General features: G+C 32.0%; 6 protein-coding genes across 6 annotated transcripts in view; 3 read left to right on the top strand and 3 right to left on the bottom strand.

Moving 5' to 3' along the window:
* The window catches only part of LOC108917536 (kinesin-like protein Klp98A), a 21,931-nt gene extending 3,781 nt beyond the window's left edge, over nucleotides 1-18,150 (top strand). Inside the window, exons 9-21 of the mRNA XM_018724184.2 lie at nucleotides 1,689-1,915; nucleotides 1,973-2,095; nucleotides 2,150-2,345; nucleotides 6,750-6,887; nucleotides 6,971-7,105; nucleotides 7,215-7,331; nucleotides 7,458-7,684; nucleotides 7,792-8,029; nucleotides 12,529-12,717; nucleotides 12,867-13,028; nucleotides 13,114-13,174; nucleotides 13,230-13,408; nucleotides 17,920-18,150. Coding sequence (XP_018579700.1) covers nucleotides 1,689-1,915; nucleotides 1,973-2,095; nucleotides 2,150-2,345; nucleotides 6,750-6,887; nucleotides 6,971-7,105; nucleotides 7,215-7,331; nucleotides 7,458-7,684; nucleotides 7,792-8,029; nucleotides 12,529-12,717; nucleotides 12,867-13,028; nucleotides 13,114-13,174; nucleotides 13,230-13,408; nucleotides 17,920-18,150 — 2,223 coding nt within the window. The remainder of the gene's footprint in view (nucleotides 1-1,688; nucleotides 1,916-1,972; nucleotides 2,096-2,149; nucleotides 2,346-6,749; nucleotides 6,888-6,970; nucleotides 7,106-7,214; nucleotides 7,332-7,457; nucleotides 7,685-7,791; nucleotides 8,030-12,528; nucleotides 12,718-12,866; nucleotides 13,029-13,113; nucleotides 13,175-13,229; nucleotides 13,409-17,919) is intronic.
* An 8,733-nt stretch (nucleotides 18,151-26,883) lies between these two features.
* Nucleotides 26,884-36,786, bottom strand: LOC108917539 (protein krasavietz). The gene is made up of 8 exons (XM_018724190.2): nucleotides 36,678-36,786; nucleotides 36,013-36,083; nucleotides 35,396-35,572; nucleotides 35,182-35,342; nucleotides 30,831-31,145; nucleotides 30,534-30,761; nucleotides 27,374-27,700; nucleotides 26,884-27,197 (listed from the first exon to the last, which is right to left on the bottom strand). The coding sequence occupies exons 2-7, from the start codon at nucleotides 36,071-36,073 to the stop codon at nucleotides 27,374-27,376; spliced, it is 1,269 nt and encodes a 422-aa protein (XP_018579706.1). The 5' UTR covers nucleotides 36,074-36,083; nucleotides 36,678-36,786; the 3' UTR covers nucleotides 26,884-27,197.
* Nucleotides 36,787-38,286: 1,500 nt separating this feature from the next.
* On the bottom strand, nucleotides 38,287-39,707 carry LOC108917513 (stomatin-like protein 2, mitochondrial). The gene is made up of 4 exons (XM_018724146.1): nucleotides 39,596-39,707; nucleotides 39,413-39,508; nucleotides 38,557-39,354; nucleotides 38,287-38,484 (listed from the first exon to the last, which is right to left on the bottom strand). Exons 1-4 carry the CDS (start codon nucleotides 39,629-39,631, stop codon nucleotides 38,299-38,301), a joined length of 1,116 nt encoding a protein of 371 aa, XP_018579662.1. The 5' UTR covers nucleotides 39,632-39,707; the 3' UTR covers nucleotides 38,287-38,298.
* A 1,467-nt stretch (nucleotides 39,708-41,174) lies between these two features.
* LOC108917500 (coiled-coil domain-containing protein 112-like) lies at nucleotides 41,175-42,965 on the top strand. The gene is made up of 6 exons (XM_018724129.1): nucleotides 41,175-41,384; nucleotides 41,433-41,580; nucleotides 41,630-41,835; nucleotides 41,892-42,094; nucleotides 42,540-42,785; nucleotides 42,842-42,965. Exons 1-6 carry the CDS (start codon nucleotides 41,175-41,177, stop codon nucleotides 42,873-42,875), a joined length of 1,047 nt encoding a protein of 348 aa, XP_018579645.1. The 3' UTR covers nucleotides 42,876-42,965.
* Nucleotides 42,966-45,523: 2,558 nt separating this feature from the next.
* LOC108917510 (maspardin) lies at nucleotides 45,524-47,855 on the bottom strand. Its single transcript, XM_018724140.1, has 5 exons — nucleotides 47,460-47,855; nucleotides 47,168-47,408; nucleotides 46,887-47,116; nucleotides 46,586-46,834; nucleotides 45,524-46,522 (listed from the first exon to the last, which is right to left on the bottom strand). Exons 1-5 carry the CDS (start codon nucleotides 47,556-47,558, stop codon nucleotides 46,454-46,456), a joined length of 888 nt encoding a protein of 295 aa, XP_018579656.1. The 5' UTR covers nucleotides 47,559-47,855; the 3' UTR covers nucleotides 45,524-46,453.
* A 665-nt stretch (nucleotides 47,856-48,520) lies between these two features.
* On the top strand, nucleotides 48,521-50,131 carry LOC108917518. Its single transcript, XM_018724152.1, has one exon. The coding sequence runs from the start codon at nucleotides 48,581-48,583 to the stop codon at nucleotides 49,772-49,774; it is 1,194 nt and encodes a 397-aa protein (XP_018579668.1). The 5' UTR covers nucleotides 48,521-48,580; the 3' UTR covers nucleotides 49,775-50,131.
* Nucleotides 50,132-72,089: the final 21,958 nt, after the last annotated feature.

The following is a 72,089-nucleotide window of genomic DNA, read 5'->3' as shown; positions in this document are numbered from 1 at the left end:
TATTATTCCAGGATATTTCAGTACAACCTTCGAGGTTTTTTGATGAAATATTCATCTTCTAGAAATTATGTAATAATCCCCAAAATTATCATAGATATGAATGATGAGTAACAATACAAGAAGTTTTAAAAAATTTTTGTTTGAGGCTGGTATTTTATAGACAAGAAATATCACTTTTAGTAAGACCATGATAAATCAAGAAAATAGTATTTAAGCTATAGACATGTTGAAATACAGTACCTATAGACTCTTTAATCCGAACTCGCCTTAATCCGAATATCTACTAATCCGGACCGATGATCCGATGAATGCCCGTTTGGATGGTCCGAACAAAACTCTTTAATTCGAACAAAATTCGGTTTAACGTATATAGTTTGGATTATAAAGTCAGACTACATAATAAAAAGTAATTGTTAAAAACGTAATTCCCCAGCAGTCTCGGGGAAACCCTTTTATGCGAGTCGGAACCTTTCTCGATCTTTTTAGTTGGAATATTATTGCCGTGCAAACATGTCGCAAAAAAGAAAGCATCACACGTTAACCCTTTTGCAAAATGTGGATATTCTAAATAAATTTGTTTTTTTTTTAAATCTTTTTTATTTTTAATAAATGCATATCCATATTTCACGATAATGTTTGGTTTTATTGTTATTTTTTGCCTTCTCAGTAACACATAAAATCTAACTCATATTATATGTATGTACATAAACATTTACATATGTACATATTTAGGTACTATCCAGTAATCCGAAAATATCGGTAATTCGAACTTATCTCTTTAAGCCCGTGTCTTAATTAGTTCGGATTAAAGAGTCTATACTGTACAAGGATTCCTTTAATTTTTCAGGAAAACAAGCACCCATGTAAACATCGGAATATAACTTTCCTGTTTTGTTGAGAATTTTGTAAAAAATACTCGATAATTATGATTAATTCACATGTTAATAGTTTCATAAAAGCATTCTGCGGGGTGTGATTATGTTTATACTACCCTACGGCATTTTCTGTACATTCAACAGGTGTGTGTAAAGTTCAGGAAATATAGTAATAAACATATTAAGTATAGATATGCTTTTTTTTCCTTATTCTGAATGTATTGTCAGCTTGTAAAATGGAGAAAACTTGTATAAATGATACAGTGACGAATGTTTCTAACTTGCTTAGATTTTCTAAAACTTGTCAAAAGACTTCTATAAATTCACTGAAAATTATGTATAAAAACCTTGAGTGTTATTTATTCATGCCATTATTTTTGTCTGCATCAAGCTCTTTTAGTAAAATAAATTTTAATAAAGTTTTATTTACTTTCCTATAAGCTTAAGATTTTCCATTTCATTGAAATGTTGAGCTAACATTTTCTCTGAAATTAATTATTTTTGGCAGTTATATTTTCCGTTTATTTGAATGTTTTGCCAGTTGTGAAAAAATAGAAAATTAGTTAAACTGTTGAATTAAAAGGATCGGTCAAAGTTGTTTTAAATTTGAAAACGGAAATAAATTCAGTTTTGAATTTGATTGGCTTACGATTTTATGAAACTCAGCCGCGATGACTTATCTAAACGATTTCTGCGTTTTAACGTGACACCAAATTTTTATATTAATTCGAATTAGCTTAATACTTTTTAAAGAAAATAAAAGGCAGTCCCTTATATTTTATGTCAATTAACTGAAAAATTAATACGATTTAGGAAGGGAAAACTACAATTGGTACCGAAGACGCAGAAGTCAAGCAGGACATCGAATTAAGAGGTGCTGGTATGGAACCGCAACATTGCGCCATAACTTTCGAAAATGGTGTTGCCACTTTAGAACCACAGTCTGGTGCTCATATAATGCTTAACAGCACGCTGTTAGAGTCGCCAGCAAGGCTGTCGCAAGGTTGTATCATCTTCCTTGGCAAGGCACATGTTTTTAGGTAAAACTTCACTAATAAAAACTGAAGTTGTGATTGATAATTCACCTCAATCGTTAGGTTTAATGACCCCGCCGAAGCTGCACAATTAAGAAAAGGAGAGAAAACCTACAACTTGTCTCGTTTGAGTTTGTTAAGTTGGTCGACGCCAGATTTGGCGGTCTCGATGGAAAATTTGCAGTCGTGAGTAGATATTTTACGTTATTTGGCTTCAGCAGTAAGCCGTTAATTTTTTAGGACTCTGGATGATGATAAGACGGAGATCGAGATCCAGAGGTTAAATTTCGAAAAGGAGAAGGAGCAGTTTGAAAAGGAACAGGAAGCGTTTGAGAAAAGACAGGAGGCTTTTGAGAAAAGGAGAAGAACTCTTGAGCTGGCGCAAGCGAAGTTAGAGGCAGAGAAAATATCTGTGCAGAAGGAACACGCCGAACAGGTGAGTTTTGTATTGATTTACTGTCGGTTAAATTTGCTATTAAAAACTATCCGTAATGGGCTCATGTATTAAGAAATGGCAACGATCAATTTAGATAGAGGTGTTCAATTTGAAGTATTTTTTTCAGATGCTTAACTTTCATCCGAATGAATGGATGAATGAATTAGTTATTAAGCATTTAATTTTGAAAAGAAATATAATTATTACGAACAAAATTAAGAAACAAAATTTTTTATGAAATAAAACTTTTTCATGTCTTTTTTAAAATTTATACAATGTTTTTCAATTTTTCCACCACGTGGCGCTTGTCAAAATTAATTGATTATCAACGATATGTGTGTTTTTTTTAGAAGTTTGACTTTTAAGTTAGCAACACTGTTTCTAGTGAGAACCATTTTGACAATTGACAACTAATCAGTACGTTTTGCCATTTCAACATGAATCGTCCAGAAGAATGTTTGTAAATTGTGCAAATTTATTTCAAAAATCGTGATTCAGTTCGCCAAACTTACCGTGTGTTGCGTTCATTTTATGGTCGACATAATCTTCCAACGGAGCAAATTATTCAAGCAATCATTAAACGGTTTCGCATACATTAAATATTTATTTTACTTTTAATATTTTTATAAAAATTAAAAAAAACAACTTTCTCTAGCAATACAATTCATTGAATAAAATATGGTTAGAATGTAACAGGTCTTTTAACTACTATAAAATACAGTACTTGTATGTAATGTTGATATTGTAACATTCAATAATATTCTAGAAACAATTTACACAATAACTGTAACAGTTAATTTTAAAACAATATTTTATATGTCGACCTCTTCTGAGGCGGGTAAATAGAATATTGATAATTTTTTTTTAAATACGTAAAAAGACCTTACTTTTCAAAATATCGAAAGCACAATGAAATTATAAAAGAAAACTTGAAAAGTCAATAAAAATGTATTTTTCGGGGTCTGGCAATGACTCACAGACTTTTGTTTACACCATTCGAAAGAGCGCAAAAAAATAAGTAGATTTAAAAAAAAAGTACCCCGGTAGCCTCTTTCTAAGTGTCACAATTCATTTATTAGGTGAGAATTTTAAGAAGCCAGGCGCAGCATAGGCACTATGACGTCACAGCGCTCCCCTCTCCTGGCTACCGCTCAGCCGCGTGGACTGCCGGGCGGATCACTCTGTCTTTAACACACGTTTANCCCCAAGTATATATTCCATTTTATCATAATAATAGTCATGTTATTTCATACGTTACGCTATTTTTCGTCCTATAATATTATTTTCAAAGGTATTACTCCTAATATAACGTTTTAACATTATTTCGGTAGATCGGATATACAATTATACTGTGTTCTTTTCTTCTCAAATTCTTGGTTTTGTAAATAGCCAATAGAGTTGAATCTTTTGACGTGATGACGTGTTTCGTTCGGCTTTGTCTGTCGGGGCACGGCGCATGACTCCGTGTTTGACTCAAAAGTGTGGTGCGCCGTGCGGTGTCGCGGTGTCGGTGTAACTCAATTGCGTTAACGCAATAATAATTTTGGTATCAGCGCAGTGGCGCAGGCTATTGCTTCAGCGCAATAACGCAACGCAGTACTGCGTTACCCATCTCTACTGTCTAGCAATATAATTCATTGAATAAAATATGGTAGAATTGAATGTAACAGGTCTTTTTACTACTATAAAATACAGTACTTATATGTAATGTTGATATTGTAACATTCAATAATATTCTAGAAACAATTTACACAATAACTGTAACAGTTAATTTTAAAACAATATTTTATACGTCGACCTCTTCTGAGGAGGGTAAATAGAATATTGATAATTTTTTTTTAAATACGTAACAAGACCTTACTTTTCAAAATATCGAAAGCACAATGAAATTACAAAAGAAAACTTGAAAAGTCAATAAAAATGTATTTTTTGGGGTCTGGCAATGACTTTCACAGACTTTTGTTTACACCATTCGAAAGAGCGCAAAAAAATAAGTAGATTTAAAAAAAAGTACCCCGGTAGCCTCTTTCTAAGTGTCACATTTGTTAGGTAAGAATTTTGAGAAGCCGGGTGCAGCATAGGCACTATGACGTCACAGCGCTCCCCTCTCCTGGCTACCGCTCAGCTGCGTGAACTGCCGGGCGGATCACTCTGTTTTTAACACACGTTTACTTGGTCATTTCTTGGTCGAATCCATTAAAAAAAAGTTCTGCGGATAAAGGAAGTCTTCTACTTTACAACGAGCCCAAATTTATTACAAAATATTAAATAGAACAGCCAGAATACCGTTTTTAAGAAAAAAAATTATCTGGTCTATTGGTGGAATCGAGAAATTTTTTTAAATTCATGTTTTTTATAAGATAAGGACTCTAGTTACCGTTTTTTTTTTTTTGATTTTTTGTTAATAACTTTTTTATTTCGCAACTTAAAAATCTGAAATTTACGTAAACGCGATCCTTTTTTTTTACAGAATTTCGATATCTTGACTTGGGCAGAAGATATAAGCGCTCGTATTTTCAACTTTATAATTTTGCAATAGGCCGCCATTTTGAAATTGAGGGGTCCGGATTGCAGGTATTTCTTGAGCACCCCAACAGTTATCTTTTCCTGTAGTTTCATCTATTTTCAGTAAAATTTGTTATTTTTACTTAATACTGAAAATTTGGCACATTTTTTTCTTTACCACTAATTTTCCAATGTAAAAAAAATTTTACAAGCTTTCGCAAAAGCCTATTCTTGTAACAAATTTCCTCAGGAACAAAATCGATAAGTATATCTCGTGTCGATTAGAGGCTTATTTTCAGAGATATAAGCGAAAAACTGAAAAAAAGCAATTGTTTCTTTGTCTGTTATAAACAATATGATGGTCAACCTCTACAAATACACAAATTTGGGTTTTTATTCTGTGTATTTTTTACTTAATTTTAAGCCCATAAAATTTGAGTTAGCCCCATTTTTGAAAAAAAACCTAATTCACCCGGACTGCAGTGCGCACCAAAGAAGTTGTTGCTGCTGTAAAGCGCAGTGTTGAGGAAGGTCCAAATAAGCCGATTTGCCATTGTGCACAGCAACTGGAACTTTGCCCCCAAACTTACAAGATCCAGCTTGTGCAAGAGAGCTGCATCCGTTGTACGTTCGGAAGATTGCTCTTGATAATCATTTTTACTACAAAATCTTGTTCAGTGATTAGGCTCATTTTTGGTTGAACTCTTGTTGTCAACAAACAAAATTGCCAGCTTTGAAGCGCAGAACAACCAGATGCCGTTACATCCACAAAAAAGTCACGGTTTGATGTTCTTATAGGCTGGTGGAATCATCGACCCATATTTTTTTAGAGATGATACCGGTCAGAATGTTACAGTTAATGAAAAACTCTATAGGTCCATGATTACTGACTTTTTTTTCCTCAATTAAATGACATTCATGTGGAACAGGTTTGGTTTCCACAAGACAGCGAACATGCCACATAGCACGCGACACAGTCAGATTATTGCAAGAAACATTCGATGAGCACATAATTTCACATAATGGTCCTGTGAATTGGCCTCCATGATCATATGATCTCACCTTTATGGGAATATGTGAAGTCGTTAATCTATGCGAATAAACCCGAGACATTAGACTAATTGGAAGCCAATATTCGCAGAATTATTGTCGACATATGGCCACAGCTGCTCGAAAAAGTGATCCAAAATTGGACTTTCAGGTTGTGTTTCATTCGAACCAGCCGCGTAACCATAATTTTAATGTGTTTATCTCATTTTAAAAGCCTATTCCTTTAAAAAAAAACAACCTTCTAACCTTCAAAATATAGGTAATAAAGCGCAATTAATTTTTAACCATTAGACAACATCTACGAGGGTTGATTTTATATTTCGGGAATACAGATGAAAAAAGAAATTATTCATCGTAGATGGCTTTATTGTTTTTCAAAATATTCTCCATGAAGATCAATATAATCAATCTAACATGCATTTTGGTCGCATCAACCGCTTCTTCAGGCATCGAAAAATATTGACCTTGTAATTGATTTTTGATGTGTGGGAATAAAAAAGTCATTGGGTGCCAAATCGGGGCTGTACGGCGGATGACGCATCAATTTAACTTTTTCAGTTCTCAAAAAGTCTCTTGATTGAGCCGATGTGTGAGAGTTCTTGGCAAACAAATAGCCGTTCAACATTGCACTAATGGTACAGTTACCACATGTCCAGTTTTTTCAAAAAAGCAGACCATTTGCTTAGAATTGCTTCATACATAAACAACTTTTGTTGGATTTGGCTCATCTTGAAAAACATCTTACAATTTTTAAAATGATTTTGAAAATTATGGCGGCAATGTAAAACCTTCAGTTACTAAAAACAGGATACCTCGATTACGTATTTACGTATTGACATTTTTTTGTAGACCCGCCAATTACAAGAAGATTGGCGAAATCTGACCACACAGCAAAGACAGCGTGAATCAGAATTACAAGAAAAGGAAAAGGAACTTATTCTAAGACGAGCGGAGTTGGAAAGAGAAAGACAAAAAATTATGGGCGAAGTTAGTAACTTGTTTTTTAATATTCCTTAGAAAAGTTCTTTAGTTTATTTACTATACTTTTATTTTATTTATTTTTTCTGTAGATAAGTCAAGAATGTGAAACACTGCAAGATATTAAAGCAGGCTTTTTAAACAAATTCAATAATGCTTGCCAATTAGTTACATCACATGCCAATGAAATTACCTTTCCTAATCCCCAAGCCAAGCGACTGTTTCAGGTATCGTTTTAATTTCGTTTAGTTTGTATTATTTCGATTTAATTTCCACTATTTATTTCTTAATATCTACTATCGTTTATAATGGACTTTAATATTCCTTTCCTTTTAGGAACTAGTCTCGAAATCAGACACTATTCCATTAACAGATAGTGAAACGGATAGTTTGGTGAATATTTTAAATAACGTTAAAGCGTCTTCCATTATACAAGATCTCGTCAGCCAACACGTAAGTAAAAGTGTTATCGGCGATTTCCAGATAACTTTTAATTCCAGCAAATTCAACGAAAATTAGTAAAAGACAATTTTTATTGAAGCGATTTTTAGATTTCTGTATATTCCTTGTAATTTTTAGAGGAAGGAGTTGGCAGAACTGCAATTCGAACTAAATAAAAGGGTTCAAACAGTTTGCGAAAGACAAAAAAGTGTAGAGTTATTAGATAAAAAAATAATAGATTTAGTAGACGAACAGAAATCGTTACGTTTAGAGGAAAATACGGACGAACAACTGGAAAATTTGAAGGAATCTCTGTCAAAAAGAACCGAAGATGAATTAAAGAGAATCGAACAGAAGAAGCAGGGGTAAGTACCATTGACTTAACTAAAAAAATTGATCAACTCGATAAGTTTCTGTACAAAGTATGGATAAATTTATTAATTGTGTGTTACGTATAAATTGTGCATTTTAGTTTGACTTTGAATTTGTCCAAAGTTAATTCCGTACAAAGTCCGGAATCTTTTAATGGCAATGGTTGTGGTACGGAGAAGGGGACGCTTAGTAGCGACACTTACCACACAGCAGCGAGCAGCTGTTCCCCGGTCTTAAACGTGAGGAAACCCGAGTATCTTATGAGCGACAGCGGTGTTGAACTGAGGCCTGCGTCTATGCCACCGGATGAAAGTGACCTCTCCAGTAATGAAGACAAGGTAACAGTTTTGAGGGGCTTTTGTGTATAATTTTTTTGTTTTTGAGGTGTCTCTCTTTTCGTGTGTTTTTCTTTTTTGTGTGTAGATTTATATACCGGGTTTCTCATTTTTAAAAATACACGTGAATATTTGAAAAATTTTTTCAAATAAAAGTTGTAGGGTTTTGAGGAGGACATCTAATGGTGATTTTGAGCATGACCTTCAAGGTAATTTCAAGGTCAAGTTGATTTTTTCAAACGGAAACACATTTATGACACCAGAAATGAAAAGAGCAGAAAATTTTACATCTGGTCATGACCTTCAAGGTTATTTGGAGGTCATTTTAGTTTTTGTTGCAAAATTCTACTTTTGAGACCAGAAATGAGAAGAGCGGGCCATTTCACGTCCATCTATGACATTCACCTTGACCTTCACGGTCATTTCAAGGTCAAGTTAATTTTTCAATAGAAACCGGTATCTTTCAGACCAAAATAAAAAAGTGCGGAGAATTTTGTTTCTGGATATAACCTCGATCATGACCTTCAGTTTCAAAAGTAATTTGAAGGTGATTCTAGTATTTTGCAGGCAAAACTTTAATCTTATTCATATTTTTTTTTTTGATATGTGGGGCTTGCCATAATTTTCCAGAATACCTATTAACCCTTTGCGGCATGCATTTTTTATTCAAATGTTTTTGAACTCAGACTAGCTCAGAATTTAGTAATAGTTAAATCCGATACGGCGGATCCAATATGTCGAATACTCGGCTCGACCTTGAGTTTTAACGTAGGTTGAAGCATTTTCAAAGTGTTAAGCCATATGAATATTAAATGTTTACCAGAAATTGGTCGGCTATATTGGATTTGAATATTTTCAAATTCTGACTTCATATTCGAGATCAGCGCCCTCGAAAACCCCCCGAGTACACTATTCGACAAGACGGAAATGAATTTTGCAAGAAAAAACTAAAATGACCTTCGAATGACCTTCAAATGACCTTGAAGGTCATGGTCAAGGTCATAGTCGGATGTAAAATTTTCTGCTCTTTTCATTTCTGGTGTCAAAAATATGCTTCCAATTGAAGAAATCAACTTGACCTTGAAATGACCTTGAAGGTCATGGTCAAGGTCACCATTAGATGTCCCCTCAAATCTCTACAACTTTTATTTGAAAATTTTTTTCATTAAACCCTTAACTTAAGAGATATTCATGTGTATTTTTTAAAATGGGACACTTGGTATAAAGAAGAAGGGAACAGGGCCAAATATGATGCCTTGTCAGTCACTCGATTATTCATTTTTTCTTAATAGTACCTGTCTGATGTTGCTTTTAAATAATTTTAGTGTTTTTCCCAAATTACAATTTGTCTTAAAGTATTTAATAATAATTCATGGCTTCTTCAAATCATAGAATAAATTAGATTCGCTTTTATCAAATGCAATATATTATCTTTTGTTAGTTAAAATTAATAATGCGTCTTGCGTAAATACCCCCTTTTTTAAACCCGTACTGATTTTTTGACATTAAATTCTGATAATTTTTGACATCAGTCTAGTTTTTAAAACGTTTGGAAATAATTTAGAAAAATATGTGTTATCAAAAATGTAGGCCTATATTAGCCTTTTTCCTCGGAAGGTTTGAAAAATACCTTTAGCGGCAGCACAGGTAGGGGTACAAACATTTTTATTCTGCTGTCTAAAGTGCATTTTTATTATCGAAATTAATATACAGGGTGTAAATGATAAGTTTAGTCAAACTTTAATGGCGTATTCTACCAATGAAAATAATCAAGTTTTGCCCTATAAATTTTTTTTTAGGACGCTTCCCTATGGAGATACAGGGTGTTAAAAGTTTCAAATATTTATATTATGTGAAGTTACATGAAAAATAATATAAATATTTAAAACTTTTAACACCCTGTATCTCTGTAGGAAAGCGTCCTGTCAAAAATTTGTATAGGGCAAATCTTGATTATTTTCATGTGTAGAATACGCCATTAAAATTTGGTTAAACCTATCATTTACACCCTGTATAAACTAAATAATAAAATAAAAAAATTCAACATGCAACTAAACTTGTGCATTTGCAAATTGTACTTCTGAATGTCGATTTAAGCAAAAGGGTGTTAAATTTGTGCCTTTTATAAAATCACATGTGGACTAACAAAAGTATTTGGAGTGAATTCATCTGTCTCTTAGAACTGCTTTAACAGTTGAAAAAATAAAAAAGCATACGTATGTACAAAATATTTATTAATTGAAATGGACCAACATTTGAAAACCAAAATCCATTAGCAGCAACTGTATCAAAAGTTCTAAACACTTGCCATTGTCAATTCCAACAATAATATTTTTTATCATGCCATTCGCGATACATGTATAAGTAATTAAATTCATGCAAAATATTGGAATAATCATGAGAGTATAACGTCCTGTCAATAAAAGAAATATATCAACAATTAACCTCTCGATTAAAACGCTTTTATTACCGGAAACAGGCAAATTGTGACATGTTAACCATCATTTTAGATCGCGGACAATATAGTCTTGGACTTTTGAAAATTTTAATTTAGCACCAGGTGTATCATCTTCTGTTAATTCCATTTTAAAAACGCCACATTTGACATTTCTTTAAAACTCTTATAGACGCTCCATCTTACCTTGGTACTTACCTTGACACTTACCTTGACACTTACCTTGATACTTGCCTTCAAGCCAGATTTTTATACTGTACACGCAAGAAAAGTCTTAACACGGTCCGTCTTGCCTTGAGACTTAGGCAAGTATCAAGGTAAGATGGAGTGGCTATGGAAGCCTTTAGATTGCAGAATAAAGCTAAGTACTCACAGCGCGTTTTGCGTTTTATTTTTTTGCGGCGATCATTTGATTGGATTAATTTTATTTTGAATTTTGGAAGGCAGGAATTGTTTAACTTTATTTTTGCAGCATTTTCTAGCGCGAAATGTTAAAAAAGTTTTAAGATTTTGTGACGAAAATCCTCTCCCCTCTTTGTCAATAAAATATTATTTACACTCTTTCCAATGAAAATATGAAATAAACGTCACACATTTTTAGAAATATGAGTTAGAGGTTATAATTGTAATAAATATGAATAATTATGTAGTTAATTATAATTATTATATATGTGAAAGACGAACTTTATTAAGATTATTATATTTAAAACATGAATTTACTAGTACTGAAGTCCATTCCAAACGGTTTTGGGTTAGAAACATATATTTAAAAAGAACAATTTTTCATAATCTAATATAAGAAATGCGACTTAAGTGACAGAGATACGTTTTTCAATGACTAGAATGTCTAGTGAACAATTCGATATTCTTGTCAGTGAAGTGAAACCCGGATTAAGAAAATGTATATCAAGAGAACCTATTTAACTTGCCGAAAGACCGACTGAAGTCTACTGCAAGTTATAATTAAGAAACAATGTATACGCAACATTTCTTTTTTGTTAGATTTCTAGTTTCCGGGGACAGTATGGCCTGTATTAGTTACATTTTTCTCCAAAGGAAAACAATAATTTCTAACATAATAAAGAAACATGTATAGCAATCTGGAATGTTTTGAAGTACGTAGCATTTATAAAACCTGAAAAAGAATGGTTGAGAATTTATCAAGATTTTGAAAACCAATGGAATTTATAGATTAACTTTAATTGATTTATAGAAAACAGTGAACTTATTTTTGCTTCGATCATGACTATAAAACATGTACATCCTTCAAAAACCTGCCCATGACATTTTTCCGAGGAAAAAGGCTAATTTGGTTGTTATATATTTTCCCTCTTTATGAATAGGAATAGCTGCTGATTGTTTAAATGCAGAATGCATTTATTAAAAATAACTTAACGGTTTCGTAATATAATCTGATGTTGTCTTGAGTATATCATCTTTTATATTACCTATTCCAGGTACCTCCTTGTTTTTATCCGATTAATTAATTGTTTGATTTCTCATAATCATCTGTAGATAAGATAACCATACTGTTTTTAATTGATATTTCAGATATATTGAACTTTGTGAGTGAGCTGATATAGCCTATAATGTTTTGGGTTTGATCTTGATGCATCGTTACAATATTTAATCGAAATTTTATTATAATTAGTTTAATATTTTTTTTATCCATTTTATTTTTGTTTATTCTGATTTTCTAGAAGAAGTCCAAATATAATTTTTTTATTTTATGGAATTTATTAATCTGTTTGCAATTTCTACTTATTTCTTTTGATTTTCGTACTATAAATTCATGTTTTTATAGCAGTTATTATTATCTCAATTATTATATTATTTGCTGCCTTCTTGATATCAACTGCCATATACACTAATTGCCAATTTTGGCTGTTAAAGACATTTAAAATTTATCATAATTAATATTACATACAAAGTGAATACTCGCAGATTCACTTTTTTGCATCATAATCTGACATTATTTGAAAAGTATCAATTATTTACTTATTTAAAAAAGTTATGAAAATAATATTAATTACTTCTTTCCATACAGTTGGTTGTAAGTGACTCACAATCTACAAGTTCCATAGAAAATCATTCCCCAGTGATCAAGAAGAATAAGAAGAGGGAAACGGAATTACTGCTAAGAAGACTGGTGCAAAGGATCACTCAACAAAAACAACTTATTGTACGGAATTTGGACAATCAGTGCCCTAAAGCACATTTAGATTCTCAGATAGCTGTAAGTATACTTTATCCAATCAGTCTTGAAAAGGGTACGCAGAAATAGGTTTCGGACATTTTTTATTTAAATTTCTAGTTTCTAATTAGGTTGAAAAAAATTCAGATTTTTTTTTTTTTAACAACTAAATTGTATTGTTTTATATTAAGGTATTGCAAGAACTGCAAAGACAGTACATGTCCCTAAAATATGGTTGTGTGTCATCTTTGTCTCCTACAACGGAGCACCCGCTGCAAGATATCGACAGTCCCAGTCCCATTAGGCCTTTACATACAGGATCTACATCTGCCTTATATTCCCCGCCGTTTCAAGTAAGTCCTTTTTATTCCGGACGAATTTCAAAATATTCCACACTTAGTATCCGTTTCTATGTCTAAGTGCATTTCTTTCCCATAGAATCAACGATTGTCTCCTTACAACCAGAGTTTATACAGATCAATGCCATCCATAACAACCGGTGGGTATTTACGAATTTAAAAATAATAAATAAATAAAGGCGCTTCCCTTTTCAGATGTAGACTGGGATTCAGTTGTATCTATAACGAGCTATTGCCTTAGAGGAGCCGGGAGCAGTACGCATTACGAGTATGAGGTTAGGATATACACTGTTGACGATCGGTGGTGCATTCTTCGGAGATACAGTCGATTTAGGGATCTGCATATTGCAATGAAGGCTCGATATAGGGACAAGGTAGGTAACTTTGTTTCTAATTTCAGTTAGTTAAAATATTTTTTATTGAGCATAAAAAAATTCTCATTTATTCTTGGAAATTTTTGAAATTAAAGGGAAATTTGAAAATTTGGAAGATTCAAACCAAAAAGTGTAGGTTTTGACAAGTTTAGGACAAGTTTTTGAGCGTGTCTTTTTTAGAATCAAACAAGAAATTTTAATATCTTTTTTTTTTGTATAGAAAGACGACTTGCGTAGAGCTTGTAGCCCCAGGCCTCACCATAGGTTAATCCGGCCTGCATATTGTAAATAAATTAATTACTGTTGTTAATTATACAGGGTGTTCAAAAGGTTTGGAACCCCCCCCTATCAGAAAATACTGCTCAAACAAAAAAATGACTAGGACAAAAGTTGCAGGGTTTTGAGTGAGCAATCCAACGGTGACCTTGATCACGACCTTGAAGGTTATTTAGAGGTCAAGTTGAAAATTTGAAATGGAACCCTATACTTTTGACCCCGGAAATGGTAAGAGCGGAAAATTTTACGTTCGAAAGTGACCTTGACCATGACCTTCATGGTCATTTAGAGGTCAACCTGAAAATTTTAAATGGAACCGTATATTTTTGACCCCGGAAATGGTCACAGTATTTTCAACAGCCTGTCTCCGAAGGTTCTCATCAGTGGAAAAATTACCGAGATGTTAAGGTTAAAAGTGAGCAGTCGAACGGTGACCTTGACTGTAACTTGATGGTCGTTTACAGGTCAATTTGAAAACTTTTTGAATCAAATTTTTAGTCCAATATATTAGATCCGTTCCGGGGTCAAAAATATACAGTTCCATTTAAAATTTTCAGGTTGACCTCTAAATGACCTTGAAGGTCATGGTCGAGGTCACATTCGAACGTAAAATTTTCCGTTCTTACCATTTCCGGGGTCAAAAGTATACGGTTCCATTTAAAATTTTCAACTTGACCTCTAAATGACCTTGAAAGTCATGGTCAAGGTCACCGTTGGATTACTCACTCAAAACCCTGCCACTTTTGTCCTAATTATTTTTTTGTTTGAGCACCCTGTATGGAAGGTTATGATAACTCAAGCCACACAAAAGAAAACTGTCTGTACTTTTCATGCGACATATTATGTTATTCGTAGCATTTTTGCCTCCCAATCACTAATCTGATGTCAGAATAGAGCTATTACATCACAGGAATTTCCTAACCTCAAAAAACATCTCAAAAATAGCAAAAATCCACGAAAAAGTGCTAGGAAAAATACAAAAAACATTTTTTCTATATTCAATTGATCATTTATATGGTTAAGACCCCGCCGAACGTGAATCCGCGGTCAGAATTGATGGTTCTTTTTCTAACCTCAAAAAAATGAGTCAATGGTTAGATATCACGAATTTTCAAAAAATAATAGATTCGCACCAAATTTGGTTTACGGGGATTTTCGTGGTCGCTGATCACGGATCCAAGGTCAATTTTACAAAATTCAAGAAGGCGGATCGAAGATAGAAGACCAAAATTTCAAAAAATAACACATTCGCGCCAAATTTGGGATACGGGGGTTTTCGGGGTCGCTGATCACGAATTTGAAGTCATTTTTGCAAAATTTAAGATGGCGGATTCAAGATGGCCGACCAAATTTTCAAAAAATCACATTCGCGCCAAATTTGGTATACGGGGGTTTTCGGGGTCCACTGCTCACGAATCCGATATCAGATTTACAAAATTCGTTTTTAAAAATTTAATCGATTACCTATGTACTTTATTACCTGAGATTGATTAGGCCGAAAACTCGTGAATAAATCTTTTACAGAAAAAAGAACAAGATATAGAACAAGATATCTGTTTATTTATTTGTTTACGATGAACACGCCTACGACTAGCCGACGAAAACCCCGAACTCTAGTGATCAACGACCCCGAAAACCCCCGTATACTAAATTTGGCGCGAATCTGTTATTATTTTTTTAAATCTGGTCGGCCGTCTTGGATCCGCCATCTTGAATTTTGCAAATTTAACCTCGGATCTGTGATCAAGGACCCCGAAAACCTTCGTGTACCAAATTTGGCGCGAATCTGTTATTTTTTGAAAATTCGTGATATTTGAACATTATTGACTCGTTTTTTTGAGGTTAAAAATAGAACCATCAATTCTGACCGGGGATTCACGTTCGGCAGTCTTAACCATATAAATGAACATTTTAATAAAGTTTTTGTATTTTTCCCAGCACTTTTTCGTGAATTTTTTATATTTTTGACCTGTTTTTGAGGTTAGGAAACTCCTGTGATATGATAGCACAATGTCACCAGATTTGTGATCAGGGGTCAAAAATACTACGGATAACATATGTCGTATGAAAAGTACAGATAACTTTTTTTTTGTGTGGCTGTGTAATTTTAGCATAACAAGAAGTTCTTGACTTAACAAATTTTGTAGTAATTAACTACTACTATTAGTATTTGATTTTTCAGTAATTAGGTAGGTTTGTTCGTGTAATTTATTTTTTTATAGATTTGCATTTTAAACATCGTAATTTAATTTGCCGAAATTAATTTTTCCATCTTTTAGCGTTTTCTTTATCATAAAGATTGAGGATTATTCTAAATAATTTTCTTGACACATAACTTGGCATACTCACATTTCGTTTGTGTGCATGCATAACTAATTACCTTCCATGTGTGCAACAGTTCCCAAAATGTACATATGGATTGATGGATTAAAAAAAATATAGGTAGTGAAGATACTTAACAACTTAAAATTCGATCCATACAAAATTTCGAATAAATTTATTGCACTAGTGTTTGCGTTTGTTTTGTATCTGAATCGGATGTTTTGATTTACAAAGTTAAAAATTAAATTATCACTTTTTATTTAAGTCCATGCATTGAATCTGGTAGAGGAAATGTAGTACTTTTCAACAACAGCCCATTTTTTTCTCAACCTTAAGACATCCCGTGGTTTTAATTTTATTAAACGACCGTTTTTCCATAAAATATGGAAAAAATTCAGAATAGTAAAGTAGCCAACATAAACAATATATTACTAAATATTAAAAAATAAACTATTTTAATAAAAAAATCATCAGCCTGGTTTTTCTTGGAGTGTTTTCACGCATTTCTAGTTGAAACCACTCAATGTAAATTCTACTAATAGTGATCAACGACTCCGAAAACCCCCGTATACTAAATTTGGCGCGAATTTGTTATTTTTTTTAATCTGGTCGGCCATCTTGGATCCGCCATCTTGAATTTTGCAAAATTGACCTCGGATCTGTGATCAAGGACCTCGAAAACCTTCGTCTACCAAATTTGGCGCGAATCTGTTATTTTTTGAAAATTCGTGATATTTGACCTTAATTGACTCGTTTTTTTTTTTGAGGTTAAAAATAGAACCATCAATTCTGACCGGGGATTCACGTTCGGCAGAGTCTTAACCATATAAATGAACATTTGTATACAATTTTTGTATTTTTCCCAGCACTTTTTCGTGAATTTTTTATATTTTTGACCTGTTTTTGAGGTTAGGAAACTCCTGCGATGTGATAGCACAATGTCACCAGATTCGTGATCAGGGGTCAAAAATACTACGGATAACATATGTCGCATGAAAAGTACAGATAACTTTTTTTTGTGTGGCTGTGTAATTTTAGCATAAGTTCTTGACTTAACAAATTTTGTAGTAATTAACTATTACTATTAGTATTTGATTTTTCAGTAATTAGGTAGGTTTGTTCGTGTAATTTATTTTTTTATAGATTTGCATTTTAAACATCGTAATTTAATTTGCCGAAATTAATTTTTCCATCTTTTAGCGTTTTCTTTATCATAAAGATTGAGGATTATTCTAAATAATTTTCTTGACACATAACTTGCATACTCACATTTCGTTTGTGTGCATGCATAACTAATTACCTTCCATGTGTGCAACAGTTCCCAAAATGTACATATGGATTGATGGATTAAAAAAATATATAGGTAGTGAAGATACTTAACAACTTAAAATTCGATCCATACAAAATTTCGAATAAATTTATTGCACTAGTGTTTGCGTTTGTTTTGTATCTGAATCGGATGATTTGATTTACAAAGTTAAAAATTAAATTATCACTTTTTATTTAAGTCCATGCATTGAATCTGGTAGAGGAAATGTAGTACTTTTCAACAACAGCCCATTTTTTTCTCAACTTTAAGACATCCCGTGGTTTTAATTTTATTAAACGACCTTTTTCCATAAAATTGGAAAAAATTCAGAATAATAAACTAGCCAACATAAACAATATATTATTAAATATTAAAAAAGAAACTATTTTAATAAAAAAATCAACAGCCTGGTTTTTCTTTAAAAAGGAGTGTTTTCACGCATTTCTAGTTGAAACCACTCAATGTAAATTCTACTAGTAACGTTCGAAAATATTAATTTCAAAATTGACTAGGATTTCTAAGAAAGTCATAACGACATGGACTATTAAATTGTAAAATTGTGTACCAGGCCGGTTTACAAATTTCCACGATTGATCGCTTTCAGGTGTCCACAATACCGTTCCCCTCGAAAATACTCTTTTCAAACTCCGACTCTGTGGCTCAATCGAGGAAGCGTCAGTTGGAAATGTACTTACGACGGTTGATCGAGACCTGCAGAAACCATCCCATGTGTCCCTTAGCCTACGGCGGTCCAATTACCAAAGCTGCCTTGATCAACTTCTCGCCCTTCTTCAGAAAAGGTATTTTTGAGAACGGGAAATATGGGACTTCTTGATTAAAGCTTTAAACTGTTAAGAAAATAATATTAGTAAGAGAAAGAAGTTTACTAATTTTTAGTTCACATTATATATTTTTCTAATTTTGTGGTTAATTTTTTTATATTGTGGAGTTTATAAATATTTTTAAATAATCTTATTTTTATATTGGAAGTAGATCGAGGTTTTTAATTTATTTTACTGGTAGAGATGATTTTATTTCTACGGCTTGGTTTCACAGCTTTAATAGATAGTTTTTATCTTAAATTACGATTAATATGCACGAAACGGGTTAATTTATTTTAATGGCCCACGCCGTTTATTACTAACTTATTTTCTTAATCGTACGAATTTGGTTTGTAATAGATTTTAGCCTGATTTCAAGAAATCGCAAAGTATTTCACATAGATAATCCGAACGGTGATTATTCAATTGTGTTCATTTTTTAAGTGTGAATGTTGTTAGGTAAGAAAATGAATATCATTTGATTATTACTTTATTTCCTCATGGATTAATGGGAGTTCTAATCCAAATATCTGTTACATATATAAAAAATAGGTGTATAATTAGTTTCATATTACACAATTCATCCTGGTAGATCGATTTGAATGTCAACTGTCGGGAATAATTCTGACGTATATTTTTTTTACATCAATAAATATGATTTATGAAATTAATAACCAGGACACCTGTTAAAAATGTTTTTGGCGCACGATTCTAATGAGATGTAACTTTTAATGGGGGGTATTATTTATCTGGGGGCTACCTTTGACCTTTAGAAACACGTGTCATAAATTTATTTTCTAAAATTTCATCGTAAAAACGTGATTTTTTACTTTTCTTCGTAATTTTTATCCCTCCACTGGACAGACCAGGGGTTCTACCCAGTTAAGAACTACAGCATGCATTGTTGTCAACTCACATCTTTCTTGATACATATACACGTTTTCATAAAATTACACACAAATTTAACAATGAAGACACACAAACACATCGTACTGTCACTAAACACTAAAACAAATGATTCTCATTATGCCGAATAAAAGTTGGCCGTTTGTTTTTTATCTGCTCATTGTTCTGTTGTCATATCCCATCAGGTGGATTGATATTATGTAATTCGTCTAATAAATATTTACACTACACAAATCAGAGGTGAGATTTCACAAACTTGAAATGATTTTAATCTATTAAATTAGTAAGTGTTTTTATTTATTTTTAAGTGTAATTTATAAAACTGCAAAAATAATTATTTTAAACCAAATTCTTTTCGATTACCGTTGGTAGCATATGCCTATCCTACATACATAAAAATGTAAATTTTTTAAAACATCCAAAATTTTGTTAATGTTCCACGCTTCGTCCATATTGACGTAAAAACAATATGGTGACTTTAAAAAAATGTTGCAATTCGTACAAAAATCAATGTATTTTTACGGAATTATTTTCCATTGCAGTTGGTTTAAAAAGGTAATGACAAGTGACACTGATAACAGCACACATGTAACCGAGTTTTTTGTATTGTCCAGTGGCGGCGTAGACAAAAGATTAAGTGTAGTTTAAAAAACCAACTATAACAGCTGTTCGATTAAAAAAATAATAATAATTTCAGATTATTATTCTAGAAACACGCTATTATCATAAAAAACTGACCACTTAAAATTACACCATTATGAATTTTCCAAACAATTTTCTGGAAAATCATGAGACTTTTTTTTTATATAACCTTAATCTATATCTTTTACCATCTTTTTATCAAAATTCAGCAATTTGTATTACACTTCAAATTGTAACTTTGTGAAATTTCTGTTTCACTTCAAAAATGTAGGAGGCCATGGAAATGCCTGAGGATGAATAATTTATGACACTGCCGATTATAATTGGTAAATAATAGTTTGCTTACTATTTTCATAATTTTAGGCATGTGCTAAATTTTTTTATATTTGGGCTATAAGCACACATTATATTCAGTTATAATCAGCAGTATAGTCTTTTCGATTTCAGTTGAACATGTATAAAAACACGCAGCAATAAAATTTAATGAGTTTCATAGACGTCCCTAAAAAAATATTCCGCTAAAGGTAAAAATTATAATAATTTGCATATAACGAGTAGAAAATTTCTATTATATGTTCATTTGGTCAACAACATATTTTAATTATTTATGTCCTCAAACAATTTTATTATATTGATGGTAAATTTGTTTTGTTCCGTGTCAAAAGGTCTTCAAAATGCCATGTTGTAATAATATTATGCCGAGTTGCTGCGTCAGCAACCGAATTTGGTACAATTTCTTGGTTCTTCAATTGAGATCGGAAAGACTATACCACTAATGGGCTTATTTTTTTATCCTCAGCCATATCTAGACTGTTAGATTTTGAAATGGGTACATAAATATAAAATTTTAAATCTTTATAACAAATTGTTTTGCATTACAAATTATGAAATTCGGGGTACACAGGTTCTAAGTGATGTCAGACTTTTTACAAAAAAAATCATAGTAAACCATGGTTTATCAGCTGGGTCATCACAGTTCAGCAAGTACAGATATACTTGCTAAAGAAAGAAAGAAAGAAACCTACTTATTTTATACGAGTTGTGATCAAAAAGTAACGGGAATTGTTAATTTTCTCGCAACTTGAAAATTCCCGTTACTTTTTGATTAAACCTTATATCATAAAAAAAAATCATTCGTCGTGGGCCTTAAAAAAATTTTAGAGGGTTCTGGTACATAAGCTACACTGTACATCAGATAACAAATTTAGATTTATTTTTTTAATATTGTAACAAACTAGCATCACAAAAGCGTGACAGTTGTAGACTTTCTTTTCCATCTGCTAGGAAACGTGAAATTACATAAATTTATTACACTGTATTTTGTAAAACTCCTATCGAACAGTTATTCTTATCAAAATTCTCTGTAAATTAGTGTAATATGAAACTACCTGGAAATATGAACGTATCTACACAAGTATGTATTTTCAGCATCACAATTTCTATTAATTTAATGTGCTTTTAAAAGGTATCGAACCAATCAAATCAATTGATGTGATAACATTGAACTCGTGCAATGAATATATATTTTTTTTTAATCAAGGGTCATCTCGTAGTATAAAACTAAAGCAGTATTGGATCGAATATACTTACATAGTGCAATTGACTAGCTACTAAAATGACTGTTATACATCTAATTGATTTACGTATATTGTATAAAATATACATGGTGTCTCAAGATTACTAACCCAAACAGAAAATGTGAAGTCGGGCGGTCAAAATAAGAAAAGTCCGGAAAGAATCTCTGATAAATTTTCATTTTCAAAATACAGTGTTGCAATTTGAAACAAAAATAACGATTTTTAAAATATCTCATTCTAGACGTTTAAAAATATCTCTGAAATGTGAGCTCATGATTTATCTGATTAACTCCAAGTGGTGTTTCTAAGAAATAAAGAAATGAATTCAAGACAGAGGAACGGATAATTTTTGAATTATTATTTTTTGTCTTATATTATCATTGCTGCATATTTCAATAAAATTAAAATAACTAACATTACTGGTTTCGAAAAAATTATAGCGTTTTAGAAATACAATTTAAGTAGAATGTTAAAAAATATATATATTTGCACAGATTTTGTTGCAAAATTTCTATACAAAATATATTTTTGTAATTTTAATGATTACATAGTACTTAAAATTGTATTTCTGTCCTACAAACTTTTTTATGAAACAAGTGGTTCGAAAGTTATTTTAAGTTTATTGAAACATTTGGGAAAGCTAAACTGGAAAAATTTTCAATTTTTTTTTTTATAAAATGGAAGATTTCTTTTTTCATAGAACACCAAAAGCACTGACTGATATATTTAAAACCAAAATCAGCAAACTTCGACTTTGAAATATATAAATCAATAGCCAAAGTTTATCAAACAACAATCATCGTCAGAAATATTTTAGAAAATGTCAATTTAATTTCAAATTTTAATGTCCTGTGCACACATTTTCCTCATAGAGCTTCTTTTTATCTTGGTCACCCGCATTTAAATTTGGCAAATCAGAACTGAAACACCCTGTATATATATGTCGAAATTTTGCTAGAAAATCTGTTCGGAAATAACTATTACCAAATGAATATTTTATTAACTAGACTGAATTAATTGACCAAAAAAGAAATGGTGGATATAAAGAACACGCCAGTTTTGTCTTTGGCTCCCTCTGTATGTCTTCACCTGAACTTGCTTGGATGATACAATTGGGCCGCTAATTCTATAACAGTTTATCGTTAAAGCATGTATGTGATAATTGAATAATATTAAGTAATTTTGAATGTGTGATAAAAACGCAATTTTAATAGATTGTATAAGTATTTAATATAAAATTCGACTAGATGGTATTGTGTAAATTATATTGTTAAATTGTTATATTTTATTATAACTGTAATTATGTAAATTATAAATAAAAATTGTTAACAAGTTAAGATGATTTATCATTTATTTTCCGTTTTTTTCTTTGCCAATTTATAGTTGGTTCAAAAATGCTTATACGTACAAGCTGTTCCCAATATAAAGTTCCTGTATTTTTTTAAAAACTTGGCATTAACAAAATTATACAGGGTGCCTCTAAAGAATCTCTACAACGCTCCACATGTACAGTCCAAAATAAGTCGATTTAACTAAACTTACCTTAATCCAAAAATTGAAAACGGAGCTACTGGATGTCAAAATTGAAAAAATAAATAACATTTTCGTTAATATCTTAATTTTGTAAAGAAAAAATCAAAAAGGTCAATTCAAAAATGATTTAAAAATATACTTCTGCACGGCGCACAGTGGGAAATATTGGAAAAAATTCTCGCCACTCGCCAATTTTCATCGTCTCGTGATTTTTTTTTAATAATCTCGTAGTAATCTGAATTTTCATATTCCGGTGAGGTTTTTTCGGAAAATCCTTTTTTTTATTTTTTAATGCTTAGGGAGCGTGCCAGCCTCAATGTCGAAGAAAAAATTTTTAAATACTCGATGTTCAGTTGTAGAAAAAAAATGTTTAAAAGATATACGCTATTAATAAAAATTGATTATTATGACCCTTGATGATATATTTGGAGTTAGGTTTTTGCAGAAAAAACATCAGATATATCATCAAGGGTCATAATAAGGGGCGCTCCCTAAGCATTAAAAAAAAGGGTTTTTCAAAAAAACCTCACCGGAATAGGAGAAAATTCAGATTACGAGATTATTAAAAAAAATATCACGAGACGATGAAAATTGGCGAGTGGCGAGAATTTTTTCCAATATTTCCCACTGTGCGGCGCTGGAAACGTCCACTGTAAAACTTGATCTCGCACAATGCGACTGGCATGGCGGCATAGTGTGATAAAAACGGACAAAAACTTGAGAGAATTCTGCAGGAAATAAATAGAATTTATTTTATATCAGCAAATTCAACTGCTTTTGCCACTATTATTATTAATAAAATTAATTTGTGTTTTTAAATAATAAAATAATTTGACATACCTGATGTTACAACTGTTCAAAATTTTGTCCACTAACGTGTAAACACATTTGGGTCCGTCTTATTCAGATTCTACGAACTAACACAAATGTTTGTCTTGCTTCATCATAAATTAAAATAATATTCATCAACTCCAAGTTCCTACACACGTAAGCCATTTTTTACACTAACCACTAAAAACTATTGTAAACACTATCGCAACAACGATTGTAAAATCGGAGTTCAGTATTCGGAGTCGCTGAGACCACTTGGCTTTCCAAGCGTATTGCGAATGATGCTAGAGACTACAGTTGTCTAGCTATGTAATGGTTAAAAGTACTACAACTTCATTAATTTTATTCTCAGAAATTATAAGGATTTTACAAAAATTTTTTTTACGATATTGACCACTTCTCATGCCGCATCTATTTTCAAATTTTTTTTGGGATACCTTGTATAACCTCAGTTATTTTAATTAATGCTTTGCCAGAATTTTATTTCACTTAATTTATTTTCAAATTTGGTTTACTGATTGGTAATGAATGAATGAAAAATATAAAAATTCTAATGTTCTATCAGGTGCAAAAACTACCCATTTTTCACGATTTTTTGCTGCAAAAAATTAAATAGTCCTTTCTCGGAAATCAACGATTTAATATTTAGTTTCAGGGTTTATTCTGAGAGCAATGTTGCAAAACATCAAGTCCGACAACTTGGTGACCAGCCTGGATATTATTCAGCCATTCCATTTAATTTATTCTCAATGAACTTGAAGCAATTGCTGTCGAATTTTCTGCAATAAATGTATTTTTTGGCGGTGTGGCCTTCACGCTTATCTTGAACACCATTATTTTAAAGATAACGTTTCAAATTTATCCTAAAAGTAATATCTATCTGATAGCAAAATGCAACTAGCGTGCGTTTTGTGATTTATATTTCTTTGCTAGCCAGACACTAAAATATCTCCACGAGTGCAATCAACGAATTGACCACCCCTGTTATCATGCACGCTTCAAAATAATTTAATTTTTTTAGCGATACCTAAAAAACCCGTCACATAAATGGTAACTTCTTACGCTTTTGCATATTTTTAAAATTATCATTTTTTTATTTGAAAAATGACATACAAGGGTCATCTTTTATACTTCGGGAAAAGAAAACTAAAAAGAAAAAAGTTATCATCGTATATGGCTTTGTTTTTCAAAATATTCTCCAATACACTTTTGCATACACTTGAACCAATTTTCGAAGTACTTTTTCCATTACCAATGAGGTATTTCCAAAACGTGTATTTTGAATGCATCTTCAGGTGTTGAAAAACGACCTTGTAATTTATTTTTGATGTGCAGGAACAAAAAAAAAGTAATTGGGTGCCAAATCAGGACTGTACGGCGGATGATTCACCGATTCGACTTTTTTTAGTTCTGAAAGCCTCTTGTTTGAGCCAATGTGTGAGAGCTTGCATTGTCCTGGTGGAGAATGATGGATCTTCGGCAGTTATTTTTCTCCGAAGACTTTTAACAAACAAATGGTTATGTACCATTCTAGTCCAACCAAATTACACTTGGAGCAAAAATTGTTATTTGGAGTTTTATAAGTGGAAATGGTAAAAGGGCTTATAATAAATCTAAAAAATATATACGTGAACAGAGGTGGCGGAGGGTTGATTTGAGTTGTGAAAAAGTGGGATTTCTGGCGAAAGTTGAGATCAAACAAAAAATATCCAATACAAAAGTTGTAGATTGTGTCAAGAAGTTTCCGAGATATTAATTTTTTCCGGTCTGAAACACTTTTTTCAAAGAAAAGTTCTATTTAGAAAAATCATACTGAAGAGTTCTGCTGGTGATAATTTTTTCATTTTGACATACTTTTTGGTGAAATAAAAAAATCTGTAATCAGTTCAAAAACATGCTCAAAAATGTAAAAAAAATTAAAAATGACTTGCAACAATGAATTTTTCAGTAATTGTGGATAATTTATTTAAATTAAAAAAAAAATTCAAAAACTGATTACACCATTCAATTCTACAGAAAAGTCTACTGTTGACGTGAAACCCAAAATTTTTTCTTCCGGCTTTATTTGAAATGGCGTCAACATTTTTGCAATTCGACGTTTCGTCTTCGAGGGGCCATCATCAGGTTAATTTTTTTAAATACGTCGGTGTTATTTTTATGACAAAATCCAGCCATTTTTAATTCTGAATTAGATAATTTTACTATTGTAATCGTTTAAAAAGAATTTTCGTTTATTATAAGCCCCTTTTGGTAAAGGGGCTTATAATATGAAAATGGTTTTCCACTTTTAAGTCCAGGTAACAATTTTCAATTTTTTCCTCTCTGAACGAGTTATTCCGATTAGTCTATTCAGAATTGACCGAGTTTTAGAAATACTTCGTGTGCAAACAACTTTTGTTGGACTTGGCTCATCTCGAGAGACCCATACAGCTCGTCACCCGTTACAATGTCATAGACATGTTTTGAAGTACCATAATTGTATTTCTTGAGCATTTTTTTCGACCAATCGACACGAGCCTCTTTTATTGAGCGTTTAGCAAATTATACGGGAACCAAGTCGACCAAATTTTTTTGGCGGCCAAATGTTCATGCAATATTGATTGTACATGCTGGTTCCACTGGTTAATCTCACGATAAGTCACATGACGATCTTACAATATCAGTTCACGCACAGCATCTGTTTTCTGGAACAACCGATTTTGGACGACCTTCACGAAAATCGTCTGAGCCAAGCACGGCCACAATTGAATTCCGTATACCACCGACATACTGATTTTTGATGGTGCTTCATCGCCAAAAGTTGAATTTAGTTCCATCAGACAATTCTTGTCGAAAGTTGTAAAAAAAATCGCACGGAAATGTTCTCGACTTAACCCCATTTTTTGGACGAGACAAATTTTTCAAGTCATTGTATACTGATAAAGTCGAATTTTACGATAGGAACATCGGTTGTTATATGTCACTACCAAGACCGTCCATTCTCGAAATATAAAAGACAATCCTCGTATTACCTTTGACCTAAGAAAAAAAATATAGGAATTGTCTACTATAGATGGTTTTAATAGAATTTAAATATTCGAAGGACATTTTCGAATATGTTCAACCCCAACACCCTTATCTCGGAAACAAAATGTTTCGGCAAACATTTATTTGAACTACCCCCGTAATTTTTAAGTTTTTATCATAGAATCTATTGGAGACGTCTGGACGACTAGTACCTGACCGCTCTGTAGAAGTTTGCAAAATTAAAAACACAGATTATTTAAAATTTCTTTGTATATTAAAAAAATTGACAATAATCATATATAACATTGAGTTATGACTTTTATTTATTGGCGACGCTTCACATGAATATCATTTTTTCCGATGCACTAATACTTTAATGAATTAATTTAAAATAAGTCAATATTACATAGCCCCGGTCAACTATTGCCTGCCACACACCAACATAGTAAGGCACCAGAAATGTTTATACATATTATAATAATTTAATTACATTGGAAAAAATGTTATTGTTGTTGTTAAAAAATGATAGGTGGCACTGATATTTTTTCTTCGAGGATCCAACTCACCTAGAACAAAACAAACGAATCAAACGAGTTCCCGCAGCGTGATCGCTAAGCGGCAGTGATAACTTCTGCTGTAATTTTATCGCTAACGAATTCGCTACATATTTATCGCTACAAAAATCGCGTAAATTGTTAAAAACCTAGCCTAGATCCGTGAATAGTACACCGTTTACACTTACCTAATCACTTTCACCATCAGAATCACTTTCTTCCTCGGCATTTTGCAGCCAATCAATAAACTCTCTCATCTGTTCGACGAACATCATTTTACCCTTAACGTTGTAATCCTGTTTGTACCATTTCAAAATGGATTGTTCTGAGATAACATCCGTCTTGTAAAACAACATTATTATCTTTTGGAACGCCTTCATGAATGTCATGTTGGAATAACAGTAGTCTTGTACTTTCAGCAGAAGGTTCAGTTCCGCGCGGGCTGATTGGCTGAAGGCGGAGAACAGGTTCGTGTAGTACTTCAGGTGGCGTACCGCTTGTTCGGTTACAAGCTCCTGAAATTAGATTAAGAAAATAATTATGAGTTAAAGTATCGCAAGAGACGACGTTCAATGTTTACCTACAGTACAAAAAATTTCAGTTAAAAGGCAGGTTTTATAATTTATATTCTTATTTTTAATTATCCACTGTTTGAAAGTTACAGGAGTAAGTATTGTAACTAAGAGATATTCACGTGTATTTTATAAAAAGGGACACCCGGTATAATGGATTTAGTTTGAAATTCAAATTACTTTTTGGTGTAAAAAAAATTTGTAGTTTACGATGCCCGATATCCAAAAGTGACAAATTACAAATTTCTTTACAACAAAATATAATTTGAGTTTCAAACTAACTCCATTTTATAGAAAATCTGCGTTAGAATGGAGGAAAGTCTGTTATTTGTGCATTAATTGATATTTAGGCAAACTGTGTAATAAAATCTATAAAAATGTATTACTGGTTACCTATTTGCTATAGAGCCCTCTTAACAGACATACTGTATGATAAAAAAATTTCAAGTAAATTGTAACAACTCACGATAACATTCAGCCAATTAAGGTAGCAGAATGCCAGTACTGGCGTTTTTAATATATTCCAGATTTTGCATGTGCTAAATATTTTAAATTTAACACGATAACTGCAATATCGCTGGAAATATTTAACGAAACAATACAATTTTTAAAGATTTAGATAACATAAGATATATAATCCCTTTATATTGTGTAAGAAAAATAGATTTCAAATCAGGAAAAAAACGTCACTTAAGTGCAAAATGCAAAATCGTCGACTTTAGTTTTGAGTAATTCTTATTTTTTAATATAAAATAAATTTACTGCGCAGTTAATATATCAAAAATAACTTTAAAACTTTGTCCCACAAAAAAAAGTAATCATGAATTTAATTTTCCGTGACATGACACCCAGCGCCAGTAACTTGTACATAAATACTGCCTACAAATCGCATTCGAAGAAGTTCTATGAAATTTTGAGAAATTCCCTAATATTTCTCTGATCTATGAAATTCCCCGATAATTGCATATTTTCCAGATTGGTATATACTAGACTGGACCAAAAATATCGACAATTTTTTTTTTTGAAAGATATATCAAGAATATCATTCAGAATGACGAAAAAAAAATATCGTGAGAGTTTGAACCCTTAATATTAGTTTTAAGAGGTCTATCATCGCTAGTTTCGGTTTTTTATTCCTGACCCCATTTTTGCGTCAAAATGCCAAACCGTCAATATGTTTTTTCAATTTGACTTTTTAACTTTAGAATTTCGTAAATAACGAACAAATTAATTGAAAAAGAACAATACAGATTTTCAAAGGAAATTTAATGCTCTACAAAAAAGGTCTCTTAACATTTTTGCATAAATTTACTCTTTCAAAAGTTATTCACGATTGAAGTTGATGTAAAAATGAAATTTTTGTTTTTTTTTCGGTTTGGACCCAATTTTTTTCACTCAATGGAACAAATTGACATTATACATCATCGATAATTATTATTCTATCAATATAATCACCAAAAATATCCAAAATTCATAATATATTCAAATTTATTCTCGCTCTATAGCTTTTTTCTACAAGACCGTAGTTTTACTGTCTCAAAATAATTTTAAAAATAACAATTATGTAGTTTTACTATTGAAAATTATTTATTTACAATATTGTATACATTTATATGAAAGAAAAATCAGATTATGGCTCATAAAAAGATTCAAGGCCATTTTCACTCACCCCCCCTTTGGATTATCGATTGTAATATCGATTATCGGTTGTAATATCGATATCGTAATATCAATCGATATTCGTAATGCAAAGAATATATACACATTTAAAAAAAAGTTAGAGAATATCTAGTTGCTATCTGCCTCTACAATTTAGACACACCTGTTTTGTAGGGCATTCAATCCTTCAAAAATATATGTAAATATTTTAATCGCCAGTATTGCGAGAAACAACTACTCCGAGTGCTATATATGCCCCTACTGGCATTGAATTATACTCGCAACACCTAGTGCAACAGCTAGGATCGTTCGCCAGTTTAACCCACCAGGCACAGACCGGTTTCGGACTTATTAGTCCTCATCAGTGCGTCATAGGTGAGACAACACTAGGTGTTGCGAGTATAATTTAATACCGGTAGGGGCATATAGCCCTCAGAGTAGTTGTTTCTCGCAACACTGGCAATTAAAACATTATCTTCGCCCTCTGTGGGTGGCAGTCGTGCAACAAGTACCTTCAATATAGCAGGTCGCTTCCTACTGTGGCCATTTGAATGGCACAGTTGTGAGTCAGCACGACAGATGGAGCCATTTGCGCTCCCGCGTACGTCTATGTAGATAATTTTTTTTACCGCGATGATTTGGCAGTTTTGACGCAAAAATGGGATCAGGAATAAAAAATCGAAACTAGCGATGATAGACCTCTTAATACTAATATTAAGGGCTCAAACTCTCACGATATTTTTTTTCGTCATTCTGAATATTTTCGATACTTATATCTTTAAAAAAAAAATAGTCGATTTTTGTGGCCGTCTAGTATATACCCTGTTAAGAGCATTAGATGCAAAATGGGCATTAGTTTATAAAATAAACAATTTTAAAATTATTTTTGATTTAAACAAATGTAAAAATTTTTCCGAATTTGAAAATGTCTACAAATAAATGAATTTTTTTTTAAATACAATTAGGAATCAAACGCCCCTACCCATTTTTTTTTAATTGGCATCGAAATTCTGGGGTTTCTAGCGACAGTGCCTTTACCTATGTCCCTGTTAATAAAATTGTTCAACAATTAAATCTCAGACTGTTGAGGGGACCATCATATGTTCATTTTACTAACCTCTTTTTTGGACCATTCCGGGATGTCCATAACAGTTGTCCAAATGATGCAGACCGTCTCGTGTTCCTGGATATTCTCCTTGGAGGCTATTTCCTTTATCTCGTTTATTATCTCGCGCTGTGGTTTATTCTCGCCCAGGCTGTCAGCCAACAGCACTTGCAGCTCCTTCTTGGCCTGCTGTTGGTGCTGATCGTTGTATAGTTTGAGTATTTCCTCTAGACCGTTGTCCTAGAAAAAGAAAGCGTCCCCGTCAGCACGTTACTTTCCGTTACGTTAACACGAGATCTCTGTCGTTACCTGAAAAGCATTTCGGAAGTACTGCTGTGACTGTTTCGTGTCTGGTATAAAACTCGTGAGATGGGATTCAATGTTGGACTTCTTGATGGCCGAATGCAGGGAGTTCACTCCCTTCTCCTGGCGCCAAGCTTTGAACATGTCAATGAGGAAGTCCAATGCGAGATTATCTTTGACCAAGTGAGAATTATTTAGAACGAGGATGGCGTTGAACGGCACGCTGCCGTTCGCTATCCAGATGTACAACATCACAGACAATTTTTTCCTATCAGACGGTTGGAAATACTTAACAAACATTAATATCTTCTTTATTTCATCCTGAAATGGAAGTTTCTTTTTTACTAGATGGACATTATACAGTCAAATAAATTGATACATTTTTTAACCTTGAATTAGTTGTGTAATAAATACCAAAATTGATATCAATTTATTGACGACAATAAATTCCTGAAGAAATTGCAAAAATAGCAATGGCATTAATTTTTCAACTTTTTAGTGAATTTTGATTTAGATATAATGCCAATCGTGTTTATAATAAAAATCATTAAACATGATTTAAGTTGCTCTTGATTTTCTTTATTATTTATTATTATCATTAAATTATTTATTAACTAAAACTATTGTGTAATTACAATAATAAATTGGATTGTGTAATATACTTGTTCATATTTTTAATAAATAGGAATAATAGGGAAAATACTCTCACCTCTATTATGTTATATTAGGAAGATAAAGTTTTTTTTTTATTTTTTTTTCTCTCCTGTATGAAAATTACATAAAGCTAAAAAAAAATATGTATTCACGGCAAAATTTTAGAAAAAATACAAGACAAATACTAAAAAATATTTTTCTGTAGTTGTTTATTGATACAAAACACCATCCATTTTTTTTTTCATTGATACAACATAAGTTGAATAATAAAAAAAATTATTATTTGTGTTTGTTTCTTTAAAGACAATTTTGTGTAAATACAGTGCTATTTTTTTAAAACCTGCGTAGGTCAACTCTTTTATTTGAAGTGATAGACTATTACTTCCAAATGCAAAGTTGTAGAAAATAACTTGGATTAAAAAAAAAATACAAATAATTCTTTCCGGTGTTGCCAGATTTCTGCAGTAGCTACTAAAACGATATTTTTTTAAATGGCAACAACGTATTATTTTTACATAATTTGACAAACCTTCAAATTTTAAATTGGAAATGTTATATCACATTTCTTTATTAGAGTAGTCGTTTTAAAACAATCAGCAAAAACAACGAGAATAAACTGTAGTTGGCTGGAACTAAAAGAAGCTAACACAGCAATAGCAGGTCTTGGAAATTAAACAAAAATTGGGTTGTTTGAAAGGAGCCATCATTATTGTACTGTCAGTGTTATTTGACAGCTGTTGTATTTGAATGTGTATAAAAAGTGTTTTAATTCAGTTGCTAAGATGAATCAGTTATTTACTCCACAAGAGAAAGTTGAATTAATTTTTCTTCATATTGGCAGCTTAGGTTTACACAATGCGAGAGTTGAATTCCACGCAAGACGTCCCGAAAAGTCTCTTCAAAATCTGGTGTTTTTAAGATATAACTTAATAAAACTAAAAACAACTTGTGTCCAAGGATCCGCAAAATGCTCAAAATCATCTTAGCAATTGAATTAAAACGTTATTTTTATACACATTCAAATAAACCACTACCAAACAATACAATGGGAGCACAATAATGATGGCTCTTTTCAAACAACACAATTTTTGTTTAATTTCCAAGACCTACTATTGATATGTTAGCTTCTTTTAGTTCATGCCGACTACAGATTATTTTCGTTGTTTTTGCCGATTGTTCTAAAACGGCTACTCCAATAAAGAAATGTGACATAACATTTTCTATTTAAAATTTGAAGGTTTGTCAAATTATGTTAAAAAATAAGTTCTTGCCATTTAAATAAATAGGTTTTTAGTAGCTACTGCAGAAATCTGGCAACACCGGAAAGAATTATTTCCAAATTTTTCTTTTCTATTTTTTTCGGGACATAGGAGAAAACCTCCAAAAATGTCGATGGTTGGCCGTGATTGCTGGAAAACTAAAAAAACAAATAGGAAACCGTAAACGAGGATCTTTATGGCATGACGTTATTTAAATTTCACATAAAATTTCAAATTGGTAAGTTTAATACCCTAGGGACTATGATATCAAAATTATAAACAGTTTTTTACAACATACGAAAGTTCTTTTTTCTTAAAAACTTTTATAAGTTTTCTCGTTCAAAAGATATTTGGATACGTACAGAAAAACACTGGTTAGATCAGGTCTGTTACTGATTTTGTCAGTGTTGCGTTGGAAAATAAGCTTTTTCATTATGAGTATTCATTTCCTTAATGTAGTAAATTTTAGTAGCAAGTTGACAAATTACTTAAGCTATTTACGAAAAATGGAACTTGCATGTATAAGGATACATAATGACGCCATTTTGACATTTTGAGGATGGTGGACAAATGAGAATGCGGCATGATTTTTGTCTGACAAATATTTTTTTAATTGTTTTGTCACAAAACCTGAGCTTTCCGATAAAAAAGAAAATTGCATGTAACGCATTGTAGCATAGTGTCAGAACGACAACTCCCGGATTAGCTTGTTCGAAAACGCGGCCGCGCCGAAAATTTTTGAAGAAGTAAAGTTTGTTGGACTCGTTATAAAGAAGGCACTTGCAAAGTTGACACTCGCATGTACCACTAAAACGCAAGAGCGATATACTGGGGACTATTAAAAAAAAAGAGACTTTTTTGATGAGGTCACAGCTTTTAGGGAATTAAACATACCAAAACGAAATTTTAAGTTAAATACCCATGAAACTATGCCATACAGAACCACACTTATAAATGTATGCTTACATTTGACTGGCTTAGTATATAGATGTGGCAACACCGCCTATAGCAAACAGATTCACGCCGCTGTGAAACTGACTCCCTGTGCGTTTTTATAATAAGTTGTTGAATGAACAAAGTATTATTCCACTAAATATTCCTGAACTCAGTTGGCATACTATCAAACACATGAAAAGGAAGTTGAAAAAAAAAAGGAATATAATGCACATGAAAGCTATCGAAATGCTGCTATGGGAGAATAAGAAAAAAAAATTTAAAAAGTACCGTTATTATTTCTTTGTAAAATATGTACATCAATAAATCTCATGAAGATCATATGTTTATTTCTGCACTGCATACATAAATAAATCATGCTACATCCTTCCAATTCCTATTAATGCCTGCCTGACTATTCAAATAGTTTCAATCTGTTTTGCAGTGTTGCCAGATCGGAAGGCGAGGCGTGAAAATCAACAATTTTTTAGTTTATTCGGCGATTTCTATGGTTATAAGAACTGAATTGATAAATACAAACAATCAACATGTTTTTTGAGATAACTAATACCTTCTAAAGTTTTAATTAATTCTGAACGGTAGTTTTTGAGAATTCCTATCTGAAATAACCAACCCTGTATAAAAAGTGAATTACCGAGTTTTTAAAGCTGTAAAATGAAAACATTCGTTTAATTTTTTTAATAACAATCATGAAATATATGTCAAGGGCAACAAGTCTGAATAATTGATCTACCAGTTTTATGTTTGCTTTTCAAATAATTTTCCTTACAGTATCTATTCCACGATATTAGCATAATCACCCAAGAAATCAATATTATTTATTAATAGGTGGTTTGAATTTGTTGTGCTTTTCAAGGTACAAAAGCTGATAACTCGCTATATAGTGACTCATGGGTCTGTCATTCTCATAACGAATTGAGGTTTCATGAGTCACACAAAGGATAAATAAAATTCAAGTTAATCATTGTTTAGATAATTCCACAACATATTTGCTTTGAATTTAAACCGAATTAAAATGTATTATTAAAAACATTTCATGATGTGACTGGATTCTTTCTAGAAAGCATTTTAATTGTAAATATTCTGTGACCGCTGTTGTTACTTAGAGATAAATCGCAATATTTAAAAATACAGACAGGCGAGGTAATGTTTACAACTTATTTATTTATGATTTAACTGATACGCAAATTTATTAGCTTTACCTTTGTTTCTGCGTAGATTAAATAGATTATAAGATTGCACATATAAAAATTGATTGAAAATTTTTATATACTTCTGATAGTGACGCTCTAGAGATCGTAATATAAATGTTTCTAACGGGATTTCCTAAAGTGTGATTCCCTGTTAAAAAAAATTATAATACACAACCAATAAGAAATGTTTACAGGATTTTGCGACATTTTCTTTCACTAAGATACTTTGCATATAAAACATGAAAAATGAAAAAGTATAACAAAAAGATTTAAAATTTTAGAAAAGAATTTCCTTACCTGGAATATTTTTTCCAGATATTTGTATCGGCGCATAAGTTTTATAAACACTTGCTCCCAGCTCTTCATTATTTCCATATTGATTTCGTCCGGGGTGTTAAAAATACAGGCGTCTGTCTTGTGTGGGCCATCGCCTTCTTGTGATAGTGTACCTCCTGGAACTGTAATTCAAAACGTTAAAGGATTAATAAGTGTAAAAAATGCTTATCCTTACCCAGGATGCCACCAGCGATAAGTATGTCAAAGAGGCACTCGCCATATCGACGATAATCTAGTTTGTTTCCTGCGTTGTCCAAATATCGAGAAATTGCTTCAAAATCGTTAGAACATTTATCGAGCCCAGAGATTATCGCATCCCTAAACCCTATTGGATCATATCTCTCCTTTTCATCTACCAAAAGAATGTGTTATCAGTAAAATTATGTTTAGTATACTAATTAAACTAGCAGTAAAACATTACATATCTATATACAAACATTAATCGTCATAATATCCTTGAAATGAATGACAATATGTTCTCTTTGTGCTACCTAAGTACAATTGAATTTTAAACATGTTTATTTGTAAAATTGTGTAAACAAATAAACTTTATATAAAAATGAAAATTATTTGTAAATATTGACATATTGCAATAAATTTCACAATTTTTAGCAAATAAATATATTTAGACAATTAACTGGATATTAGATCATACATATCATAGAAAAGATTTACAAAAAAAAAAATATTTATTATAAAACAAAACAAGACTACATAAATATAAACAGTGATGATATGGAATAAGCGGACCTATTTTTATTTTTCAAACTAAAAATACACACAAATACTTGCCTCTTTTTCTGGTCTTGATGCGTTGACCGGATAGGACTGGTTTTTCTACCTTTTGACTCATACAAAAATTTCTGAAAAGTTAATTAAAGAAAAAATTAAGTTTCACTTTCACCAACACCACGGCTATTGAAAATCAAGTCACTTATATGTTAATTTCGCAACGAGAAAATTTTTTTTAGTATCACAAGGTCAAAATTCACAAAGACAATACGAGATGTTTCATTAAGGTTTTCTTTATCCTGTATATAAACAATTTTAGTGAACATATTTGTAGCAATGAAAAATTCTTTAATCAACAGAGCATTAAAAATGCAGGAAAAAAGACGTTTTACTTAAAAAAAAATAACGGCATTTGAAAGCAGGTCAACGACATACCTAAACTTTCTCCTACGATCAACAGACAATATTAATCTACATCAAAGTACAATGAATATTTCAAAATACAGCATAAAAATCAATTATTATCGAAAATCGAATGAAAAGTTACACAAGTTGCAACAAATTTTCGAATAGCATGAGCCACCATTAAGCATATCATATTTCTTGAAAATAAAGAAACATGCTAAGAAAAGCTGTAAAAACACCTACTGAGAAATTATAACATAATATATACAATTAGTATTATTTATTAAACGATTTTAAATTCAATAATAAAATTTACTTACGTGTATACGGTTTAAAAAAAGCAGCTCACACGCAGAACAACTTTCTCAAAAGAAACTGCTGCACTCGCTGAAAGAACAATGTAATGGCAGTAGAGAACCGGAATCAATATATACACTATGCGCGGGAAATTTGAAAGTTTGAAAGAAGAAATTAACTTGTATTGAAAATAACCACTACAAAGATTTTACTAGATAAGAAAAATAAACAGATTTTAGTTATACGAAATTAATATGTCAGTTACTGAAAACAAAACAAAAATGTCAATTGATATTGACGGAAGTACACTTGACTAGCGTGGATTGTAGGTGCGTTCTTTCATACTGATCGCGTGCTTCATTCAAATACTAATAATTCAAAGCAAAAAGATTTATTCATTCCGTGACATCTTATGCATGGTATTTTGAAGTTGAAGATTGCTATTGATGAAACAGTAGTTTTATTTTATGAAAAATTAAGGAAGTCAATTTGTTCTGGCTTTCTTGACAAAATAAGCCATATTATCAAAATTAATCCAATTTGAAAATGGATGCTATGTATCATCAGAAATCATTACGATATTGGAAATTCAAATTTGGAATGACCTTCCGGCGCTAGCCTAAGGGCCACCTTAGCAAAGCGCATCCCAGGCTGCATAGCCGCACTACCCTACCCAACCATACCACACATAAACATGACACCACCCCCGGGGTTTACACAGACGAGCCGGCGAAGCAAGAAGAGCGCCAGAAGAAAGGGCCCTAGCCGGCGGGGCCCAGCCAGGACAAAAGGAGGTCCCACAAAGCGCCTATACCGGCCGCATTTGCGGTCGGATGGGGCCCACCTACGAAGGCTGTCCAGGCCTACACGAGATGAGGCAGGATAATCCCCCTCGATCCCAAATCATTGAGGCCAATTTCTAGCAATGGAATAATGGCGTGGCGGAATGACCTTGAACACGTGAACTATATCGTAAAGAAGTAGATCTTTCTCTCTTGTGTGCGTCTATGAGTGAGGCGGATTTTTTTAATTTCTAAAGATATTGTTTCTTTGCATTTTTACATGCCAAATAGGTATCATTACTACTAAATTTCAGATAAAATTGAAAATTGCTTTACTAATAATTATAATGCAGTAATAATTAAATATATTCCTTTTATGAAGTTTTTGTACGTCACAAATTCATCGTCTTTTAACATTTTTAACCTAATATTTTCGCAAAAGGTAGTACAGCGCCACGGTCTGTAAAGACGGACCGTGGTACGGCGCGACAGAAAACTGGAGTAAAGAACCAAGAGAAATACAACTCGATTGGTTGAATTAAATGTAGTGCATCAGTCCGTTTTGTGAACGCCGCATAAATTTGTAATTAATTTATAATTAAATGCGCAGAATCAAATGCTGCCTGCACATGATCAATTTGGCCGGGCTGAACTTTTCAAAGCAGTAAATATCAGTGTATCTATATTTTAACAAAGTTTAGTGTCCAGTAGTTCACGCAGTATTAAAAACATAAAGGATGACATTTTTATCATCAACATTTTAACATTTTATTGCAATGACAAAGTTGCATGGTCAAGTTTTTTACGTTTTGGTAAATAAATTTAGTAAAAATAGTATTATATATTTTTATTTTATTAAATACTAATTACAATTTTTTGGAGACAATGTATCTAATTTTAATTTATCTCTTTGTTTTTTCTGTTCCTCTTCATCACTGAAAAGTTCTGCTAGATCATCTTTAGGTTTTGGGGGTAAAATTTTTCTGACAATGGTAGGTTTCCTTTGTGCATCTTGATTTTTTGAAATGGTTGAATACACGGACATTGCCTAAAAAGTAAAGTATTTCGAATAGTATACTTAGTGACACTATTTCTACTCGATATTTCAAACGTCACTTACCTGAGTAACTAAATTAGAAATGTCACCAACATTTGCAGGAAGAATCAGAGTATTATTGGTTTTCGCTAATTTATGAAATGCATGAACATATTGCTCTGCAATACTAAGGGATGCAGCATTGGGACCCAAGTCTTTTTTTAAAGCTTCTGCTACTAATTTCAGTCCGCCCGATCTAGCTTCAGCAACAGCTAATATTGCCGCTGCTTCACCAGCTGCTTTATTAATTTGTTCTTGTCTTTCTGCTTCAGAAGCTAGTATTCTTGCTTTCCTTTTTCCCTCAGCTACATTGATATCGGCTTCTCGTACACCCTCAGATTCTAAAATAGCAGCTCTTTTTTTTCTTTCTGCTTCTACCTGCATTTGCATTGCTTCTTGAACCCGAGGAGGTAATTTTATATCTCTAATTTCATAACGCAAACAAGTCATTCCCCATGCTTCACTTGCTTTGTTTATGGAGTCAACAATAGATACATTTAAATTTTCTCGTTCCCTGAAAACTTTGTCTAAGGATATTTTTCCTAATTCTGATCTCATAGTGGTTTGTGCAAGTTGCGTTATTGCAAATTCAGGATCTTCTACACCATAACTTGCTAAATATGGATCAACAATTCTTAAGTACAAAACACCGTCTATATTAAGCGTGACATTATCCGAAGTAATTGCACTTTGTTTTGGTATATCAACCGCAATTTCCTTCAAACTTTGAACGTATTTTACCCTGTCGGCTATAGGAATTAATACGTTCAATCCTGGTTCCAGAATTCTATGAAATTTACCCATTCGTTCTACAATCCATGCCTAAAATGTTTTTATTGTATAGATATGTTGTCTAATGTTTAAAAAATTAATAACATACCTCTTGCTGTGGAACAAACATTATAACAGTATTCATTGGTGTGTAAGACTTGTGTCTTACAAGAACATTGCGAAATGCTTTTATAACTGTGTCTTGCTAAAATTAATTAATTAGTTGTAAAATAAAATATCAAATATATAATTATTGTACGACAAGAACTTTTAATAAATTCTTTATACTCACTTTTAATATAATATTTGTGAAGGATCTGGATAACATTTTGCTGCGGCCGTATTATTCGAAAAATAAAATAAAATAAAACTACATAACCTCTAGGAAAATGCCGGATGCCGGAATGACAGTCAAACAAATCACAAAACTTGCAACAGAGATGACACTGATGACATGAACCAACTAGTGAACTGATCTACCATAATCATCTAGCAGATAGAAGTAGCTTATAAAACCAGTGCTGCTGGACCCTAGATTCACTGCTATTTAGTAACACGAATCCAGTGCGTTGCAGCTGCTAACTGTTTTCATATATACAGGGTGTTTATTAAGTACTTGTACAAACTTTAAAGGGTGAATCTGACCAATTTTAATATAAAAAACTCATATGAACATTGGGCCGCAATGGCTCGTTCTTGAGATACAGAGCATTTAAAAAAAATGTTTTGTTTCAGCAATTATTGTAAATATTAAGAACTTATTTTTTACAATTTTTTTTGGACGCTGTGTATCTCAAGAACCAAGCCGTCGCGGGCCTATATTCATATGAATTTTTATCTTAAAATTAATCAAAGATTTACCCTTTAAAGTTCGTACAAGAACTTAATAAACACCCTGTATATAACAGGAAAGGTAGTCTTCACTGACGAGTTAAGAAAAAAAACTGCGATATTTTTGGGAATGCAGTATTGGAGTATTATCTTTCTTCCCTCGCAGGCACGTGATTGGCTAACGCAACTCCTTCCACAACGATTAGAGAGAGAGAGCGAGTACCTAAACTATCGCCTGTTTTCTCTACAGCCGTTACATTTTTTTACTCACAGTGTTTCCTCTATGTAGAATATTCTCTAAGGGTGTTACTGTCAGTGGTGACCATTGAAATGGTTTGAGGTTGGTTAAACTGAATCTGAAAAAGTGACACTACATGTTTAAATTTGAAATTCTTTCACATAGCAAGTTGCGTAGCACCAATTTTGAAGACTGAACCACAACAAACAAGCTTAGCTTGTTCAATACTGGAGCAACAGATAGTGCAGATATGAACTTATTTTCATTAAAAAGTGAAACTATTAAGTTTTACAATTTTCAAGTTAATTTAGAAAAATCCATTACACCCATTTTGGAGCGTTTAAAAAAATGTGCAGAGCTTGATTTGTACGAATTATCCAGTGATTTGAAAAAAAGAAGGTATAAAATAAAATATATTACTAACGTTATAATGACAGAGAGGTTTGAAGAATTGCCCATTTTTAGGCAAAATGAGTGGAATATACTTCAAACTAAGATTCAGGATATTTTGGAACCATTAAATTCTAAAGTAACGTTAATAAAAAATAATGAAATTGGGAGTGTCACAGGTTTGTTTCATTATGGTTGTTTTAAAATTATTTTTCAGAACTTTGTAATTATTTAGATTAGATAAAAATTAATGGAGTCAGATTACGCAGAATAGACATTTTCTGCTTAATATAGTTAATTCTCTTTCAGTTAATATTAATAAATCGAACTGTTTATATTAATCTTTAAATTTGTAAAGATATATTTTATGTATACATACTAAATTGTAGATTTCAAACAATTTAAAAAGGAGATGATTTTTATACAGGATAATATCCAAACCGTAAAATATTGCAACAAGAAGCAAATAGAACTTCTAGATAAAGAATTAAATGATCTCACAGATGACGTGAATTACTATAATGAAAAGGTTTTAGAGTGGACAGAACCTGTCCAAATAAATTTTCACCAAGTTTCAAATTTACAGAAATCGAAGAGAATTAGAAGTAGACACCAGTGTATGGTAAGGCATATGTATCATTTTAATAGATTTATAGCCTTTATGTTCTAGGAAATTAAAGAATTCATGGACTTCGTACATGCTAGTGGGGGGCATGAAAATGGATGGCGTAAAGAAGATCATCAAGTATTTATAAAGTATCGTAAAAAATATAAAAATATTGACGCAATTGCGAAATATTTACATGAAGAATTTCCAGGTAATTTAACTGTATTTTTGTATAAATGTTGCTTATATTGGTTGTTTAGATATTAGCATACAAGAAATCAAGCATCATGAGGAATGGTACCAGAAATATATTGCATTAGAATTAAAAAAACGAACTGCTTTAAAAAATTGGCAGAAAGAAAAAGCCAATAAAAGTGCTAGTAGAAAATATTCAAATATTCCTTCAAAAATATCAACAACCGTGCAACCTTCGGTGAACGTCCAAGAGAAACTGATAAAATGGAAGGCAAGTTTTTAATTAATTTTAATTTTATACGCATTAAAATTTTAAAATATCTTAAGGCGCAAAAAGAAGAACAAACAAAACATGCAAAACAAATGGAAATGTATAAGAGGCAAAAAAGAAATGAAATTGATCAATTACAAAAGAAAAGAAACGATGAATTAAAAATGCTGGTGCAAGAATGGAAGCAAAAAAGACAAGATATGGAAGAACAGGAAATCATACACAAAAAAATTGCAGCAGAGCAAGAGAAAAAACGGAGGTATGTATACTTGGTACACTTTAATAAGAAAACAGTCAGTTTCTCTCTGTATTAATTTTAATTATACCGTATATAACTTCAAGTGGGAAGCAGTTTTTTGGGGATAAAAATTACATGCATAATTCTGAAATTATTATTTTATTTTACATCAAATAATTGAGTTATAATTACAATTCTTGTCTATGCCGGGCAGCTCCCAAAGCAGTTTTATGTTATAATAGAAACTAATAAAATACTCACCAATAGGTTGGAAATATTTTCTTTGTTATTTCAAGTTTTTAATAAAAAGTATTTGTTACTATTTTTTTAAAGCACTGTGTTCGGTTTATGAAACTAACCTGTGACATTGACCTAGTTTAGGGGAACTACATATTTCTAAAGATCAAAGTATAAATATGACTGCCATTCAAAATTACACCCCGTATATTGAGTAAATACCTTATAGGGCTTTTGAAGCAAATAGATTAATAAAACAGTTCCAAAGTCAGGATGACCTATACATTATGAGAATGAAGCAGAAAAAGAAACCAGAACCGTTTCCTATCCTAAGACGAAGTAAGTCGAGCCATTCTGCGAAAAGGGATCCCAAAAGGCTCTTAAAACCCACACAGCAGTGGATAAACAGAATACAAGACGACAATTCTGCCGACAAATTTGGTAATGTTATGCCCTTGAGGTGTTTACCGAAACTGTAAGTTGAACGTTTATTTTTTTGCGCGTAATATTTTCTTAAACTATTTTTTACAGAGCAATTCCTGAATGGAGGAGAAAATTGGAATAATTTGATGTGGTTTATAAGAAAAACTAAGTGTTTATTTAATGTTTATATTTTTACGGTTGTTCAAGTAACATTGTTCAAAATATCACATATTTTTTTAATTCCTTTGAATGTTAATATAAAATTTATTCAATATTTTTGGTTTCTTACATATGAAAATAAAATGGCAAGAAATACTACATTTAACTGCCTCTTTGCAAGACATTTTTCTTGCATAAAATATATATTACAACTTTTTTTTAGACTTTTTTACATATCGTGTTGTCTGTCCATGGGTAGAGTTCAAAAGTAGGATTTTTTATATTTTCTTTTGAAGAAGTCATACTTTAAATAAAAATCTGCTTGTATTCAAATGTAGTTTAAGATCTACCATGAAAAGTGTCTAAAGCAACACAAAGTCCAATTTCTGGTCTCATTCCCGGCAAATCAATCAAGTAATATGAATCTGCTTAAGGAGACTCTTTGGAATGGTACAATTCTGAGAAATTAAAAAATGCATCATAGTGTCATAAAGGCATATTTTGAATGTAAAATTAAGAGGGTGTAGCTGACAACGTTATGGTCTATATATTCAATGCTGAAGAGAACACACGTCAAACAAAATATAGATATAGAGAAATATTCCAAATTAGTACCGTATTTGAAAAATAAATGTGTAGCATATCGTCCAAAACAAAAACAACAGTTTTAAAAAAATACAAATATGCTACAAATTACTTTTTAATAGAGCATACAAGATCGTTTTCCAAAATGATGAAATATCCATTTAAAAAGTTTTTTTATCATTGACACCTATGGTTAAGACAAATTGGTGTCACCCTGTATATGTTGTGCCACTAAAAACATTTCAATACGTTTGAATACAGCACAATTTTTTATCACAAATTTTTATATGAATAGTACGATTTTAATAAATAGATACGATTTTGTAATAAGTGAAAATTAAGGCAGTTTCCATGGACACACTGTATAAATGGTGATATACGGGGTATCCCAAATTGCACAAGACAGACTTTAAAGGATAACAGAACTTCCCGAAATAAGAAAAAAGTTCCTATAAATTTTAGTTCAGAATTAGTTTCCAAGAAACAAGTTAAAATTCTCAAAAACCTATTTCAATGCATTCACTTTAAAATAAACAAATAAAAATTTATACTGATCCCTAAGGAAAATTCTGACCCATCTCTTTTGGTATAACACTTGTTTGTTTATTTAAGAGTAGAATTCTAGTTTAAATCTTACATAAATCTCGTTTCAAACGTTTTTTGTTTAAAATTGATAATTTTTCAGAGTAATAATTTAAATTTGGTTATTTATGCAACAATTAACAATTATGACTTATTCTGAATAAAAAATTCCAAATCTTAAAGTTCTAAAGTTAAAAAAAAAGTACCTAATCAAGTGAGAGCAAAAGAGTGACCGCAAAAATCGCCCATTTTTTCACAATTAGCAGAGAACTAAAGAAAATAGATAAAAATATAAGATGAGCATAGCTTTGTTTTTTGAAAATTTTCAAAAATCATCCCTATTTAGGGGTTGAAAAGACGCCCAAAATGAAGAATTGAATATTACCAATAAATATAAAAACTATTAGCATGTGAATTTTTCTATCAATACAAAGAAAGATTTATGACTGAAATAAGCATGTTGAATTAGAAAATCCACCCTTAAGCGCGCTCAGGGGGTGGAATCATCCCCAAAAATAGAGAATATCAGAAATAATTGTAAAAATACCAAAAAAAATATATTAAGATAATTCACAAGCTAATAGTTTTTATATCAATTGGTAATATTCAAATTCTTCATTTTTGGCATTTTGTCAATCCCTAAGTAGGGGTGATTTTTAAAATTTTCAAAATACTAAAAGCCATGCTCATTTCAATTTTTTACGACAAGTAATTTGCGACCAAAGACATGTTTTTATGTATTTTTTTAAATTCTCTGCGAATTGTAAAAAAACGTGCGAAAATCACAGGTTTTTTGCGGTCACTCTTTTACCTAGACTTGGAGGCCTAAGTAAAATAGAATAAATGCTTTGGCTTCTGCTCCTGACTGATTCCAGTATTAGTTTTGTAAGCTGCGTTCATGGAGAAAGGAAAAATAACACTTGTCATAATTGATTTAAATTAAATTTAAATCAGTGTTTGAATTTTATGTTAATGACAGTTGTCTTTATTATATTTAGTTGTATTTCTTTTGTTATATCATGATTATTTCATTATTTGAATTGTCGTGTCGTGGAAAATTGCCGGATACCTGAATGTCAAGATACACACGTTACGTACGCTAAGCTATCAATACATTTATTTCAAGGCAAACAGTTCTTCAAACAACGGTTGAATTTAACTATCTTTCTATAATGAGGTTTTCCAGGTTAATTTTTTTTTATTTACCAATTTACTGTTTTATATTGTCAAAATTTCTGTGTGGCTACATTATTAAATATGTCAAAATAATGTTCATGTTTGTCCACAAATTTTGACATTTGTCAGGATCTAAGAATTAGACGGGATATGTCTGTCTAATGATTCTAGCTGACGGTTATCATTTTGTTATATAAACGATAAATAGCGCAACACCTGTGTAATTCCCATTTTCAGGAATTACAAATTCAACACATCATATCACAAATTAAGCATCTCCTAACCCACAAGTTTATGAGAATTTTTTTCTTATTCTGTGGAGTTTTATTACCACGTAAAGTTTAGTTTATGTACAGGAACACCCTGTATATTTAAAAATAAAAATAAATGTATTGTAATACTGTTTTGCTGTATTTCTTTTTACGTTTTGTGAATTAGTGAGTATACGACAGTCAGCGGTTGACAATTTCTGCATTTTCATAGTTATATGGGGTCATTTATCATCCACTGACAAAATAGTCAGTCACTGACCGTCTGTTGTATGCGCCATCCTTATAAAAATAAAAACGAAAACATATAACGTGCAATGCAAGAAAAATACCCAACTGCAAGACATTTTTAAGAAAAAAACAAAAACATTTTGGAAATTATTTGGCAAGCTTATTGTATATAGAGCGTCAGACTTAAGCTCTAAGTTATAAAAGTGTATCGACTTATTTGTCCTATAACTGTACGAGTAATGTAATTGCATTTTTTGCAAGATTTTTTCACACAACAAAACTCAGATCTATAAAAACTCTACAAACCACACATTTTCTTCAGTTTCTATAAATATGATTATATTTTTCAAGCAATCCAATCCGATAAGGAAAAAAAAATTTACATACACGACACAACAAAGTAATCACCGCACTGAAAAGCAGAGACTTGTTAAAAAGGTGACAATAATCACTATAGACAACACAAAACGGTAATTTCATGGTAAATAAGCTTGCGAAATAGTTTTTATCAATACTTGGTTCACATTTTATTCTATAGTATTTTTTGTTTAGTTTTAATTTATATTGGCATATTCTACAATTTTCTTTTGTACCTACACTAGTCTAATGATTGGCTTTTAGCTTTTAAAATATAAAATCCACTTTCTTATATAAATATATAAAATATGTAAATAGATTCTAAAATATTTTATTTCTAAAGTAATTGGTTATCACTGCTTTAACTCCGATTTATTAAAGGACGATCTGAGGCAGAAAGGATTGTGCCGTCAAATTGTCTCAGATGTATCTGAAATAGAAAATGATACGAACTCTATAACCGTTAATTATATCTATAGAAAAATCGCTTTACCTGCAAATGAAGATTGACCTCTCCGCATCTACTTAGGTATGGGAAATTTCCTCCCGACTTAAGATGAGCTAATTTGGCACTTGGGTAACATTTGTAAAGCTCTTCGCGCACAGCAGAAGACAACGCACTTTCATCAAAAACATCTATTATGGTAATTGGAAGATTGGAAAGTTTATGAGCTTCTACGTACCCCCTAAGGCAGTTAAGTGTTAGCCTACTAGCTAACTCGGTCTGTGGGAGACTTTCCAACTGAAAAAATACAATCTTAATAATTTAAAAGTATTTAGTATCATTTTCTTACCCTTTCTACCATAAAATCAACAGCTTCGACCATTTCCGGATCAACTCTATTAGACACGAAATTTCCCATTAACATTCTTTTTAAGACTAAAGCTGGTAAAATCCAGAATATTGCAGCAGAATCATGATTGTTAAACACGGAAGTATCGGTGAAGGTATTGCACAATATTAAAGAGGCAACTCGAGGGCAATTGACTGTATATTCTGCAAATTTCTGGGCAAGATATCCACCTAGAAAACATTTACCTAAAATTATATAGATATAATCATAGAATTATTTACCTAGGGAGGATCCAAATATATGAACTCTATCTAACTCTAAATAATCAAGAAGTTTCTTGAAACCTTCGCACCACTCCCTTACATTCCAATAAACTGGTGCTTCGGCTGATATAACTCTGACCCCCTTAGCTGAAAGAGTTAGAGCTTGCTTGAAAAATATATCAGCAGTACCAGAAACAGGAGGAAGACAAATTAAAGGACATCTCACTTTTTTAGGGCCGCAGTCATATATTCGCCATCCCTAAAATCAGCTTAGCTTCAATTTCTTATATTTAAGTTCTCGTCTACATACTTTGCTGTTATCAGAATCAACTACTATTCTTCTTAGGGGGACACTACTGCGGAAACTTAAATATTCTTGGGACTGACTTAAATCACTAACATAACTCATAGTCAAAGATTCATATGATAATTTAAAATAAACTTCAAAAGGATATTGCACAAATCTGTAGTAATAATAAATGAATTAAAAATACCCAAACAAGGCAAAAAAGATAGCATTTAACATCTTTAATCTCCCATTTTTTTAACCTTTTCTTATCATGTTTGTCGCAATATCGTATTTCGTATTCGTAAACAAAGGCTGTTTTCATTAGGTTTGTTGATTTCTATTTGTGTTGCTCGTTGCTCAAATCAAAGCAGAGACAAATCAGATTCAGAGCCAAGAATTGTCAATTCTTGTATCAGAGCCACAGATCACACAAAATCAGAGCAACTGTTTAAAAAATCAGAATCATCAATCATCTGACAGTAATGACCAGGGAGACAAAAAATGAATAGAATCAGATCATCTGCTTTGTGATAAATAAACGGCATTTTTGTGCTTTTACTGGTCAGATATGCTTATAGCAACGTAAATGAACAGACAAGCAGACCTATTGAAATTGAAATACTAGTTGCTGTTTACTTTTTACAAATACGTTATAACCATAGATCTGATATAGTATACTATTAAATATATGGTTATAACATATTTAAGAACAAGGGATTAACAATCGATTATTCACTGGTTTATCAAATGTAATAATGTAATAAAACTTATAAAAACATACTTTTATTTTTAAATCTGTCTGGAAAATTATTATTAAAGTATTAATGAACAAGATGTCACTGAGTATAAAAAGCGAATTACTCAACAAAGGCAGAAAAATGATATGCCGTTCATTTGTGTCAGAGTACTCAGAGTAGATGAAGATCTGATCATTTACATTTCGCAATTTGAAATTTGAATAGATCATGAGATCACTGCTTTATTCTTCTTCTTCTGCATACTGTAGTAGATACATTCTGGACGCATCAATTTTTGTTTTGGTATTTGAGATTACCGAACACACTTCCCTGTTCTGTATTTAGCAAATGTTGACATTTAACTTAACCTTTGAAATTTGAAATGTGTATAAATTTGATAAAAACATGAAGAAATACCATCAACTGCTTCTGTTAATTGTGTCTGTAATTAGCTTATCATTATTTTTAATTTATAGACATGAATATAATCGCTTACATTATGTGTTAGAAGTTTTTAATTTTTTTGGCCAGCCATGTAATTTTTCTGATCTACAAAAAAGTGATAATATTTTGAATCAGCATGATTGGGGCCCACAACCACTTTGGCAGGAAAGTGACAATGGTTATGTTTATTCAGCATTTCTCGTTGGAAAAATTGAAGTCAAAGCTATTGCATTACAAAGTGATATAAAAAATATTCCTAGAAATTGTTACCTCTGGTTTGAAGACAAGAAGAAAGCCGTGCCAGGAAAATTTAAGTTTTCCAAGATTGGTAATGATGAAAATACAGTGCTAACTTCTTATTTTTACTTTTGTTCTTTACCGAACATTGAAAATGTGCCATTTGCAGTTTCATTCAGTTATAAGGTAAAGAGAGATAGTGATATGAAGAAAATATTATTAACCAACACCCTCGATCATAAATTAAATGTAAATGCTACAGTTTGCATATCTCCGTCTGTTTTTAGTAAAAAAAGATTCATAGAATTTTTAAGTTACCATAAACTTATCGGCATAGAATCCTTTATTTTTTATGATAAAGATATTCCTTATCGACTATCAAAATTAGTAGTAAATCTATCAAATAGGCTAGCCATTCAAGCTAGTTTCCTACCTTGGAATTATCCTAAAAGTGATAGTTCCCTGATAAGATCTATTGTTGAAAATGACTGTCTGTTAAGAACATTCGGTCAGAGCAAGTACGTTGTCACTCTAGAAATAAATGAGTATATTGTACCCACAAATTCCCTTAGTTTTGAATCATTGATTAAAGATTTTGGAGAAGATTTTCATAGGCTAAGTTTGCCAGTGCAGAAATTCTGCATAAATAATTTAAATGCCAATAAACCTATTGCTCTGCAGAATTTCGAAGTTGCTAATGATTTTAACTATAATGTGGTGCGGTACATAAGAAGAAATACACAAAGTTCTAATGTGATTTCCACAAATGCGGTAGACAAAGCACATGCTTCTATACATAAATATGTTAGATGTAATTTAGACCCGCACAAGACTACAACAGATAATAGTATGATGAAATTTTCTACAGATTTTATTAGATCAACACTAGTGCAATTGCTTTTGCATGACCAGTTGTAATTTTGCATTGTAAATTATCTATTTCCTTCCACACTGTCAAATTGAGACATCTAATAATAAAACCATCACCTGTTGGTGTTATGAAAACAGACTGCGCTTAGAAATCTCATTAGAAATTGAAAGGCATTATTAGGATGGAACAAAAATTGTTTTTATCCAAAGATATTAACTCTAGAATTATATCAGCTGTATTAGTTAAACTTGCTGTGCCTTTTTCACTTTTACAGGCAGTTTTGTACAGATATTTATCAAGAGAGCTTCACATGTAATTTTTCTCCATAAAATGGGATCAAGTAAATTGAATAAATTTAAGTATCTTTATTGAAAACAAAATAAAATACATTGTACAATATAGTGAGTGTGTTAAACTTATTTTTTACGATTGTAAATAATGTTTATGTTTTAATATTCTAATTTAACTAGTTTTATTATTTAGTTTAGGAGTGTTCATTTCCTTTTAAATATTTAATGATGTCTTTTGTATCGAGTTTAAATAACTATTAAAAATTGTCAAATTTTTTACATATATTGTAAAGACCTACCTATTTCCCTTAGCTTGGCTAGTGTGTTGCAAATTTTTACTATCTAGCCTGTAGAATTTTGCCTAGGGTTGACTAGTATGTGATTGAATGAATACAAATGTTTTAAAATGTAGTATGTTTTTTTCTATTTTGACGTCTGGCATTTTTTTATGTTAGATCTTAGTTAATACTTATCTTATGAGATATAATTTTAATACAATAATGTTTATAACTTTTTTATAAGCATTATTCAAAAGTAGATATTTAATTAAGAAAATAATTTTAATTATGATGTAGTATTTGAAGTAACATGATGTTACTGCTTTTATTCCATTTTTTTTTTAGGTTTAGTTATTTTTATAATGTAATTATGTTTTAGACATTATTGGATGTCTCACTTTTTATAAATGTTTTTCCATCTGTACGCTGTAATATTGTAAGTAGTTATTTTAGTATCTTGTAACTAGTTTATTTTTTTATGTATATTGCAAATATTTTATGATTAAGGGCATATTTATACAAATTATATATTTGCTAATAATGCTTGTTCTATAGTAGATAATAGACTGTAACTGAATATTTATTGAAATGCACAATTTTATTGTTACTTATGAGAATAAATATATACGAATGTTTTTTATTAAAGTGTTGATATTTTTTAATTCCTGACAACCTTGAGATTCTAAGTAAATTTGAATTTACAGTCCCATATGATTGCGGAATTGAAGATATTTTCGTTATATTTACCTACATTAATATCATTCCATTCAATAATAAAGACTACACACAGTGCCTCTTTTTGAGTTGCACCATGGTTATCTTAATAGATACAGGATCGATCAAATTAAAGCAAAGTTGTGGAATTTAACGATGTAAAGTTTTACAGTGTGACTAAAATTTTCAAAAGTTGAATTTTCATCAAAAAAATTTGATATTCTTTGAAACTACACAAAAATAGTAAAACAAAGTCGGCTTTTAAAAGTCGCTGCTACCTTTTCAGTTATTTTAATTTCAAATTTTATAAAAACATCTATATCTATAAATCTAGAGATCTATAAATTAACAAATCTTAGAGATGGAGGTTTTAAAAGGTTATAGCTACTTTGTTAGATTTCCCATAAATGCAGCTTTGCGGCATTATTACTATGGAACTTGGTACTGGTACTTGGTAAAAGACGACAGGGTGTACCACGGTGAAAGGACATATTTCAGAGACTACGATTTTAATTTTGAAAATTTGGGCAATAGTGTTTTCGAGCATGCCCTTCTCAACTAAAATAATGGCGCCCACCTAAGGCTTCCGGTTATACCGGAAGTTGACGTCATCTTCGTTATTTTAAATGGGACACCCTGTATATTATTGCAATTTTTGGATTCTACGTCAAACCAAGAAGAAATAGACTGAGAGAGATGACAGAAAATTATTACTGAAAAAGAAAATAAACCTATAAATAGTTAAACAATTTATTATATTTTATTCCCCTCGTCATTTTTTTTAAACAAATTCTATGAATAATCAAATGTTCTGAAACGGATATAGGTAGTTAGATTATTCTGGGAATATACAGGCTATTACAAATTTGCTTCTCATTACAGGGATCTCGAAAACGGTAAGAGATACAAACTCTAGCTTAAATGCGGGCAAAGTTGCTTAATCAGGGGACCAACATTATAATTATACCAAAAAAATCAAGGCTGACATGATTAGTTTTTGAAATATTTGAAAAAAAAACGACATTTTGGAAATCCGTTTTTGTTTCATTTGTGCCTTATTTGAAGTGATATTGAAGAGAAGAACACTTTCTCGTGGCAACTTTTTGCCCTCTATCGAATGTCATAATCAATTTTTATATGTAACGTTTCGTCTCCCCATGACCATCATTAATATAATTTTTTTAAATACGACCCTAAAAATTTTATTACATGACCCCCAATACTGTACTGCCTCAGCCCGAACCGGATTCAGACGTTTTGTTCGAAAAATTCATCATCAGTATATTCGTTCCAAATTTATCCAAATTTTTTATTTAGATTTCTTTGTTTATTGAATTATCGTACACTGTAAGTGTTGTTAGACTCTGTGAAATACATCTAGTTATTTAAACTATTTCCAACACGCATTAAAATAAAAAATTATTAGAGTTTTATTCCCGTGTCCATAGTTATTTCTAGGCTTCTTGAGTGCTCAAAATTCAAACAAATTCCGATCTATTTTTTTTTTCAGGATATTCATACGAATACATCTGACATGCTTTTTCACAGTTGCGGTTACAGATATAATAAATTCCGATAATATTACGCTGATCTTCATTTCCAACCTTTGCCAAAACGAAAAGGTTTTTGAACATTTACTGAATTTTTTTAAAGAATAATACTCAGTTGGCGTTTTGGTTGTTCATATGTATTTTTAAGAATTAATTTGTCCTAATAAAATTGTAATAATGTTTTAATTTTGACGCAACAACTTATTGAGTTATGTATGACCAAGTGATGGTAATAGTTAATAATAATAATAAATGTTTTATTGTAACGCGTGGTGGTAATAATAGTTTAAATAACTAAATGGATTTTACAGGGTCTAACGACACTTACAATGTATGATAATTCAATAAACAAAGAAATCTAAATAAAAGATTTAGATAAATTTGGAACAAATACACTGAAGATGAATTTTCGAGACAAAAACGTCTGAATCTGGTTCGGGCTGAGGCAGTACAGTATTGGGGATAATGAAGGCTTGCAAAAAATGTAATAACGTTTATAGGATTCTATTTAAAAAAATGAGGTTGATGATGGTCCTGGAGAGACGAAACGTTATACATATAAAAATTGATTATGTCATTCGATAGAGGGCAAAAAGTGACCATGAGAAAGTCTTCTTCTGTTTTCAATATCACCTCAAACAAGGCTGAAATGAAACAAAAACGGATTTCCAAAATTTCGGTTTTTTGAAATATTTCGAAAACTAATCATGTTAGCCTTGATTTTTTAGAGGCATAACGTTGGTCCCCTGATTACGCAACTTTGCCCCCATTTAAGTTACTTCGTACCTCTTACCGTTTCCGAGATCCTTGTAGTGAGAAGCAAAGTAATAGCCTGTATATATTGCTGTCTGGGTTGGTAAGTGTGCTATAGTCTTTCCGAAGTCAGTTAAACATGTATAAAAAACCGAGCAATCAAATTTAATGAGTTTCCTAGTTTTCTGCTAAAGGTAACAAATTATAGTAATTTTTATATATTGTGTAAAATTTCTATTATACCCCTGGTAGCACAATCGTGTGAAATTCTAATACAAGTTGTTTCAAGTTTACTTGAAATAGCCAAATTGTGTCAGATTGTTTTGTATATATTGCTGAAATTTATATCGTTTCTTATGCAAGATACTTTTACAATACTTGCACCAGAGTCACCAGACTTAACCAAAAGTACTTGAGTCCAAAGGGGTGAATTATTATAAGTCTTAATATATGTCTTACTTAATTCTAATGTAAGTCTGCAACATAGTCACTTGCTTTAATTTACCCCTTTGTGCTCAAGTGCTCTGAATCAAAATCAAATCCATTGAAAGCTTTGATCAAGACAATTGCACAATGAATCTTGCAGTAAACCTGATGCTGATTTTAGCAGTAGGTACACAGCAGTCTTGTATAAGTGTCTTGTGCAAGATTTTGCTACCATTGATGTTCATTTGACCAACAACATATTTTAATTATTTATGTTCTCAAACTATTTTATTATATTGATGGTAAATTTCGTTTTGTTCTGTTTCAAAAGGTCTCCAAATTGCCATGTTTTAATGTTATTAGTAAACCAAATATCCCTCTTATTTCTCCCTTTCGCAACTGTAATATCAATGATTAATAGAAGGTGCCTATAATAAATTAAAATTATCTGAATCACACCACATTCCGCATTGCTGCACTGCACTACCAGGCGACTTGTCGACAACTGAAATTTATGACGCAGTCGACCAGAGCAACAGAGCATATTGCTGTTTGCCTGCACGCTCATTCTTCAAATATTTCGGTGCCGAATTGCTGCGTCAACGACCGAACCTGGTACATACTGTCATTCTTTTGGTTCTTCAATTGATATCGGAAAGACTATACCCAAATATTTTTATAGTAGCGATAAAATATTACTTCACATTTACAGTTAAAATTGTTCAGCAAGGCAATAGACATAAGGCAACGTGAAATAGGATTTAACAAGTACCTATTTATATTAAAATTTCTCTCAGATCACGAAATAGCCTCCAGCACATGTTCCAGTAGGTTTATATTCCTATTCAGTAAATTAATAAACACGCTTTGCATATACGAGTATATACATTTGTCAATACTATTTTGTCTTTTCCTAACCTCACAAAAAGATCCTCTAAGTCGTTTCGATTCTATCACACTCAGTCGTAAGAAATTACGAGTAAGAGTTTCTGTAAATTACTTGTAATGCAGATTGCAATTTCTCTGTAAGCTTATAAAAAGTTACAGATTTGCTTACATGTATGTGTAGGATCGACCCATTATAATGTAAAATTGAGAAATAATAATAGACTAGGCGGTATCTGTTTTGGTTTGGGTGAATCGTATATCCACGGAGATTTTTGGCTTTTTGGCTTTCAAATATCACTAGAAATGCAAATTTTTCTATGCGCATAAAAAAAACGTGGGTTTAACTTTTGGCGGCACAATATGTTAAAAAAAAATCGAAAAATGTCATATTTTTCTTCCTATTTAATTATGTATTTTTTCAAGAGTTGATTTTAGGCGAAAATGGAAGAGGAAAAAAATGTTTATAATTAAATTTTTTACAAAACATGACTAGTTGCAAATCGAATGAATCATGATTATTATGGTAAAAATCGAAAAAATCGCAAAAATGGGGTTAAAAAACAATACTTTTTAGGGATATTTTTGGGGAAATTGGGAATAGGAACTTTATACTTGGCTCAAGAAAACTTCATGTTATGTAGAATCTTCACACCAAATTTGAAATGCTTGAAATTGAATCGGCGAGTTCAAAACCGCGATGCGCTTAAAAATTTTTAATATATCGCCTTCTAGAGGTCCGATTATGATGATTTTTTTTTAATTTTAACGTATTTTCAAATGATTATCGTTAATAATTATTTGTCTTTCAACAGTCCGATAATCATTTATCTTTAAAGTTCCTTTAATTATCAACTTTATTTTTCTATTGTGTCAAAGGTAAGTGCATAAACTTATATACTGTTTATCAAAGATCAAAAACAAATTTATTTAAATATCCTGAAATTGTTTAAAAAACAATTATTTTCAAAATATGACGAAAATTAGTAATATAATGAGTTAATTTCTCATTTGCTTATATTTTAAACAATAAATAATATTTGAATTATACTTTAATCACAAAAAATTAATACATATTAAAAAAAGACTTTCTTTCAATTCAATATATTATTTCGTATTCGAAAAATACGACATTGAAAAAAATAGATACACCTATATACTGGTAGGAAAAGAATCTCTACAACCTTTATATACAGTGTTATTTTTTTAAAACCTGACATAGGCCAACTTATTTGAGGTAATATACTAGTACTTCCAAATGCAAACTTGTAGGAAATAACTTGAATAAGAAAAATTTACAAATAATTTTTTCCGGTGTTTCCATTTAAAAAATATCGTTTTAGTAGCTACTGCAGAAATTTGGCAACACCGGAAAGAAGCGTTTTTTTTTAAAAGAAGTGTCTTTTCAAGAACTTTTAAAACCTGCTTTAAAAAATTTGATTTGATTGAATATTCACAGTTATTTTAATTGTTTATAAGTACAAAAAATCGACCAATGTTTAAACAAGCGCCAGAGCTCCCCTAAGTGACGGATTCGAATTTTTCAAAAAAAGTTTGAAAGCTCGAGAGCCCTTCTAGATGTGATTAAATTTTCAAGTATCTAAGAGCCTTGGTTTTGGCTGTGCAAAATTTTGAAAATTTGCAATTTCTTTTTCAAAATCTGGATTGCAAAATTATTATGCAAAATCTATCGAACCGATTTTAATGAAATTTGGTGTGTCGATTCTACATAACCTGAAGTTTTCTTGAGCCAAGCATTAAGATCCTATACCCCAATTTAAATACCCCAAAAAAGTATTGTTTTTGAACCCCATTTTTGCGATTTTTTCCATTTTTACCATAATAATTATGATTCATTCGATTTGTAACTAGTCACATTTTGTAAAAAATTTAATTATAAACATTTTTTTCCTGTTCCAATTCCGCCTAAAATCAACTCTTGAAAAGATACATAATTAAATAGGAAGAAAAATATGACATTTTTCGAATTTTTTTAACATATTGTGCCGCCAAAAGTTACGCCCATGTTTTTTTTATGCGCATAGAAAAATTTTCATTTCTAGTAATATTTGAAAGCCAAAAAGCCAAAAATCTCCGTGGATATACGATTCACCCAAATATGGCTTTTTGAAACAGATACCGTCTGGACTATAATAACAACTTTATGTTTCATTCTCAGAAGTCAAAAACTTGTGCGGGAGAGTCGCTGCGTATTATTATTCTGCAAAAATATGTTACCTATTTCTTTCCAGTTTTGTATTCCAGTTCTCCAACGGCGAAGTGGAAAAAGAGCTCCATCTGTTTCAATTTAACGAGCCAGCCTAGCTCGACAAAGCGACATGCGGCAGAGGGGAAACGTTAATGGTGTTAATTGCGGGCACAAAGCGTGTGGAGCATCGCGCGCGGTGACAGCCCGCAATTCTCTCTCTCATCTCGGGCTCCAGATCGAACTGTTTCCTTCCTCGCGCCATTCCGAGCCATTTCCCCACAATCACTTCTTTACTTGGTCTTTCAGACACTTAGAGCGCAATGAGCCGATTACATAGCCCATTATACCTATTGAGAAACACAGAACAACTCGAAATCACAGCGAATGTAACACAATGAATCAATTGTGTACCAATTTATTTCAAAGGAACTTCCTGAGAGTCGACTATTTGTTCCCCGGCTGATGGGAAATATTCCAGAAAACGGTGAAGAGTTGAAGAGCTAGCCCAACATGACTGCAAGATTATATTTCCTAAGGTTCTAGAAGTAAAACTTTAATTTTTTTAAGCCCGATGCAACACTAGCAATGCTGTAGGTTTTATTTCTGTTACTTTCTTGGTGTCCATCGAAATTGAGTTAAAGTTTGATTCATTTTTATTCTAAAAATACTGTTGCATCTATATACAGGGTGTCCTGAAATTAATGGGATACGGAGCAAGGGTAGATTCCTTACATCAAAATAATGCGATTAAGCCAAACTTACCTTGATCCATTTGTTGCTAATAAAAAAGTTACAGGGCGTTAGTTGAAATTTTGATTTCGAAATTCTTAAAATTCATAGAAAATTTTCAAAGGATTCTGTAACTTTTTTATTAGTCACAAATGGACCAAGGTAAGTTTGGCTTAATCGCATTATTTTGATGTAAGGAATCTACCCTTGCTCTGTGTCCCATTAATTTCGGGATACCCTGTATAATGAGCATTCTTTCGCTTACGATTGTAATCTGAAATCAGAGCAGTTGACTGCTCTTTTTTTTTAAAACTTAGATAATGTTGAACTATATGCAGTGGCAGCTTTTGACTTTCATACTAAAGAGGGTGGAAAAATTTGGGTACAAAGTATTGAACAAAAAAAAGATTAAATATAATTGGGCAGTTTTACTTTAATTACTATTGAAATATAGGGAAAATGTGTTCATTTTCAATTACAATCAATATACACTTTCACAATCTTTTAAAAAGCATACAAGAAGCAACACGTAAGTAGCAAAATGTTACACCACACCTATTCACCTATATTTATCGCCACGGTAGTGTAGTAGGTCGAGAGTGCGGTGGCAAGCATTTCTCGGCCAGACTTCCTATTCTGGTCCCGGTTCGATCCCTGGCGCCGGCACTGGCAATGTCGATGGATAATAGACGTTTGTCCGCATTTTTTGCCTCCTTCCGCACAGCCTTTGGCTTTGGATTTCGGGGTTGTCTTATTTCTGTGGTGTGTTTTATGTTTTTTTTTATGTTTTACCTGAACCAATTATGTTTAATAAAAAAAAAGCCGTGAATAGCCACTATATAGTTATGGTTGGACTAAACAGAACCCAAACTGCATAGTAAATATGACTACTCTCACTCTGTTTTTCACTGCTGCGCTATGATAACCATGACCATCGTTGTAAACACTTCACAGGTGTAGGAGCGACTTACGCGGAGCTCACTTATTCAGAGTTTTTCAAACGAATTTTGCATATCGAGTTAAATTGACTGCATATTACAAATTCAACATTTTATTTTTAATGCGTTTCACGTTGTTTAAGCCACCACTGAGTATTTGTTATAGAACACTTAATCTTTATATTTGTATGTCTTTAAACTCTTCAATTCTTCTCCTTTCATATCATAATTAGCTTCGATAGTTTTTTTTTTAATATTTTACTTACAATTAGGAATTTTATCCCCACCTTGTATTTGGTATTTAAACTGGTTTCATGACAATGTATTAAAATTTCTCAAATTCCTCGTTAAAAACATTAAATTGTTACGAATCATCTTCAAAATATGTACTTGTATTAAAAACGACAGAAAACATCAAAATAACTTAGAAATTCACCGGAAACTTTTAAAAACCTCGAAATACCTCAAATACCACTAAATTTATGGAAATATATTGAAAACTTCCACAACTGCAAAATATGTAGGTACTTAAAATATCTGCACATACTCAACATAATTTGAGGAACCTATAAATTATATCGAAATACCTCGAAAATGTCGAAATACCTCTAAAACTTCGAAACAGAAACATTCAAATACCATGTAAATACCTCGAAAAGTTACAGGTTAATTATCAAAGGTCTCAATAAGCAGGGGATAAAGATTAAGGGAGAGCTGTGGTCAATGTCCTTCAAAGATCATATTCCCTTAATCTGCGGTGTCTCAGACATTTGACTACTGTTATTGACCTTTGACATTTGCTGATTAACATTTGGACTTTTTGCCAATTTCTAATGATAATTGAATCTTTCTTTGTCGGTATTTTAATATTTTTAATAAACCTGGCAACACCGCATTTTTCGAAACTATTATAGAATAATCTAAAATTTTTGTAAAAGCTTATCGTTAATATCATGGCGCGAATTACAGTAATCGCCACATGTTTACGAAAAACAACCCCATTATAATCTACGAATCTTCATGATAATCATAATTATGATATAATAATATTTTCATTTGTTTCAAACTGCTTGTCATTTTGAACTATTGTTAATCATAGAGTTAATTGTTAACAATAAAAAAAGTTACAGACGATTTTCGAAAACGTCACATTTACTTTTTTTCAAAATAACTAAAAAAACTGCAGAGCTAGAACCGGTCTGCAAGCGGCAATAAGTTAGCAACAGAAGTCAAAAACTTGCCCCATTTAACCATTTTGCTATCTCTTACGGTTCCCAAGATACCAATACATCCATCACTAAAAAGGTCCACACTGTATACTTACATCTCACAAAAACACTTCACAAGCATCTTCTCGTAAACCAATAAACTGAAAACTAGAATAAGAACGTAATAAAATGACGCAGTGATGAGGCGCATTCGGTCTTTCCTGTTTTGCCGAATTAATGTAGCAGTTTGTTTTTTACCCGTTTACCATCTCATCGTATCATACCAGGTGTGAAGTTAACTGACACCAGCGATTTTCCAAAAGCAATACCTACGGCTTCTTACCTGCCTAGCGGAAGCCGGAGGATAACCCTTCGTAAGCGGTCGGAACAAGATCGGATTTTATTTAAATTTAAACAAATATGGTGAATTTAAAATAACACGTCGCTAAATCATACAAAAGCAATTTGTTTTACTAAATTAATTTCCATTGTCGCTCATTAACAGTCGAATTAAAAAGCAACTGGCAACGCTGATAGTGCACTGATACAACTTACCATGCTAATTCCGGGTGGCCAAGTTTGCGCCGCCAAGTGGCGACATTGTAAGGAGCCAGTGTTAGATTATAGTTTATACAGGGTGTAACTAAGTAAGTGTAAAACATTTAAGGGGGTGATTCCTCATCGAAAAAAAGATAGGATCTTTCATATAAAGAAACTTCATTGGAGCATCCCTTGTTAAGATACAGCCCCTTAAAGGGGGTACATAAAATTTGTTTAACAATTTTTTTCACAAGCACTAAACAAGTTACAATATTGAAATTAACCTGACATTTTCTACTACCAAAAAGACACTTAGCCAGTAATTTATTTGGTTTACCCCATGGTAGTAAGGGGTGGAAAACGCAACCCCTAAAATTTATTTCCAACGTAATTTTTTGTCTTATTATTTTTTTACCATTTAAAAAATTATTTCCGATAGCCTGTTTCATTCTAAAAAAAAATGTCTCTTGAATTTTTTGCCCAAATTAAACCAGTTCGCAGTAAAAAATTATTTTACGAACAACTACAGAGATACATCGTCATAAATGCGGACTGGATTTACTGTTATTTTGTAGTTACTACCTGCATTAAATGATTAAAGGGGAATAATCAAAACTAATTTAATAATAACAAAACATACAACATGTAGAAATCATAGTAAATGTTCAATATGTCTACCTTCAGACATTACGCATGCGTCTAGACGTCGGCGCATTGAGCCACGTATTCGCTCAAATATTCCTGGAGTCTCTCTAATTACCCTGCACGCATCGATAATGCGGTTTCTTAAGTCCTCTACATCGCGAACAGGAGTACGATAAACCAAATGCTGCAAATGGCCCCAAGTAGACAAATCCAGAGGATTGAGATCCGGGGATCGAGCGGGCCAATTCTGTGGTCCTCCTCGACCTATCCACTGATTTGCATATGTTTCAGTTAAATGCTGACGTGCTACTTGACTAAAATGGGCGGGAGCCCCATCATGCATAAAAACCATATCCCTTCTGACGCCCAAAGGAACTTCCTCCAGCAGTACGGGGGGATGCACTTTTCTTAAAAATTGAACGTATGCCTCACCATTTAATCGAGGAGGTAGAAAATGAGGCCCAATTAAATAATCCCCAATAACTCCGACCCACACCTTAAGAGAAAACTGTTCTTGATGGTTAGTTTCGACAATAGCGTGATGGTTTTCATCAGCCCATATGTGGTAATTATGAAAATTAATAATCTTGTCCCGAGAAAAACTACATTCGTCTGTGAATTCGATCGTCTTCAGAAAGTCACGATTTCTTCTAATCATTTCCAGCATCCAATTGCAAAATTCAAGACGGTTCGGAAAGTCTCGCGGTAACAGTGCCTGTACTCGTTGCAGATGGTAAGGGTATAAGAGATGTTCCTTTAAAATTCGAAATACCGTCATATGATCAACATTTAGCTGGAAAGCAATCTTTCTAGTACTGGTAGTAGGTTGTTCTTCTATCAAATTAAGTACTGCTGCCTCAAGCTGTGGTGTTCTTACTTCTCGATGGCGACCACAATCCTGCGTTCTTTTGTTGAATGAACCATATTCACGTAATCGTTGATGAAGTCAGACAAATATTCTATGTGAAGGATGCTGCCGTTGAGGATACATTTCAGCATATCTTGTAGAAGCTTCTAACCCATTCCCCTGCGACAGACCGTAAACGTAATGCATATCAGCCATTTCCTCATTTGTGTATGCCATTTTAATAACAAGTGAATTATTAAAGTAACAAATTAAGAACAGAACAATACACAATTAGTATTACTTCAATTTCAAAAATTTACAAACTGACAGCTTGATTCCAATTTAATTGTCAGTATCGCTAATGGCGGCCTACTAGATAAATTAGTTTCGTATTTTCGTTTTATGGCGATATGTATCTTGTTCGTAAAATAATTTTTTGCTGCGAACTGGTTTAATTTGGGCAAAAAATTCAAGAGACATTTTTTTTTAGAATGAAACAGGCTATCGGAAATAAATTTTTAAATGGTAAAAAAATAATAAGACAAAAAATTACGTTGGAAATAAATTTTAGGGGTTGCGTTTTCCACCCCTTACAACCATGGGGTAAACCAAATAAATTACTGGCTAAGTGTCTTTTTGGTAGTAGAAAATATCAGGTTAATTTCAATATTGTAACTTGTTTAGTGCTTGTGAAAAAAATTGTTAAACAAATTTTATGTACCCCCTTTAAGGGGCTGTATCTTAACAAGGGATGGTTCGTTGAAGTTTCTTTATATGAAAGATCCTATCTTTTTTTCGATGAGGAATCACCCCCTTAAATGTTTTACACTTATTTAGTTACACCCTGTATAAACGAGGTATTTGTGACAATTTTATCCAACAAACACGTTGTAAAACTAGTCGAGTGTTGAGTTATATGATGTGCATTAATTTATTTTTGTTCTGTCGTTTAGTGAATTATTTCTTTGTTAAGTTTCTAAAATAAGATTACTTTAAGAATCAGTTTAATAATATTCCGTCCCTTCCATTGTAACTTATAATTTAATGTTCCAAAAATTGAAATGATTGTCCTTTATGAACGGCGGTAACGATATTTATTGTGTTCGGCACGAATCGCCCCAAAAGATTTTAAACCGAGGCGGCCGTAGTGGGTGGGTACTTAAAGGGAGTTAAAAATTGAATCACGTTGATTGTTGAGAGCGACCGGAATCCATTACGCCGCTATTAGGTTGCAAACGTTCAAAGAAGCGCTAATGTCTCGTAATGGCGCACATTGTCCTTCAATACTTCAATCATTCCCTCTGCGAAATAAGCTCTTTACGTTCTTCGCCACTTCTGCCGTTCCTCTGCGAGCCAGATTTAGATCTGGCTGGAAAGGTTTAAATGCGATACAGACTTAAACGCCACCGACCTAAATAATGACTGCTTTTGAATAGCCCCGATGGTTTAGTTTATCGTTTCAGTGCGTTCTTGTATTTTATAAAATGTGTTTCGTATAGGGTGGCTTTTAAATATGTTCCGGTAGTAAAGTTATTGATACCTCAGTTAATACCAAGGAAAAAAAGTCCCTACGATCATCTGTTCTATGTAACTTAGTTTCCAAATGAAAGGGTGTTAGAATTTAGAGAACGAAAAGAATTATCTATGTAATAGGAACCGGAAGAGCTAATCTATGGAAAGGAGCCCGGAAGTTATGAAAATGTGAGCTCGACCAAAATGGCAACTTATTGTTGGTTTTGTGTTACTGACCATAAGTCTCCATAGTACTTGGGTTTGAAAATCCATTCTTTTTGGTCGTTGGCAACAGTAGTTTTATATTGCGTTCATACATCTCTCTGTTAAATGGGGAAGGGGGAGGAAGCGATTAAACAATATCCTATTAAAATTTAGGTCACTCTGGCCGTAAAAGTAACACCTTCTATTTTTTTAACCATAAAATTGATTATTGCGTTATCCAATTAACTTGCCAATTTCCACACTGAAAGAAATGGGCTTATTAAACTGTTTATCTAGAATAATGTGTATAGCGCATATTAAAACTTTTATAACCAATATACAACTTTTATTAAAAAAAAGCAATCATCTCCATACTCATTATTCAATCAGTTTAACTGGAAGGTGCTTAATACACCTTATGCATCTATGAAATAAAGGTTATAATGAATTACTTATACATTATTAGGTGTTATAGACTTTATATTCCAGTTGTATAGTAGGGAAGATTTGTTGTATAAAGACCAGTATCCGAATTTGTATATAACAATTGTATTAACAGAATTATTCGTTCTTATACTGAATATGTTTCCGTTTTTAACGTGTAAAACGCATCTTATAATGGTTAAGTGATCGTCACCTCTCGGTGCATAATCGGTTATGATCGTTGTTAAGTTATATTCATAGTCTTGTAATAATAATCATATGTCAGACCCGAGAGCGAAGTGCGCCGACTCAATAAGAAACCTGGCTATTCCAGCCGCTGATTTAGGGTTCGCCGCACGAGCTCATCCCTTCTAAGATTTCAGTAGCATGCTATGCATGAAGCAGAACGGTACTCAACTATCTTATACAGTCCACTTTTATTGTCCATACATGTTCAATCATTGTCAAAATAAACACACAAAACCACAACGTCTTTATTATCTTTACTCAAGAAGAGAAAATACAACAATCGTAAAATTTCCGACAGTCCGCTGTGCATCGACTTACACACGTCTAGTTTGATGAAAATGGACAGTATATGCACATGTTTTGTGGGATACATGATCATATCGCGTTGTGTGAAATGGAAAATTATTATGTAAGTATCTAACTGTTTTATGGCTTGTAATTGTTTTGTTTTTTCAAATGTAAATCTTGTCTAAATCTTAAAAATTATTATTTTGTAGGTCCTATTAGAAATCGCTGATGTTAAGTTTTACATAAGATGGAGGAACAGAAGGTTAACGGTGACAAAGAAGAGCATGGGTATAAAGTCAATCAACCAGAGGAAATAAAATTATATGGAAAGAAGCTCAACCTTTCTGGGGATGCTTCATTCTTAAGGTGGAAGAGTTATAGTGCAAATTCTCATGTAATACAAGAAAATACGGGTGCATCGTTGCTAAGAAAATAAACTGGACAGTTTTGGGAGCGATTTGTCATCATTTTTAATGCTTAAAAGTATGTTTTATGTATGTTTACATTAGAACCTTAGCTTGTAATTACAGTTATCCAATAAAATTTCTGAAAACTTAATGACATATGTTTTTAACTCATACAGAGTATACAACAGTTTAATACATTTATTATTATAAAACTTATAACCAGTACTAGATGTTCTAATAACGATATGGAACACTTTAATAACAGTTATTGCTATTATTTCGTAAAGGGTATAAAAAACGTTGTATACTAGGTATACAATAATTTAATAAAGAATAAGGTTTATAGTCACTATACAACTGTGCTAGCAATACGCGTTTTATATCCAATATTCACCTGTTTAACTGTCAGATATAGTATACAATGGTCTTATAATGGTATATAGAATTCTAATAAAGAATTAAACGCATTTAACATGCTGTCTGGAGCAAAGCTGTATTGTCTGTGCTCTAACTATGGAAATGGGCAAAAACAAGCAAATAATTAAAATTATGGCATCATCAAATATTACTAGCTGTTTAAAATATCATCATGAATTTGTTTATTTCGAAATATATTTTCTGTTGCATTTCAATACAAAAAAATGGAAATAGTATCTAATTAACAAAATTATGATTAAATAACTAGTCGAGGAAATAAAGCACTAAAAATGGCCTTACCTCTGAAATCTGTGCAGTAAGATGGATCATGATGCGGTTTTTTGCATTCGATTCGTTAGAGCGTCCAGAAAGTTTGTGACCCTATGTGATTAATGAGAAATGAAAATTGCATCGGTGCATAAGAAAAATGCATTTTTAAAATATGAAAAATTTACAACTCGGAAAATATTGACGGAAATGAGTTCAATTTTACTACTCGGGGGTTCTTGGGATCGCTGAACACGAATATCACGACGGCAACGGTCTCCGAGGTACCTAGTGCCCAGGGTGGCCGGTTTCCACGTCGTCTCCTGGAGTTTTGTGGAAATTCGTTATAAACTTAGCCGAAACTCGTTACCTCGGGGTTTTTGGGGTCGATCAACACGAATATCACAACGGTAATGGTCTCCGAGGTTCCGATGTCATCTTCATAAGCTTTATCGAATATCTAAATAAATGATCCGAAACATTTTTTTTTTTTTAAGTTTGGCGCTTTTAATACAGTTGGAAGCATTGATGAAATTTTAGGTAAGGACTGAGATCGCTGGCCGCTGCTTTCACGTTTTACTCTTACATATATACCTACTAATATATACTCTTACACATACTAGTATACAGGTTCGGAACTGTGCACTCACAGATGTTTAAATTTCCAATATTCGCCATAATTCTGGGACCTGACTTCCATGGAATCTGTCGTCATTTGCTGATGGTTTTCTAGGTCTGCCCGACTTCGGTATATTATTTAAATGTTGTGTGTCTTTCTTTAAATTTGGACAATATTCTCGAAACTGTGCAACGTACATTGCACATTGCAACATTGCAAACGTGCAATGTCTGCCTGACTCTCCTCATTATTAAACGCACTTAATACTCTTTGCTTCAAGTCAGTACTGACAGCTATACCTTTAGGCATTTTGAGGAAACTTGTTAATATCGTAGGATTAACGATTATTCACTTAAACATTAAAGAAGAACAAATATAAAATTAATAACTGTTGGTTTACTTTTATCAGCTTAAAATTAGCATACTTAAGACAAAAACCGTATAACAACAAAACTGAATTGTCAAACCTAAAACCAAATAATTGAATGACAGCAGCCTACTACGTAGCGCTTGAAATTACGTTATTTTCTTTATTTTTTGTTATTAACTTTAAACAAAATCAAAAATGCATTTTTTACATAAATGTTGCTTTACTTTTGTCCAATAGTGTAGGTGTTCGTTCATTCTAAAACATTTTTATCAATCTCGCATGATAAATTTAATAAAAAAGTGTACAAAATAAATCCGTGCGTACGCGTGACAATATTGCCAAACTGTTGGTTATGCGTTGCTATGATACACGTAGTATTGTCTAAGAATGCCGGCAGCTCCATTCTGCTGGTGGCAATTCGAAATTTAAACTGCTGTCCTATTTTAAGCGTTGTCTGGGGGGAAGTTATCTTGTCTGTAGATATTATATTATGTTTATTCTAATACTATTTACTTCATTCTTTTAGTATTTGTAGCCAACAAAGATTCAAGTGTACAGAATAACTTGAAACGCATTTTTTTTTATTATTTTCATTCTCCAAAATTTTGGCTGAACCCCATTGAATTATATGACCGTTTTCTCAAGTGTGATCGTAAATTTTTTATTTCTCAAATTCTGGATTTTGGTGTAATCTTTGCGCTCGTCTAGATTTCTTCAACATAATGTTTATTGCATGCAATTTTTCGAATTTTGAAAAACATTATTTGGATTCGTCTTTGGCAACAAAGTCCGTAAATTATTAGTTGTCCGAAAAACTGTTCCAATGTTAAATTTGTTACCTGTTACTTAATATTAGACATCTTTCGCATATCTAGACTTTTGGTTCAAAGAACACTGATTTCATTTGTTGGAATTTATTAACTATACTCTGCGGTCGAAATTATAGAGAGTGATTCATAGCTAGCTCTTGGACTAGTAAGGAGGATGAGGCGTGCGGGGATCGAAAATCCATAGGCGTGTATACGTAAAAGGCAACAAGATGTAGAAAATATGAAAAAAATGTAATAAAACATAACATCTATTATTTTTAGAGGTTTTATCGAGAAAACTTCAAAAATATTTTAGTAACATTTTGTTTTTAAATTTTAAGTGTTTTCTATAAAACGATGTCCTCGATAACCCACCACCACCCGGCTTACGCCGCCGCAAAATATTGTAATGTTTACTATTAATATATTTATTTAAGTAGGTACTTACATATTTTACAATAATTATCTTACGGATATTATCACTGTAACACTTTCACTTCACTGCCACATAACCACTTCACTATTAATATATTTAAATACTTACATATCACATTATTCACATTATATATTTCACATATCACTGTTGCTATCACTATCACTAGAATCATCTTCACCCAAATGAATAATGACTGGTTCTATGAACACTTCTACCGTTGTATCAAGATCCCACGTACGTTGTTCCTCTTTCTGTGCATGTCCAATACACTTACACAATGTTTCAGCAGTGACGTGATTAATAGCATCCTGTAATAATAATTTCACGTCGTTTATTTTAAAGGTGGTGTTTTTTCGTGCGATTTCATTCTTTATTTGTGCCCAAACCAACTCAATTGGGTTTAATCCACAGTGTTATGGCGGTAAACGGAGTACACGAATTCCTCGATCTTTGGCCATCTCATCCACTACATACTTAATGTATTGACCTTTTTCTCTTTAGCATACTATTCCGATTCCGTTTCAAATATCGAAAATTCATGTCACGCATTATTCTTCTAAGAACCTTATCAGAGAAATTAGGAATATCCTCATCTTCAGCTATTGCAGCTTGAATTTTCTTTATCGTTGGTATTTCATTTCTAAAGAAAAATCCATGAATTTTCCTACGTATGGAGTATTTCACGTCAACGTCGACTTCTATTTTCTTCCTCCCTCGCGTTTCCACTTTTTTCTTCTTTGGATTCACTTCTACATTATTTTTTATGGCACGATAAACAGTAGCAACGGATACTTTTGTGAACGAACTACACATATCAACAGCTTCACTTACACTTGTATTAGAATTTCGCGACCGAATTCCTTTATACACGCTTTTTACCATTATTAATTCCGCATCGCATAGGTTAGGGCGTTTATGAGCAACAGACCGTTTGCTACAACCGGCACTTTGATCCATTTTAATTATTATTCCTACGTTTTAAAACTTGCCGATTGTATTTTTTTAATTTATAAATTTACTATAGTCACGGAATATACAAACCCTCGCGCGCGCTTATAGTTTGACGTTTCTAAGTACGGCTAACTCGAATTCTACGTACGTCCGTTTTCACCCACTAAAAAGAGCATTTCCCTATCTGTAATAAGTGCGATAGACAGAGATAGGACATAAATCGCGTTCAGTGTAACTCAGTCTATGACTGTTATAGATCCTATCGATGTGTAAAGAGAGTGGTACATCATTTAACATAAGCAAATAAATTGAACCGTTATAAAAATAATTTTAAGTTTTATACACTTTACGGTAATAGTGTTTCTATATTATGTATGAATCACTCTCTGTAATTTCGACCGCGGAGTATAATACCGTTAAAATAAAATAAAATACTAATATTATATTTCTAAAAAATATTGTCGATGTCGAAGGTTTTAACTACCCAATTTGCAACATTTCAAATTGCAAAATCCGAACTTACCGAGCAGCAGATAATTAGACCGATATTATTCACTGAAGCAGGCCGATCTCTCGCTCTCTGGGAGGTTGGGTGGATTCGGCGCTGTCACCACCATCTGACTCTACTAATAACCCTCTCATTACCTATTACCGTGCCACGGTTTGACGTCTGCATACCAGCTTTTATGTGTCCCTTAACTAACCAAAAACTCAGATTAATTAACCTGTATAAACCACTAACTAGCTGTCTCTGATAGGTTGATTGCTTTCGGAGTTTAGATCGAGCCGGTACCTACAATTTAATTAAAACTGGGACGATTAATTACATACTTATAAAAAATATTTGTCGCGTAGAATATCAAACTTACAAATGCTGACGCGAATTGTTCCTTGAGTTCCCACTACCGCACAAAAAATGTAGATAGACATCTGCAGCGGGCAAATTTGAATTCGGGTTTCTCGAAGATTCGCTGTGGGAAAAATCTTGAAGCTTGTAACTCGTTTAATATCAAACATTTGTTGTTATATATTTTAGGGCGGCCCAAAAAAAAAACGAATATTTTTGTGAAAATATGTTTATCACGTTTTAAGAGCCCCCTCAAAAAATCAACTCAAAAAAAATTTTTTTAGAGGTCGCTCAATATTTTTAAAAATTTCCAAAATCGTCGTAAATTGAATTTTTTTTAACTTTTTTCCTCGTTATTTTATCATTTTCTAGGTTGAAGAAAGTCTCGATTCTGAAAATTTCAAATCGATAGTGTACCTAAAATGTTTTCGAGGGACCTCTAAAAATAAATATCAACGAACTATTTTTTTTTTGAATCTGATGGACAAAAGAATAGAAATAAATCACGAAACACTTAAATGTTAAAAAATTAAAAAATTATAAATATTTGATACTCACAGTGCGGTAATAAATTTTGCCCCGAGAAAAATTTGAAAAAATTAAATTTATCTTATCCAAATATAAAATTTCAGTTGCTCATAAATCTTTTAACCAATTAAATAAATTGTTTACACCTTTAAAAAGTAAAACTATTATTTTAAAAAACTCTCACGTTGTATATTCTACAGGTTCGGAAAGTACCGATGGTCCATCTGCCGTTACGTGAGAGCGATAAAGTCATAGAAATCCGTGCGATAGAGAAATATGGCTATAATGAAAGCGTCTAATAGTCACCGCCCATTTCGCCCTTCCACAAATAAGAAGTGGATCTTATTTGTGGAAGGGCGAAATGGGTGGTGACTATTAGACGCCTTCATTGTAGCCATCTTTCTCTATCGCACGGATTTCTATGACTTTCTTTATCGCTCTCACGTAACGGCCGATGAACCATGGGGACTNATAAACATGAAAGAAAAAAAACATTCTTTTAATTTTAATTAAACTAAAATTTTAGTCAAAGAACCTAATTACAATAAAAGACTGATTCAAGAAATGATTTACCTATATTAAAAAAAATAAAAACAACGTTAATAACAAAATTAATATAAAAAACTTAAGTCAGATATACCACAATTTAATTAAATAAATATAACTGTTTCTAATTATTAATAATATGGTTCATATATTTTTCTCAATAGATACACCTAACTTTTAAAATTTACAATTTCTTCTTTTGTTTCTTTCTGGTTTACAACAAATCTCCTAGATGTCTCCGATATTTAGTTCTTTTATTTTAATTCTACAAAAATTACCACCATTTGTACAATCTGTTTGAATCGTTGTTTTTGCTCTCACTCGATATCAGTACGTCCACATATCTGCATCGTGATTCATAAATAAATAGTTTTCACACATAAAGTTCAAATTGTGATGAGGTTCAACACCAAAATTAAATGCAAAATAAAAATGAATAACAAAAAATTTCTCCTGATGCAGCTGTTGTTTTAACTTTTTTTATATTATATATGGAATTGGTTGTTCTTAGGTATGTATTAACAAAAAATTATCGTAAAAATAATAATGTAATAGAATTGTAAATCATTAATTATGTTTATATTTTCAGGTTTTTAGTATTGACTTGTATAAAATAATGTGTTTTAATTAAAAAATATTCTTTGGAAAAGTTCCCGATCGGGAACGAAACGTTAGAATTTTAATAAAAAAATTATGGCTGCTGTTTTTTATCATTTTGACCGACCGTCAAACTATAACCTGATACCTAAGAACAATAAGTCCAATTAGATGACGTTTCAAGAAGTTTTCCACATTACACATATTTCCATATTTGGTTGAAATATGAAATTATATTTTTTAAAATGCTTGTAACTTCTAAACAAAAACGAATCGGACCTATGTTCATATGAGAAAAAAATGTTTGAAATTAACTCAGCTATCATTTGTCAAAGTTTGTCACAGAGTTTGTAGAACACTCTGTATAATAACATGTTATCTGTTGAAATAATTGAGCAAATTGAATTTGTTTTTAATAATTATTTTCAAAATATTTGTTTTCCAGAAGAAATTAGAGGATCAATAAGATCCACTTCTTATTTGTGGAAGGGCGAAATGGGCGGTGACTATTAGACGCCTTCATTATAGCCACCTTTTTCTATCGCACGGATTTCTATGACTTACTTTGTCGCTCTCACGTAACGGCTGATGAACTATGGGGACTTTCCGACCCTGTATATACCATCTGTCTCTACTGCTATATTAATCGCTACTCTTTTATATCAAACGGCCCGTGTACTCGTATGCTTTTATCTTATATTTCCCCCCAATAATTCAAATATCTTGTTTGTTACTGCCCTTTTTTTATATTAATGTATTAGCAGAATATGATCTTATAATAGCGAATTGTTACACATTAGCTGCCGTAGTAAGCTAATCTCTTGATTTACAATAGAATATGCGTTTTTCAATAAAGTTTTGAGTGAGTTAAGGTTCTTCT

This window comes from Anoplophora glabripennis, unplaced genomic scaffold, assembly GCF_000390285.2.
Source record: "Anoplophora glabripennis isolate ALB-LARVAE unplaced genomic scaffold, Agla_2.0 scaffold57, whole genome shotgun sequence".
Taxonomy (NCBI): domain Eukaryota; kingdom Metazoa; phylum Arthropoda; class Insecta; order Coleoptera; family Cerambycidae; genus Anoplophora; species Anoplophora glabripennis.
The sequence above is the reverse complement of the archived record's forward strand: the minus strand, read 5'-3'. Positions and strand labels throughout refer to the sequence as shown.

Excerpts from the sequence above, each read along its gene's own strand:
- LOC108917500 (XM_018724129.1), top strand. The coding sequence starts at position 41,175 with ATGATTTTTATACAGGATAATATCCAAACCGTAAAATATTGCAACAAG. Across the intron at positions 41,385-41,432 it reads GAAGTAGACACCAGTGTATG|GAAATTAAAGAATTCATGGA; the intron begins GTAAGGCATATG and ends TTTATGTTCTAG. Across the intron at positions 41,836-41,891 it reads AGAAACTGATAAAATGGAAG|GCGCAAAAAGAAGAACAAAC; the intron begins GCAAGTTTTTAA and ends AAATATCTTAAG.
- LOC108917539 (XM_018724190.2), bottom strand. The coding sequence starts at position 36,073 with ATGAGTCAAAAGGTAGAAAAACCAGTCCTATCCGGTCAACGCATCAAG. Across the intron at positions 35,573-36,012 it reads CATCAAGACCAGAAAAAGAG|ATGAAAAGGAGAGATATGAT; the intron begins GCAAGTATTTGT and ends TTCTTTTGGTAG. Across the intron at positions 27,701-30,533 it reads CGGAATGGTCCAAAAAAGAG|GAGCTTGTAACCGAACAAGC; the intron begins GTTAGTAAAATG and ends ATCTAATTTCAG.
- LOC108917518 (XM_018724152.1), top strand. The coding sequence starts at position 48,581 with ATGAAGAAATACCATCAACTGCTTCTGTTAATTGTGTCTGTAATTAGC.
- LOC108917513 (XM_018724146.1), bottom strand. The coding sequence starts at position 39,631 with ATGTTATCCAGATCCTTCACAAATATTATATTAAAA. Across the intron at positions 39,509-39,595 it reads TCACAAATATTATATTAAAA|CAAGACACAGTTATAAAAGC; the intron begins GTGAGTATAAAG and ends AATTAATTTTAG. Across the intron at positions 39,355-39,412 it reads TGTTTGTTCCACAGCAAGAG|GCATGGATTGTAGAACGAAT; the intron begins GTATGTTATTAA and ends AAAACATTTTAG.
- LOC108917510 (XM_018724140.1), bottom strand. The coding sequence starts at position 47,558 with ATGAGTTATGTTAGTGATTTAAGTCAGTCCCAAGAATATTTAAGTTTC. Across the intron at positions 47,409-47,459 it reads TTGATTCTGATAACAGCAAA|GGATGGCGAATATATGACTG; the intron begins GTATGTAGACGA and ends AGCTGATTTTAG. Across the intron at positions 47,117-47,167 it reads TATATTTGGATCCTCCCTAG|GTGGATATCTTGCCCAGAAA; the intron begins GTAAATAATTCT and ends AATGTTTTCTAG.